This window comes from Notamacropus eugenii, chromosome 2 (assembly GCF_028372415.1).
Source record: "Notamacropus eugenii isolate mMacEug1 chromosome 2, mMacEug1.pri_v2, whole genome shotgun sequence".
Lineage (NCBI taxonomy): Eukaryota > Metazoa > Chordata > Mammalia > Diprotodontia > Macropodidae > Notamacropus > Notamacropus eugenii.
In genome coordinates, this window is record NC_092873.1 from 128,356,872 (window position 1) to 128,428,960 (window position 72,089).

At 35.5% G+C, this 72,089-nt stretch overlaps 1 long non-coding RNA gene across 1 annotated transcript; it reads right to left on the reverse strand.

Moving 5' to 3' along the window:
- Positions 1-27,637: 27,637 nt before the first annotated feature.
- Positions 27,638-44,812, reverse strand: LOC140526366 (uncharacterized). The gene is made up of 3 exons (XR_011974340.1): positions 44,612-44,812; positions 31,220-31,343; positions 27,638-30,587 (listed from the first exon to the last, which is right to left on the reverse strand). It is a non-coding gene; the product is annotated as an uncharacterized lncRNA (long non-coding RNA).
- Between the last annotated feature and the right edge of the window lie 27,277 nt (positions 44,813-72,089).

A 72,089-nucleotide genomic window follows, 5' to 3' on the forward strand; every position in this document is an offset into this window, starting at 1 on the left:
CAATTGTTGTAACAAAAAATAGGTAATAATTATCAACAAGAACAATTCTTTCATCAAATATTTCATCTATTTGACTATTTTGAGGTAACTTTTTATGAAAGAATGTGCTTCACATTTTAAATAATAATAACACAGTTCACATTTACATAAAGCTTTAATATTTGCAAAATACTCTTAAAATATTTTATCCTCATAGCAATCCTGGAAAGTGGATGCCACTATTATCCTCATTTTAGAAATGAGAAACTCAGTCCCAAAGAGTTTAAGTCATTTGCCCAGGGTTAGACAACTAGTTACTATTGGAGGCAAGAGATGTTCTTAAGACTTCTTGACTCTGCTGCATCACCTAGAAGAATCTGTTGCTGACCAATGACTCTCTTTTGTCTTCTTTCAGTCACTTGTATCATTTCCTGAGGTTGACACCCAAAACAAAGAAAAGTAACTATGAAGGACCCCTATGATATTAAAGGAAATATTTAGATGACTGAATAGAAGGAAGATTTATGTTATTCACAATGCCTAGTACATAGTATGAAATTCACTCACTCACACACACACACAGTGTGTGTGTGTGTGTGTGTGTGTGTGGTTGTTGTTATCCATTTAGTATTAATCATGTACTTTCTATACAAATTATCCTCCAATTTATTGGATCCTGTATACAGGCAGGATTCTGCAACAGATAAGGCTGATTTTTAAACACAACTTTATTTCCACTAAAAGTTTGTAAAGGAAAACCATTCCATTTCCTTTCTCTCATGTTCTGCTTTAGTGAGTCATGACTTCAGGGCTACTCCTAAAGGTTTTCTAAGGTTTCTATTTAGGTCACAGACTTCTTCAAATATCACATGCTATTCTTTATTGCTACTTTAAATCTGAATCTGAGGCAGGACAGTACTAATTTATCTTTTCCTTGACCTCTAGGCTGGACCTGGCAATGGGGGAACAAAGACTACCTTCTCTGAACTTTATCATTTATTCACAATAGTTTTAGGACCTAATCAACTAAGGCAAAAACAGCTATTTTTTATCTTATAGAATGTAGTTGTAATGTTAATGCAAGGTTAATGTTGGGTGTTAGGAAGAGTTAAAGATCTTACCCATCCATTAGTAGGCCTCAATACCTTTTGTTAATTTCTGTTGAGACACTGGGTCAGAGGGTCATGCCCTTCTGCTCTGAAAAGTGTATAAATACTCTGAGGTGAGGTTTTACTTTGGGGCTTCCTCATTGGAAGCATTTGTTTGGCCAGACAAGATTCTGGGCAACCACTAAGGAGTCCCCCTGCTTTGAAAACCTAGAATCCAATGCTTCTCTCTCTGCGATGGCCAGACAGTTGATCTGTGATATATGAATTGCTTATGGTCAGACAGCTGAAAGCCCTGTCTGTTGGTCTTTATTTTTCTATATTTTCTCTGAAATTCAGGGTGCTGACTTTTTCCCCTGAACTAAATGAATGATATATATGTTTGATTAAAGTGAATTGTTGACCCCTCAAAAATTGCTTTCCTTTTAGAAAAACAGATCTAACAACCTGTATAGCAGGCCCTTCTGTATATGCCTGGGTCCTTGCTGATACAGTGGTTCACATAGAGAAGTGATTAGAGATAGAGAGTTAGATAAATAGATAGATATTGATAGAGATATAATCTATCTATATAGATAGCTGTGTCTATATAGATTGATATATCAATAGATAAATCTTTATCAGTCTCTGTCTCTATCTCTATACCTTTAACAGCAGGTTGAGATTTCTTCTCCCAATTGGGTCTTTATAAATTTAAGTGCTGTACCTTTGTACTGTATTAAAAACCATTCAAATGACTGAGCCCAATGAAGAACATACGGATAGATTTAATAATGTCAAGTCTTAACATACCACATCTTTGTTTCTCTAATTTCCTCAGTGCCATGTGAAGTGCTTTCTAGTGCAAATGTATCATTTACTTTGTTTTGAAATGTATTTTAATGGTGGAAGTCCTTGTTAACAAAGAAATGAATGTCTTTCTTTTCACAGCAGCAACAATTTTGGCCAGGATAAATTATGGCAGGGCTAGCATTAGAACAGAAAACTGTAACATGGGATAGACATTATTATGAGGAAACAGCATGGTACAGTAGATTGAGTTCCAGTCTCCAAGAGAGCAGTATCTGAATTTACTTATGATACTAGTTGTGTTACCACAGGCAAATCCCATAACCTCTTTGGGTCTCTATTCCTAACACAGTGGAAAGACTAATTGATTTGAGATCAAAAGACCAACTCTGCCATTTACCAACTGAATGACCTTGGGCAAATTATTTGACTTTCCTTAGCTTCAGGTCCTGCTCAGTAAAATGAGGAATTTGGAATAAATGACTTCTGAGTTCCCTTATAACTCTGCAGCTAAAATTCCATGAGAACAGGACTTTGAATAATTTTCCCACAATGTTATACTGAGGCTCAAAAAATATAATACATATAAAAATATTTGAAAACTCTAAAGAGCTACACACATTAAAGTTATTACCTATAATTTATAAATTATTCCAGGAAATTTTGCTTAATTTTGATTTTAGTTAGAAGAACCTATAAATGCAATTGATTATGAAATGATAAAAACAAATTAAATTCTAAGGTTCCTGGCACTTAGTAGGCATTTAATAAATGTTTTTCATTGATTGCACATTTAACTTTAGCACTATCAACAAAAAACATCTATATCAGAATATTGTGAAAAAATAAGAGTTATGGATAGGTACTGCAACTATGTTTTCCTTGGCACATTATGTGGAACTTAAAATCTTACAGAATCATCTAGATTGCTTTTGGGTTAAATGACTTTTCCAGTGTCAAAAAGCCAATATATGCAAGAGACAGAACTTGTACCTGGTTGTTTTTGGCTTAAAGGCCATTTCTGTAAACTCTAAAACATACTGCTTTCTAAGTAAAATTAACTAGAAATATTTCTGTTATTGGAATACATGGATTTTCTATTCTTTACTATTATGTTAATGATGACACTTGTTTTCAAGTAATTTTTTCCCCTCAAAAAAATGCCATGCATCTATCTAACACCTTAAAACTTGCAAAAAGCTTTACTTATCGGATCTCATTTAAGTCTCACAATAACTCTGTAGGTTAAGTGTTATCTCATTTTACAGATGAAGAAACTGAGACTGAGATATTAAGTAACTTTCCAAGAGGAGTAAGTATCAGAGTTAAGATCAAAATCCAGTTCTTTCTAAGTACAAATGCATCATTCTATCTACTACACAAAACTTCTCTTCCATATCAAATCTTATCGATAGAAGAGATCTCATGGAGTTCCTAATTACAAATACATACACATATCTTTTCTTCTCACATAGTATAGTCATTTTTTGCCGTATTAAAGTTGAATGAATCTTTGAATTTTGCCTTCATTCGAGGAAAAAATTATTTATGCTTCATATTTTCATACATATGGCAAGATAGGAAATGATATTAATAGAATAGCCCAGAAGAGAAGTTATCAAAGAGAACTGATTTAATATAATGCGTCTGATAAGATTTAAGGGCACTAGAAAATAATCACCAATTGTAGTCATAAAAAGTACAAGAAAGATCACCCCATCTGTTCTACTCCTACTAGGTAAGACTGGTCCTAAACTATTTCATAAAAGGTACTTTTAGACTCAGTTTTTAAGAAATTCCAGAGAAAGCTGCCCCTTGAAAGAATGGATATTTTGGAAAAATAAAATGCTCTTCACTCTGGATAAACAGGAAGAAGATGACAGAAAAAGTGGTAGAATACATAAGATAAAAGAAGCATTCAGGAGAATGGGAACTGATGAGGTCAGAATGAATCCATCGAATACCCTGAGCACTAAAGGTTTAAATGGATAAAAAGTTAGTGAAGATGGTTAGAGATGAAATCATATCTGCATTTTTCTTAAAGTTGTAGAGTTTGAATTTAAGGAGGTTATAAAATAAGATATTACAGTACCTAAAGGAGAAGGAATGGCAGCAATCATTTGTAAGGGGATGAGCCAAAAACCCAATTCCTTTGAGATTAAACCACAGTCTCTCTGCTTTCTTATAAATTTAGTTTGTCTGATTTTTTTTAATATATAATTTAGTTAATAAGTCTGTATTCTGCTCTACTGTTTGTAGAAATATAACGATAAAAACTAACACAAAAATTATTTCAGATGTTTATCAGTGAATCTCTATATCAAGGAGGAAGAAGAACAAAGCAGCAAATCATTTTTTTTTTTTGGAAATGTGTTTTAAATGTAATGATGCTTATGGTATTTAATTAGGACTAAAGAATGCTTTCTGATGTTTCAACTTGGATACTTTGAAAGATCCATGAATCCATCTAAGTGGGTACCTCCATGTGTATGACTTTAAGAAAAGCTTTAATATTCATATTCCCCCCAAAATTAACAATAATAATAAAAATAATAATCAAATAATGACTCATCTCTAAGGAAAATGAAGGGGTCTATTTTATAACAAATAGTAGACAAATTTTCACATGAATGAAGGCTTTATTTATCAAATACATTATTATAAACTATAATTACATGATATGTGGTATTTTAAACACATTTTAATCCATTTTATGTTAAATATTAACTTTTCACATAGATTGCTATGTTTGAGAAGAACTTGTCAATTAATCAATCAATAAGCACTTCTTAACTACTTAATATGCATCAATATTTACTATATATGCCTTCAAGGAACTTACAGTTTATCAAATGAGTCTCAGAGAATGACCAAATTGCCTACGGAAATTGTAATTATGTGTATAAAGTTTTTAAGTATAGACAAATGTAGGTGGTAGAGTGAATATTTAACTTGTCTTGGAGGTAGTAAGATGTGGGTACATCTGTGACACATACTGACTATGTTATCTTGGATAAGTCACTTTAATTCTCAGTGCTCTACCCTATTCTCTGAGACAGTAAGTTGCGAAGTAGGAGCTGACCTTCATTGGTGTAGGGAATTTCCTTCCCCCATAGTTTGCTATAGCAATGAAATAATTAGTTAAGTCCCTTTCCCTGTAGAATCATGTAGGAGAGAGAGCTGAAAGGGAACTTAGCATTTTATCCAGTTACTTCATTTTAATTACCAGGAAACTAAGGCATAGGGAGATTAGGTGTTTTGTCATGCACACAAATGTTAGATTCTCAATACATTTATACTGGGTTGATATGATCAATGGATACTAAATTGGACCTAGATTTAAGAAGCATAAAAAGATAAGTTGGAAATCTGAGCAGTGTTTTCAATGATTCCAAGTTTCTTTTTACTGTAGAAATCTGTCTCTTTAAGTTGCCTAGGGAACCCATGATGCTATATGCCTATGAATGAGGTGGTCAAGATATCATAAGAATCAAAATTACAATTTACTTAAAGAAAAATAAGATGCTATTAAAGAAAAATAATGTGGTTCCACAAGTGCTGGCATAGCAAAGATTCAGATTCATGTTCTGGGATTACAAATTCAGTATTCTTTTTACAATAACCCCTCACTCCTAGCTGTTACATAGTAGCAATTGCTAAGTTCATGCAAATTGTAAAATTGTTTTATAAATGATCATGTAGAGTTATTTTGGCCTTGTTGAGGCTAGAACCTTATTCTCAAGATCTCTCAGGTAAATAGTCCAGCAGAAAGGAAAATTACAAAAGAGCTAAAAAATGCTTTTGATATCCCTTGTCTTTTGCAAAAATATAATCTGTCCTCTCATACTGTTCCTTGTTTGACCAAATGCACTTAAAAGTTGTGGATATCTCCCCATCAACCTGACTTCCCCTAACATATAAAACATGCACATCTGTTCTTGTTTCATCATGGCCATAATCTATGAATATGAAAGAACTTGATAGTTCTTATAGCTCTCCTGAGTCAACTATTCATTACTAGGCTCAGTTTCACTTTGGATAGAATTTTAATCTGAAATTTGCAAGCATCTAAGGGATTGTATGTTTTAGATGAAGGAGGGTTAGTTTTTGCCAGTGAGGAGTTTTTGATCCAGAGAGACCACAGAGAAGGAGGTTTATTTAAGGGTCTTGAAAATGTATATGAGAAGTTAATAGGAGCTTCTAGGGGAGAGAGGCAGTAGATACTCATTAAGCAGCTATCTTCCCTAATTCTTCCTGCTCCCCATAAGTGTGTTGTCACTGGAATGACTACTGCCCTTAACAATGCAGGCGACAATCTCTCCATGATTTATCTTCCTATAAAACTATTGTAATTTCCACTCATATTTATTCTAAAGATGTTTAAATTCAACATGTTCTAAGACTTTCTCTCATTCTTTAAAGACTGGAAATTCTACATGAGCTGTCCATTGTCTCTTGTTCTTACTATGTGACTAGCTCACTCACTTTCCTGATCAAATAAATCCCCATTACTCTTTTCATGTCTTTTTTCACTTACAAAACATTTTAAAGATATGTTTCGGTTCAACATATGCCATCTTATTTTTTCCTTAAATCACTTCTAATTTTGATTCTTCTGATATCTTGGCAACACATAATGTGAGGGTGTATAGCATCGTGGATCTCATATGCAAGTTAAAGAGATAGGTTTCTGTATCACTGAACAATTTGGAGTCATTTAAGCATTTCTCAGTTCCCCAGTTGATCTTCTATGCTTCTCAATTCTAAGTTCAATTAATTGTCTATTGATTGTATGAATCCCACCTAAATATACCTGTAACCTAACTTAATGAATTACCTATCTAATAGTATGAATTGTCCGAGAAGTATGTATTTTAGGTAACTTTGTTTATCCCAGGTGAATTTTAGGCCAAATTCTTTGAGTTTGTTATTTCACTGATGATGTGTTGTGATGCTATGGAGAATAATAAGAGTAATAAAATATAATTTTTAAACATGAAAAATCCATCCATTACTGCTCAGTGTGATTCTGTCCCATTTAAACATTCATCAAATGCTGTCTCTGAAAAGATGATGATGAGAAGGATGGTAGTGGTGGTGATGGTAATGGTAATGATGATGATGATAAATAGATGACAGGTAGTATTTTTAAGGTTTGTAAAGTACTTTACAAATGTTGTCTCATTTTATTATCTTAACAAGCCTGAGATGTAGGTTTCGCTATTGACTTTTATTTTACAGATTAGGAAACTAAGGCAAACAGGTGTTAAGCAACATTTTCAGGATCAGACAGTTAATTAATGTCTGAAGCTGGATTTGAACTCATTTCATCTGAATGCCAGGTCTATCCATAGTATCATCTAGTTGCCTAACATGCAGGTTGTAATAAGACCTCATTCTGTGATCTTTCCTCCCAAACCAACTTCTCTTCTCAACTTCCTTAGAAAGCTCTAACATCAGTTCATTTACCTAAGTTTGAAACACTGCTGTCATCCTCAAATTTACATTCTCACTCTACCAGTTGTCAATTTTTTTTCTATTTTTTACCAACATCTCTTAATCTGTCCCTTTTTCTTTATTCACCATCTTAGTTCAAACATTTTTTCATCTCTTGAATAAACTATTGTAATAGCCTCCCAAATAATCTCTGCCCCAAACCTTTCCTTATTTCAATCTCCCACAAAACTGCCAAAATGATTTTCTTAAAGATAGATATCACAATGTTCCAGTGACTCTCTAGTAACTTTGAGATAAAATATTGAACTTTTATCTCATATTTTTCTATGAATGTGTATCTTATATGAGCTTTTCAATGTGTGTAATAAGTAAAATATCATTACATGTGTATAATATGTACGTATAATAAATTTGTGACCATATATTGTGGGAATATACCCAAAACTTTTTCACAAGTGAGTGATTTTGAAAGTTTGAAGACCAATGACCTTTTCATAGATTTCCATCATCTCTACAGAAATATTATCAAATTTTTTTATGAATAACAGACAATTATATAGATTAAATTATTTTCCTTTCATCATGTAACTAATGTCAGAAATCAAACCCAGATTCATGAAAAATCCACCTTCACAGTAAGAACTGATGGAGTGTGAATGCAGGTTGAAGCAAACTATTTTTCATTTTATTTTATTCATTTTTTCTTTGGTCTGTGTTTTCTTTCATGACATGAATGATATGCAATCATGTTTTGCATGATTGCCCATATATAACCTATACAAAATTGATTGCCTTTCCAATAAGGGGAGAAGTGAAGGAGAGAAAGAATTTGGAATTGAAGTTTTTTTTTTTTTAAATAAATGTTAAAAAATTGTTTTTACATGTAATTGAGAATAAGAAACAAATTTTTTTTTTTTAAATCAAACCAGATCTCTTATGTTTTCATGTCCGGAGCACTGTTTCCCTTTGTCTTCCTTCATTTCTTGATGCCAAGTAATATTTCATATAATACTTTATGTTAATTTCTCATGTGTTCACATTTAGATCAACGTGATGAAGAATCCTTGCATATACTAATGTCATCTGGGGAAGTGTTTTAAAACTTTCATAAAATTAAGCTATTTTTTTGTAGCCAGTGTTGCTGCATAAGCTTAAACTCTTTTCAGACTTTTCTATGTATTTGTGTTCTCTTAGAAATGATTCAATGTCCTATTAAATGATATTCCCATTGTTGGACCATAATGAAAGTAAATATCAGTTTATTATACCATGATAAAATGTGAACCATCTTGTTTGTTTCTTAGGTTTCTTTATAGGTTTATTTTTTATTTCATTGATAATGAACAAGTAAAAATGAATATGATTCAGTTAATACTGTAGAATGTCAAATCATTTCTTACATCAGGAAAATCAGCAATTAAATTTATATGAGTATATGTCTCAATAGTGTGATGCGTAGTGCCATTTAAATTCTTTTCTGACACTGAGAGTCAAGAAAAATCCACAATTTGGTCTAGATGATACTAACTAGAGAGGCTAACACAGTTAGCTAATACTTTAAGAGATCTTGTACTATATATTCTATATTAAAGAACTTCTAATCAAACCTTCTCAACACCGACAGTAAGTAAATTGAGAACAAGAAGTAACTTACCCAATAGCAGTAATAAATATACTACTCATGTTTTTTACATCCCAACTGAGTGCTCAAGGTGATACCTCATTTCACAAAAACAAAGACAGTGAAAATCTTTATAAAACACAACTTGATAATGACTTGTTTTCAGGTAAATGACATGAAAGAGAGAGGCCCTGGAAGAATCATTAATGTTATGCTAGAGGCTCAGACCTTAAGACACAAGGTTCTTCATTTTGAAAGGAAGAAGGCAACGTTTCAAAAAAAAAAGTGGATAGCCTCAACTACTGAAAAACAAGAAGTGTAATATGATAAAAGTATGAAGAGTGACAATTTCTCTTTTACCGTATGATCACAGATTTAGATCTTGAAGATAAATTAAAAGCAACCTAGTCCAACCTCCTCATTTTACTGATAAATAAACTAAGCTGTTAAACTCAGGGATTTCCAATTTCAAGGTCATCTGTACACCAAATTGTCTCTTTGTTATATGTACAAATACACAATCTCTCTTCTATTCATTTTTATACTAATAACTGCATTCCCTAAATTGACTCTACTGTATTAATCTCTACAACAACAATAAATTTGTGTAAAATAGTTATAATGGAAACACCTAGAGTTCTTGTGAAGATCAAATGAAATATTCATAAAATTCCTATCAAATGCCTGACTAGTTAAGAAATACTTCCTTCCTTCTTTCCCTCCTTCTTTCCTACCTTCTTTCCTCTGTTTCTCAAACTTTCTTTTTTTAGCCACACTCCCTTCCATTGCCCCGTAACTAATTCTCCTGCTTTTCTTTTCTGGAACTCCAATATCTACCATTGCTTATGCATGGAAACTTTCAAACTAGAAACTCCTAGTTTCTTAGATGCTTGATATTCTTTTGCTTGTGCCCTTAAGGATAGCAAACCAATAAGGTTTGCCTCAATTAAACCCAAATCCTTCTTGTAGAGCAAGTGATCCACTGCAGTGCCAATGTAATATTCACAGTACGTATGGTAGCCGTGAATATCCCCATACAATTCTGAATCTTGAAATACCACAGACTCTCCACACGGAAGACAAAGCCAAGACATTTATTTAGACACCAGAAAGTCAAATTCAAAGATCTATACACAATAACAATGCAGAGAACAACATCATTCCCAAATCTTACCCCTGCTAGGCTTCCCACAAACCAGCTCCATCACACAAATCACAAGCAAACTCCCTTAAAAAAATCGCAAACAAGCTCTTTCCCATATAAATTGCCATTATATCCACCAACATTAAGAAATGTCATTTTGCATATAGTATACATGGTCTAGTAGTTTAGTGATGGTTTAGTGTAAAGATTTGCCAAATTGTAGGAACAGTCTCTTTCAAGACCATTTTTACTCCCTCATTTTTCTGTGGTCTGAAAACCATTGTTACTGAGGCTCCCTGATTTTATCTCTTCCTTGTCCCTTCCCAGTATCACTTTGCAAATAACAGTTCCCAGTTTGAGGAAAAAATAGATGGAAAATAGTATCTTCTCTTTGTCCCTAACTCCCTCTTGGCATTCCTTGGGTCATAGCGAGGTGGTATAGTAGATAGAGAGCTGGGTCCACAGTCAAGAAGTTTTTTAGTTCAAATATGGCCTCACACCACTACTAGCTATGTAACCTTGTACGAGTCACTTATCTTCAGTCTCCCTTAGTTTGTTTACTTACAAAATAGAGAGCAGAATAACAGCTACTCACAGGATTGTTGTAAGGCTCAAATGAGATATTACTGAAGGATTTAGAACAATGTCTCACACATAGTAAGTACAAATAATTGTTTATTCCTTCCCTCCCTACCTGTTCAGTCAAGCCTTGTGGCTTTCCTTCATATAGGCTAAATAAAAGAACTTATTGCTTTTAGCATTAACTGATTCATCTAATTCTTTTGCAAAGTTCCTTCAGGGTCAATCAAAGGATCCCCAAGTCAAGATTTCAAGCTCATAGGTTTATGGAATTAGAAATGACATAATGCCGAATATAACACTTCAAAATCATACATTTCTTATCAGATCTACTACCCATTTTTCAAAAGATCACAGATTTAGAACTGAAAAAAAAGCCTCAAAAGTCATCTCTCCCAATACTTTCATTTTCTGCTTTAGGAAACTAAAGCCTATAGGCACAGTGATTTAATGATTTGTTTAAAGTCATACAGGTAGTAGAGTCAGGATTTGAACCTAGGTTCTCTGACTCTAAAGTCAGTGGTCCTTCCAATTACACACTTCTTCAGTCATATGAATCCCCTAACTCTAATTGTAGTTGATACTGGCTCATATCAGCAAAATATAATATATCGCTTACTAAGTCAGTCTTAAATAAAAGAAAAAAATCTTCCTGCTTCTTTGAAATCCTTTCTTAAGTGCACAGTGGCATTCCCCCAAAGTATGACTTTTTTTTTTCCATCTTTAATTTAATGTTTCTCTTATAGGAGTTAGCAGTTTTATGGATATCAGCCCCCCGTGTTATGATACACTTTTAATTTAGAAGCCAATGACCATTATTTCTCTATCAGGCTTTTTACAGATTTATGGAGTCATAAACCTGATGGCATATTATGAATACTTACAATAGAGAGCAATGAAGAAGATCAGGGAAATTGAAAGAAAGAGAAATATTAGAATGCCTTGGGATGATTTGGAGTTTTAACAGTATGTTTTATTTTAGTGTCCATGAAAGGAAGGATAGCTATTATTCATATGCTGTACTTATGAGAAAAACTCCTGTTTATCAGAATATTGTGGTATTACCTCCCCATGTTTCTTTAGTTAAGAACATCTCCAACCCCAAGGTAAACTGGATTGACTTCACATTTGAGTATTTGTTCCTGACTACTTCATTTGGTTTTCACCATTTTCCTATTGGGGTTCACTATCCTTGTCTGCCACAGAGTGTTGTTCTTTTGTATTCATTTAATATCCCATTCATAGCCCATGCTAGCCATGGGGTTGGGGGTGGAATATTAGGGGTGAAGTGAGGTGAAAAGTGGCATAGTAGATTTTTTGGATGAGTTGGTTTATATCTGGGGCCCATTATATTAGTTGTAAAATGAAGAGTCTAGATGAGATAATCTTTAAAATTTCTAGCAAAAATGTCATTTATTATCAATATATCACTTAGTAAAAAATAAAATTTTAGTGTTGGAAAATTCATTTAAAATTAATGACTTAAATATAATAGGCCAGTATGTGTACAGAAATATTTCTACCAAAAGTATTAGTAGTCAAAAATTGGAAAGCAAAGGAATATCTACCTTTTGGGGAATAGGTAAACAAATTGTGGTGTGTAAAAACATTGGAACACTGTTTTATTGGGCCATAAGAAAGGATGAAATAAAAGATCTCAGAGGAAATTGGGAATACCACTTAGAACTGATGCAGAGTAAGGTGAACAGAAACAGGGAACAAGTTATAAAATAAATATACACATACATACTCATGTGTACATACATATATACTTATATACATTTGTATTTAAAACTTATTGATAAATTGTTAAACTATGAGTCCAGATGACTGAAGATAAAACACTGTTCAACTCCAAACATAGAGGATGCAAAGACATATTTTTTCAGATATATCCAGAGTGGGAATTTTTGTCACAAGTCTAAAAATATTTCTGACTTATTTTTTAAAGGGAAGAAGTTGTATTATATATTTTTTTGCTTTTATTTTTCTTCTCCTCTATGAACTTCTTAGGGTTCTTGAGGCTGCTGGTTTTGCTATACAGGTAGTAATCAATGAGACCTAGGAGAACTGGTACCACATAGATGACCAGAAGAGGAAAGAGAGTTTTCACCAACTTTTGCCAGATTTGGCTCAGACCAAAGCTCTACCAAGGTCTTTAATTGGAGGGTCCAGATAGAACTTTCAGTTTCATTACCTGTCTTAGTGAAGTTCCCATGCTTCCCAGCAGCAGCAGTGGAATCTGGAGCCAGAGGAACTTGTAAGCTGTGGTAAGATGTGGGGGCATGGGCAAGGTGGACAATGAGTTGGACAACTGTAGAAAGGGGGTGGCAGCCCTAATTTATTTTTCAGGTTCATTTTTTTTCCATTCAATTGGAGAAGGGAATGGGAACAAATTATAAATATATCTTAAAATAAATAAGTTTATATTTTAAGAAAAGGAAAATTATTATAGGTCAGAAATTGTGATCATATAATGAAAGTGGCTTTCAGAGAGTATCCCTATAATTTCACAACTTGTTTGCATCAGCAAGTCAACATATTAGCCTACTGGTGTATTTTTCATGGTGCAAGTTATTACCATTTTCTTTACCTATTATCATCCAAATCCCAGTTTTCTGGAGATAAAAAAAAATCAAAGGTTTTACTCTGTCCCATTCCTTCCTTGCTTTAGTGACAAAACCACATCATTTTAGATATTTACAGGTGACACTGCTGCTATTGCTCTTGTTAACACTATGATTACTATTGAAAATACTACCAAAAGTAATTTTAAAATGTTTTAATATAATTTACTTTCCATTTTCAACATTCACTCTCACAAGATTTTGAATTCCAAAATTTCTCACCATCTCTCCCCTCCACCCACCCCAGAACAGCATGCACCCCAACTACCCCTTTCCTCAATCTTCCTTCCCTTCTCACATTTCCCTCCCCTCTATTTTTCTGTAGAGCAAGATAGATTTCTATATTCAGTTGCCTGTACAACTTATTTCCTAGTTGCAAGCAAAAACATTTTTGACATTCTTTTTTAAAGCTTTTACTTCCACATTCTCTCCCTTCCTCTCTCCCCACTCACCCTTATTTAGAAAACAAACAATTCAATGTAGGTCATACATGTGTAGCCATGCAAAACACTTCCATAACAGTCATGTTGTGAAAAACTAACCACATTTCCCTCTATCCTGTCCTGCCCTCCATTTTTTCCATTCTCTCCCTTGACCTATCCCCCCCCACAACAGTGTTTGCTTGTGATCACCCCTTCCCTCAATGTGCCATCCTTTCTATTATCCTCCCTCTACTATTCCCTTCCCTTCTGTCTTCCTGCATGGTAAGATAGATTTCCATACCCAATTGAATATGTATTATTCCCTCCTTAAGACAAATCTGATGAGAGTAAGACTGACTTATTCCCTCTCACCTTCCCTCTCTTCCCCTCTATTGTAAAAGGTCTTTCTTTCCCCTCTTATATAATTTACTACATCCTACCTCTTCCTTACTCTTTCTCTCACTATATTCCTCTCAACACTTAATTACTTAATTCTATTTTATGAGTGTTGTCCCTTCATATTCAGCTCACCCTGTGCCCTCTGTGTGTGTATACACACATACATACATATGCACATGCATATATACACATATATGTATATGCATATACACATCCATATATACATATATCCACACATACATATATTTACACATATACACTCATGCATACGGATATATACAGACATATATATACATACATATACAATATGCACATACCCAAACATATATGTGTATTGATATATTACATATGTGTATATATATATATATATATATATATATATGATATATTCCTTGTAATTACCCTAATACTGAGAAAAGTCTCATGCATTACAATATCATCTTTCCACGTAGGAATGTAAACAGTTCAACATTAATGAATCCCTTATGGTTTCACTTTCCTATTTACCTTTTCATGTTTTTCTTGATTCTTGTGTTTGAAAGTCGAATTCTCTATTCATCTTTGATCTTTTCAACAAGAATGTTTGGAAGTCCTCTATTTCACTGAAATTCCATTTTTCCCCCTGAAGTATTATATTCAGTTTTGCTGGATTGGTGATTCTTGGCTTGAATTTTGACCTCCTTTGACCTCTGGAATATCATATTACAAACCCTTAGTGTAGAAGCTGCTAAATCCTGTGTTATCCTGAGTGTTTCCACAATCCTTGAATTATTACCTTCTGGCTTCTTGTAATATTTTCTCCCTGACCTGGAAATTCTGGAATTTGGCTGCAATATTCCTAGGAGTTTTCTTTTGGGGATCTCTTTCAGGAGGTGACCAGTTGATTCTTTCCACTTCTATTTTACCCTCTGGTCCTAGAACATTGGGGCAGTTATCCTTGATCATTTCTTGAGAGACAGTGTCTAGGCTCTTTTTTTGATCATGGTATTTAGGTAGACCAGTCATTTTTAAATTATCTCTCTTGGATCTATTTTACAGGTCAGTTGTTTTTCCAATGAGATATTTCACATTGTCTTCTATCTTTTTTTCTTTGCTTTGCTTTTGTTTCATGATTTCTTGATTTCTCATAAAGTCATTAGTTTTCATTTGCTCCTTTCTAATTTTTAGGGAATTATTATCTTCAGTGAACTTTTGGACCTCCTTTTCCATTTGGCCAATTCTGCCTTTTAAGACATTCCTCTCCTCATTAACTTTTTGAACCTCTTTTGACATTTGGGTTAGTATATTTTTTTTCACTTTCAAGATCATAGTTCATTTATTACTTCAGGTAAAAAGCTAGTATACAGATTAGGGATCCCTTAAATTTCAGTTCTGGAATTATACAACATCTAGTATTTTTGCTATCAATGTTAAACAAGATAATTCTAAACACCTGAAAGCCCCCATATTCTTACCTATTATGGTGATAAAAACTTTTATGTTTTACTTTTCAATGTTTAGTATTTTCATTATGAAACCAATGATGGTATGATAAGCAGTGGTAAAATAATAATAACTAAGCATTACAATGCCAAAGTTTATAATTTTACAGTGAGCAAATCATCATAATTGTAATATATAAAAAAGAAAACATAGCAGAGATTCCTGTTATACAAACCTTGATCATCTGAGCTGTAGTCACTACTTGCAAACAACTTGCATGCAATACTTGCTAGGACTGACATTTGCTTCCCATCTCCCCCACCCTGTCTCCCCAGAAAAGTGTTAAGTAGATAAATGACATTTAAGAGACAAACATTAACTTACTTGCAGACAAAAGTTTAAAAAAAAAACTTTACTCAAGATCAGTACTGCTCACAAGCCTATTTCCATAAAGAAATTATATGAATGGTATGGGATGATAAATATCCAAAATATAGATGTATAGGCAAAGTATCTTTAACGGCTCAACTCAGTAGATACTGGGATCAATTATAAACATACATGTATCCAATACACATGCACACATTCTTTCTTCCCCTTCACAAAAGAATCAGAGTTTGACCAAATGGCATTGAATGAAGCAAGGTGACATACAGGCGTATAGCTAATTAAATCTTGATTAAATACGTCAATGGAGACTAATAGCATCAGAAGGAGGCTGTTCATATAGAATTAAAACTACACACAGAATATACTGGAATGCATTTTTCATCCCAAACCTGCTATGTGAAGCAACTTAATCTTTAGATAACTCACTCATTTTGGTTTTTGATTACTAAACCATAGTATATGCATACAATAAGACTTACATTGGAAGAAAAACTTCAAGGGGGCATTTTACATAAGTATTTAATGTGCTGTTTTAATTTAAAAATAACTTTGCTAAGTACACATCTCAACTGAGGTCTTTATATAAAGTGTCCTAATAGATATAAATATTTACCTCTGGTGAGTTAAAGGCCTTTGTTGTGAACATCTGTCTGAATTGTACTGCAGAATGATAGACACACATACACATATGGAACAACTCAAGGTAAGGTAATCCAAAAGATGGGCATGTTGGAGTCAAGGTACTTTGAAAGTAGAAGCATAGCAAAACCAAACGAAAATAAACACTAAGAACTGCAAGCAACTTGGGTTCAATAGTAAATTGAATGCCTCTATGGCAGTAATTTTTTAATAACAGAAATAGAAAGGTGTCTCATATCACCAGAATCTTGCGTACACACAACATATAAGAAAAGTCATCTATTATTTCTATAAAACAAGATCCAATTCATATTGTGAGAATGATTTACAGAAAACAAGAAGTCAATAGAAGACAAACAACGTGAAAGGAGAGTCCACCAACAGTTATTTTGTAAAGGTTGCAACTACAGTCCACAGGACTTCATACATTCAACTTGTGGGTCTGAATCCAGAAGCTGTCCCATTCTCTTTGTGGTTAAATTGTACTGCTCATCCAGAAGAGGGGCAAAAGTATTCTCAAGCACATCAGAAGCATAGGCGAGGTAAATAAGAGCCAGCAAGTGCTTGTCCATTTGATGGGGGTCATTCATCCATTCATCCATTTGTCAAGGACAACTTCTTGTACTTTCTTGATGAGGTGTTGCTTACTGTTGTTGTTGGTAAGTGGATGTGTTGTCATGTCAAAAAAGAGAAAGTTCTATTTTTCTGTTGTCAGTACACCTTTTCCAACCAGGTTCCACCCAGGTCTCACCTGGGACTAATCGTTATCATTTTGATTCATGACCTCTTTTCACAGGCTAACTTGTTTTCATATTCTGCCCTTTTATTCACCAGGTTGTTCCATACCCTCACTCCCACTACTGGACAAACAAAGATAGCAAACATATCAGATGACAAAAGGAAAATGAAAACCATCATTTATCCAATTACTTCCTAACTTAGGTTAATGAGGCATTGTCCTTGGTTAACTCATCTTCCTTGTGAGAGTGGATTTTCATAAGTACATGTTGTATTTTCTCAAATGATCCTCATCAGGTGATCAATGTTCTTCCTAAAATATTTCACCCAATGCCAAGCACAGTTTTTTAGGTTAAATCAGACTACTCCTGTTATTATTTTTCCTAGATATCTCTCTTTTCACATGTGTGAAATTGTATGAATCCGAATTAAATTTTCTTCTTATTAAATTTGTCACAATACTCTAGCCAATAAATTATACTTTGGAATATGCCATCCTTCTCATAAGGTCTTCCTCTCAGATTTGTGTCACTTGAAAAATTGATAGGCATGCCATCTCTACCTTTATCCTAGTCAATGCTAAAAGTGTGAAACTGAATAGTGCCATGGAAAGATTCCCTGACATTCTCCACTAGATACTTACTTTTATGTGGATAATTAATCATTTAATGAATATACTTTGTATCTGGACATTCAATCAGTTTGGAATCTACGTAAAATTACCTGACCTATATCTATCCATCTTGTCCACAAGTACAGAATGAAAGATTTGGTTAAAAGCTTTGCTGAAATCTAGGTATGCTATTTCTATGGCATTCCTCTGATAACCTGGTCAAAAGAATGGGTTTTTGTGGTTAATGCCATTCCAATTATTTAGGACTACCTTTTCATTTTCCCTAGTTAATTAATTAGTCACTACTCTTTTTTATTTATATGTTCTAGGTTTTGCCAGACAAAAAGTCAAGTTCACTGACCTATAATTTGTAGTCTCCATTATTTTTCTGCCCTCCATTTTTTTTGAAAATGAGAATTACATTTAAGTTTCTTGAGTTCTATAACAACATTTTTGTTCTCTGTGATTTTTCAAAGCTAATTAAAAATGTTACCACTCACATCCAGCAATTTTTTTCAGCACACTGCCATATAGATATTCCGTACCTGGTGGCTAAAATTCAAGAACAACTACATATTGAATTATTATCTCAATTTCTTTGGGGCATCATCTCCTCATTAGCCACCATTACTTTCGTCTCTTCAGTACAAAGATCGTTCTCCTCAGAGAAGAGAAGAAAATAAGTACAGTACAGTATAGCAGTTGGACAATAGTTCCCCTGGCTTTCCTTTCCACTAACACCTAAGCTAAGAACTTTGCCCCAGTCCTCCCTTTTAAAAATTGAGGATATGTATCAAGAGTCCTTTTTTCCCCCTTCTTTTTATCTTGTATCATTCAGATACTATCTACCACTACGTCCTCTTTGACCCCTCTCTCATGTGAAGAGTTGACCCTTCTCTTTGCTGAAGCATCTAAATGCACAAGTAGACCCACTCCATTCTGTCTTCTCTTGGCTTCTCTATCATTTCTACTCTCTCACTGATCTTCAATATCTCCCTATTTATTTGCTGATTGCTGCCCGATAATACATCCATGTCTTCCCTACCCTCAAAAGCCCCTCACTTGTTCTCTTAGGCTCAGATTGTTTTTATCTTAAATCTCTCCTCCCTTTCATGTCCTTGAGGAGAACTATAACTAGTGCTATCATTTACTTTCCTCTCATTCTCTTAACTCTTTGCAATCTGACCTCAGACCTAATTAATATTCCTCTCTCCAAAGTCACCAGTGATCTCTTAATTGTCAAATCTAATGGCCTTTTCTCAGTTCTTGTCCTTCTTGGATGCCCTGCAATCTTTGACATTGTTGATCACCTATTTTGTTTTTTGTCTTTGGATGCATGATCAGCTCCTTCATTCTCTTCTCCAAGGAGGATAACTTGGCTATCTTTACATTTAGACTTTGGTCATCTTCTTTCATATGTAGCAAGAATATAAATATTAATACAATGCAATTGCTCCAGTAGCATGTTGTCATCATTATTCTATTTGTCATTGGATGAGGATCTTATACTTAAGGTACTGACAACTAGGTTAAGATTTCAAAAAGTTGTATCTTAGCAATATTTAAGGTACCTTTTTTCATTATAGGTTATACATGTATAGTTATGCAAAACACTTCCATAATATTATATTTCCCTCCACCCTATCCCACTCCCATTAATTCTGTTTTCAACTTTGACCCTGTTCCTTTTCAAAGGTATTTACTTCTGACTCCCCCCTCCCCCAATTTGCCCTCCCTCATACTATCCCCCTTCCTTTTCTCCTTCTACCTTACTTTCATGTAGGATAAAATACCTAATTGAGTGTGTATGTTATTCCCTTCTTAAGCCAAATATGATGACAGTAAAGGTCACTCATTCCCTCTCATCTTCCCTCTTTTTCCCTCCATTATGAAACCTTTTTCTTGCTTCTTTCATGTAAAATAATTTACCCCATTCTCTCTCTCCCTTTCTCCTTCTCCCATCCTTTAAATATATTTTTAGATATCATTCCTTCATATTCAACTCACCATGTGACATCTCTCTCTCTGTATATACACATATGTACATATATGTATATATGTATGTATATATATGTGTGTGTGTGTGTGCGTGTGTGTGTGTGTGTGTGTGTATATATACATATATATATATATATTTGTCCTCCAACTACACTAATACTAAGCAAGAATTCGTGAGTTACAAATATAATCTTTCCATGCAGGAATGTAAACAGTTCAAATTTAATAAGTCTCGTATTATTTCACTTTCCTGTTGACCTTTTTCATGCATATCTTGATTCTTATATGTAAAAGTCAAATTTCCTATTCAGCTCTGGTCTTTTCAGGAAGAATGCTTGAAAGGCCCCAGTTTCATTTTTTTTCCTCAATTTTTATTTTTTCCCCTGATATATTATACTCAGTTTTTCTCCATAGGTGATTCTGGGTTTTAATCCTAGCTTCTCTGACCTCTAGAATATCATATTCCACCCCCTCTAATCCCTTAATTAGAAGCTGTTAGCCCTTGTGTTAATCTGATTGTATTTCCATGATACTTGAATTGCTTCTTTCTGGTTGCTTGCAACATTTTCTCTTTGACTTGGGAACTCTAGAATTTGGCTACAATATTCGTAGGAATTTTCCTTTGGGGATCTCTTTACAGAGGTCGTCAGTGAATTCTTTCCATTTCTATTTTACCCACTGGTTCTAGAATATCAGTGTTGTTTTCCTTGATAATATTTTTGATCATGGCTTTCAGTTAGTTCAATAATTTTTAAATTATCTCCCCTAGATCTATTTTCCAGGTCAGTGGGTTTTTTTCCAATGAGATATTTCACATTGTCTTCTATTTTTTCACTCTTTTGGTTCTGTTTTATAATTTCTGCTCCATTATAAATTTGAAGGAATTGTTTTCTTCAGTGAGCATGTTGTGCTTACTCCTTTTTCATGATTTTCTTGTGTCGCTCTCATTTTGCTTCCCAATTTTTCTTCTACTTCTCTTACTTGATTTTCAAAATCCTTTTTGGGCTCATCCATGGCCTGAGACCAGTTCATAAGTTTCTTGGAGCTTTGATTTATTGTCTTCTTCTGGTGGTATATTTTGATTTTCTTTCTCACTAAAGTAAGATTCTATAGTCGGAGTTTTTTTTACACTGTTTGCTCTATGTTCCCTGTCAAATACTTGACTTTTAAACTCTTTGTCAAGGTAGGACTTTGCTTGCAATGTGTGTGGCTGTGGGTGTGGGTATGCTGCTTTAGACTTCAGGGGTTTTGTATCAGCTACTCCATCCACTGCCCTGGGTCCAGAACTCTGGTAGCAACCCATACTATTGCTGCTGCTTCTGCTGCCACTGATAACCCCACCTCCTCTGCCCCAAGGCTGGGACCAGACCCAACCAGATCAGGTCCCACAGAGTTTTCCCACTTACCTTCTATGCTGTCTTTGGTGTTTGTGGGTAAAGAACTCTGAAAATTTCTACAGCTTCAAAAGATTGATTTTCCCAAGGCCTGCTCTGGCCCTGTCTGTGTTGGCATGGCCCATGATGGACTATGCTCTGGTCTGCTCCCAGCCTGGTGTGATCAATGCTTCCTGTTGACCTTCCAGCCTGTCTTGGGCTGGATATTTGTTTCATTCCATCATTTTGTGGGTTCTGCGACTCTAGAATTTGTTCAGAGTCATTTTTACAAGGATTGGAGGGGTTTGGGGAGAGAGCTCAAGTAATTCTCTATTTTTACTCTGCCATCTTGACTGTCCTCTTGATGACTTGTTTTGCTTTGACTTTCCTGTATTTTTATGGTGTGTGTGTATGTGTGTGTGTGTGTGTGTGTGTGTGTGTGAGTGTGTGTGTGTGCACAAGTGCATGTAGGGGTGATACTTCTCTCTCTTGACTCTCCTCCTATCTGTCCAAACACTTCTTCCCAGCTACCTTTATTGCATTGTCATCTAATCCATACTTGCACATCAGAAGGAGTCCCTCAAGTCTATATTTTCAGTCTTCTTTCTTTTTTCCCATTGTATTGTTTCATTTGGTGATTTCCTCAGGTTCCGTGGATTTACTTATGATCTCTATTCCTGTGATTCTCAGATTAGGTATCTAACCCTAAACTCTCTCAAAACCTCCAAACTCACATCTACAAATGCCTATTGAATAATTATATTCTGTAGGTATCTTTAATTCAACAAATCCAAAACTGATCTCATTATCCCCTCCTTAAACCTTCCCTTCTTCTGAACTTCTCTACTAATATTGAGCACACTACTATCATCTCAGTCATCTGGGTACACAGACTGGGTGTCATCTTTGACCTGACTCTCACTCACCCATCAATATCCAATCTGCTATGAAATCCTATTGATTCTACCTAATTAATATCCCTTGTATATGACTCCCATTCTCTCCTCTCATGTGGCCACTACACTAGTACAGGCCCTCATCCCTTCACACTTACACCTAAAATAATAGCTTTTTTATTATCCTTTCTGTCTCAACCTTCTTACCATTCTAGTCTATTTTCCACTAAGCTGACAAGAGTGATCTTTCTAAAGCATGTATGACTCTGTGTATTGTTAATGTATTTTTACATAAAGGGTGAGTGGAATAGGTATAGTGAAGACTTCTCAGACTGTAATTCTTCTCCCAGGGGTGAGGTAAGACCTAGAGTCTCAAGGTCACAATATTTTTTGAATAGAATAGTTCCATATAAGGATATAAAACTGTGTAGTATATCAGGGTCTCAATGATTGATAAAACTTACATAATTCCTCAATGTCTTCATTTCAAAAGGGATTGGTTAGATTTCGTGTCTAGAATGTAAGATCATATTCTCAGCTAATGAGGATAATGGTCAGTGGGGGGGGGGGAGGGACTTGTGTTAAGGTCTATATAAATCACTGCCTTTTCTTTGCCTTTTGCTTTCCTACTCCAGGTGAACTGGTATAGGATTGTCCTGCTTCTCCAGAATCGAATAAATCAACTTTCTGTCATCATTTTGAGAGGTGTCTGAGTAATTAATTTAAGTAAGGACCTGAGCCATCCCACACAAGGGGTTAATGTATTTTTGCTTGAGGGAAGATTTTTTCTATCCATTAGTAGATCCATGTGACCTGCTTAAACCTGAGTCCCATGGAACCTGTGGTGGGAGGGGTTTGCTGAATGGGTGGAAGAGGAAGGGTGGAACAAGGAAAGAGCTAGAGCAGAGCTGAGAAAATTAAACAGAATCTAATCAGAGCTAGGAAAGATGCAGGCAAGCAGGCTGCTGGCTAGCCTGAGTGAAAGAGTCTATTTGTGATTTTTATTTCAGAGAGCTTGCTTGTGATTTGTTTAATGGAGCTAGTTTGTGGGAAGCCTAGTAGGGGGAAGGCTTGAGGATGGTGTTATTGTGTATAGATGTTTATTACTATGCTGGATTTGGCTTTCTGGTGTATGAATAAATGGTTCTGCCTTCTGTGTGAAGAATCCTTGATATTTCATGATTCAGAGTTGCCCCACGATATTCATTCACGATATGCACTGTTAATATCACCTTCGTGCTACAAATGCTGATGAGGATGGGATCACAAAACATTAGACCTCTTTTTGGAGACACAAAGGCAGATGAGACAGAGGAAGAAATGGATGTCCCAAGGTGGGAGGATTTGGCTTATTTCACCCTAGCAAGAGAATTGGCTAAAGGCACAAGACTCTGTGAAAACTGTAAACCAAGGCTACAGAAGGGAGAACCCAGAGACTTAGAAAGATGTTTGCAGGGAATACCAATAGAACCAGGAGAAAAAATGGCAGGGGTGTGTAGAAGAGGAAGGGCATTGTTAACAAGTTATCAAAATATATGTAAAAGCAGAGACAAACTGCAGGAGGAGGAAGCTCAAATGGTAAAAGAATTAGCTGATTGCAAGAGAAGCTTTCTATACTGAATTGTCCTTTAGAAGAGCAAACTAAAAAGTATCAGGTGGTGGGAGGAAAACCTGTTATTGATTTGGCTCACAGGAAGAGGTGAAAAGTGAACAATAGGAAAGTGAATGCATCCCTTGCCCAGGCTGGGCTTGATCAGGGCTCATATACTGGCCAAAAATGAGGAGGCCAAGGTTTGGTCAGTACTAAGAAGGAACCAGAATCACCCCCCCCCCACACACACACACAGTGTTTGGGGAGATAATTGAGGATTTTACTCAGCAGGAGGTTATAGATATTTTGAGTTGGTTCACCCAAAGGATGAGAGAATGGCCCGTATCTTGGATGGTGAGAATTCAATGTCAGAGTAGATTGACAAAGAATTGTTTACTGCTATATTGAGAGCAGACGTAGATTTTGGAAGAATAGATGGCATTCCAACTAATGAACTATATAAAATGTATCCAGAAAAAAGTTTGATTTTAGACTAAGCTGGGAAATGAGAGAGGCCCCTTCAGATCCTCCTGAAACATTGTATCCAAGTTTTCAGATCTGCAGGGAGATTGGGAGATTGGTCAAGGCTCAGCTCAGATTAAAATAAAAAGCATACTTCTAACTAGAATGATGATGCCCAAACTGCAAGTTAGAAGGAGTAAACAGTGAATGAGACTATGATAGTGGGTTCATGAACTCCAGAAGCATGGCTGATCTTATATCTTCCCTGCTTCTTTTTGGCTTTTTATCTGTTTGCCTTGTTTGTCAGATTCGTTTTCTGCAGGCTTAATACCCTTCACCTGCAGGTGCCTGATTGTTTAAGCTGGATGTCACCCCTTGTCCAATGTGCTGTGACATTCCTGGACCTGATGTTGACCAAGTTCCAGATGCCAGCTAACTAACTAATGGGACCTCTTGGGGAAGGAACATCTCTCCATCCAATTTCATCAAGAAGTAGCTATAGAAGAAGAGACCTTTGTCCCTTACCCCAATATTTTGGGCCCCAATTGTTTGACGGAGGAATGATGGGATGCTTGGCTCAAGTCCTACACTAAGGTATTGTTTCATGCACTTATTTTCTGTGATCCCTGTTGTATTGTTGTAAAGTTCTGCTGAAACCAGTTGCCTCAGATATTATTTCATATGCTTATTTTCTGTTATCCCTTTTAAAGTTCTGTTGACACCAGTTGTCCCACTGACCTAAGTAATGGATAAGAAAGATCTTGGGGTGGAATGTATTGCTAATATATTTTTGCATAATGGGTTAATGTATTTTTGCTTAAGGGAAGATCTTTCCCATCCATTAATAGACCCATGTGACTTGAGGCACATGGAGCCTGTGGTGGGAGGGGTTTGCTGAATGGTTAGAACAGCAGAGGGGGAGCTAGAGCAGAGATGAGAGAAAATTGGACAGAATCTAGTCAGAGCTAGAAAGGATACAGGCAAGCAGGCTGCTGGCTAGTGTAAATGAAAGAGCTTGCTTGTGATTTTGTTTGAGAGCCTGCTGGTGATTTGTTTAATGGAGCTGGTTTGTGGTAAGCCTAGCAGGAGGAAGGATTGGGCATGGTGTTGTTATCTGCATTGTTATTGTGCATAGATCTTTGTTACTGTGATGGATTTGGCTTTCTGGTATCTGAATAAATGTTTTGGTTCTGCCTTTTACATGAATAGTTTTTGGTATTTCATGATTCAGAATTGGCCTGGGATATCCATGGCCACAGTAGGTGTTGTGAATATCACATTGGTGCTTCACTCTGTCACTCTCCTATTCAGTAAATTCCATTAATTCCTTATTTACCACAGGGTCAAGTATGAAATCATTAGTTTGATTTTCAAACACTTTTATAACTTGGCCCATCCTTACCTTTCCCATGCCTTATCTCCTTCCATACTCTCTGTGATCCAATGACTTGCTGTTCCTTACTATTGTATATTTCTATCTCTATCCTTTGCATTTTTATTAGACATTCTCACCCCTAGGATTCCCTGCTGTGTCATATTTGCCTTCTATCACCGCTGAATTCTTTTAAACTATAGCTAAAATTCCACTTTCTTCAAGAAACCTTTCTTAATATACCTACTTTTACTCTGAGATAATCTCCCATGTATTCATGTATATATATTTTTATGCATAATTGTTTAAACATTATCTCCCTTCCCATTATACTGTGAGCTCCTTGCAGGTGGCCTTTTTTTTTATTTTATATTCTCGTGTCTTAATACGGAACCTGGCATATAGCATATAATTATTGAATAATTTTTGATTTGCATTGCCTTTTTTTCTTTCCTCCAAAATCCAACAGCATCATCTCGTCGACATGTAGGAGCAATCCTATCACTTCTTCAATTATCTTTTCATTCCATAAAAACTACTTAACTCTGAATCAATTCATGTCTTCCCATGGTTTTCTTTGTATGTACTATGTCTCATAGCACATAGCAACATTTTACTATGATTGTGTGCAACAATTTGTTTAGCCATTCTCAAATCAATAAGTAGTTGTTTTTGCAGTTCTTTGCAATGAACTCCAGAAGCATGGCTGATCCTATATCTTCCCTGCTTCTAGTTATTATCTCTTTGCTTCTTTTTGGCTTTTTATCTGTTTGCCTTGTTTGTCAGATTCGTTTTCTGCAGGCTTAATACCCTTCACCTGCAGGTGCCTGATTGTTTAAGCTATTTGTCACCCCTTGTCCAATGTCCTGTGACATTCCTGGACCTGATGTTGACCAAGTTCCAAGTATTTATAAGTATTTTGTCAGAGATGGGGCCATCCTTTATAATCTTGACCTTTTTGTATTATATGCTTAGCAGTGGTATACTTAGATTACAGGTATAGACATTGTTAAGTTAATTGTGAATTATCACTTAGAATGATTTAGAACAATTCACAGTTCCAATAGCAATGCATATGTGTTCTATTTTTCCACTCCTTCCCCAGCACTAATTACATACATCTTATTTATGTGATATATGGTGAAATCTCAGAGGCGTTTTAATTTCCCTTTCTTTTACTATGAATGACTTAGATTAATCTTTCATATGGCATTAGCAACTTACAAATCATCTTTTGAGAATCATTTGCTCAAATATTTTGACAACTTATCAGTTAAGATGTGAATCTTGAAATTTCTTGTGCTAGTTCCATATGCAAACACAATGCATATGTATGTTTGCATGTATGTGTATAAATACATATATAGATATATGTATGTATATATATGTATATATGGAAGGTATGTATATACCCTTATCAGAAATTTTACATGCACAATATTTCCCTATTTGACCACTTTCCTTTTTTTTTTCCAAGTTATATTGATTTGGTTCATCACACTCAGAGGCAGCTAGGTAGCTCACTGGATGGAGAACTGTATCTGGAATCAAAAAGAACTCACTTCAAATCTACCAACTCAGATACCTGTTATATGACTTCGGACAAGTCCCTGAGCCTGTTTTCTTCAGTTTCCTTGTACGTTAAATAGGAGCCAGGACTTTTTTGCATCAAATAACGTAATATTTTTAAAGTGCTTAGCACAGTATCTGGCTCATAATAAACACTATATAAATGTAAGTTATTATTATTGTCTTTTTTAATCTAAATTTTCTGATTCATGCACTACAGATTTTTTAGGCAGTAGTCTCCTATTTTTCCCTTTCTCCACAGTTATTTTTAGCTTGTCTTTAGAATTTAATTCTTTAGAGCTTCCAATCTCTCCTAAATTGATTTCTCCCATAGCATTTTAGACCACAGTACCATTTAACTCTGTAAAATCTGCTCAGCCACAATTTGGAGGAATTTTAATCTGCTTCAGCAAAAAGAGAAGGAATGAAAATGCTGATAACATTATGATATAATTAATATAATATGATACATCATTTGGAGTTTTCAAATATTTCTGTGGCACTTACCAAATGATTGACATATGACATTGTAGGAAAGCATAAAATACTCTAAGAACAAGTTGGACATTAGTGAAGCACAGTTTTCAATTTAAAAACTGCTATGAATAGCCAAAAATTGAGTATAGTGTTTTCCTGGTTTTAGGCAATATATATCTTTCAGCTATGAAAATCCGCATCTTCCACAATAAGTGCTAAGAAATCTCAAAAATCTTATCATGATCTTTACCTTTTCTTTGCTGAATGCATCTAACAAATTTATGTGACTTCTGTTAGCATTTATGCTTTGCTCATAGGTCAATCCACTCAAATATAAATGTTAAATATATGACAGAATAGAAGTAGTTCAGGTGATGGGCAGACAGGTTCACACTCTTCTGGATAATACTACTCAATTATGGGTTGGTAGCTTTGAAAGGTGTAGTTTCAGAACGATCTATCCCTATATATCAGATTTTGAAAATCTGTCCATATTCAGTCTGGCTCTAGAAGAACATGAAAATCAAAAGGGAGCAGGGAGGGAGAAAAAGGCCTATAGCAAAGATTTCAGAGTTACAAATGCTAGTCATTTAAAAAACTTGTTTCATGTTATCTTCAGGTAAATCTCCCTTCTCTATTGTGGGACCTCCTAAACTGTGATAATCCTGTGTACTCATCTTTAAATGGATGTGGGGATGGAAGTGGGGAGGATAAGATAACCTCTTTTATTAGAGGACATGGGTATTACGAAGTATGGGAAAGAAAATAGTATCAACAAATGAAGGGTCAATATGATCACATCTTTAGATGTGAAAGGTTACTATTTTCATATGATCACTCACTCTCAGTACGTGTTTAAGCCTATCACATTCATAAAAATATTCTATAGAGTGCTTTTATAAGCCATTGTTCCACAGATAGAATCTATAGCTGCTTTATAAACAAACAGAATCTGCCACTACTTTTTCCCTTCTTGATTTGATAGAGCTCTCCAAAGGAATAAGAACCTGTTTAATAATGATGATCTGTGTAGCATTCTACTAAACATTGCTAAAGGGCTTCCAAGTATATTCTTGTTTAATCATCCAAAGAAGCCTGCATGGAAGCATAATAGAAATGCAAAATGTTGCAGCCTAACAATAGTAACCATTTTCTTGTTTTCTAGAATGCATGTTTACCTCCATTGTAAAAATGGTTTCATGTATTATAAATCCCTTCCTGCATTACTTGAGTTACTCTATCATCATCTGTACTTTTATCTGATTACCTAAATGTATAAGAGAGACATCAGTCAATACTGCTGGAAAAAATGCAATGCCTAGTGGCCTTTATGATTTTAGAAACAAGATAAAAGCCTTATGACTCAAAGAAAGCAATCAAATGCATTTCTGTAGCCACAAGCGTTGTATTTACTTAAAGGATTGTGACTATAAAAGCAAATATCTCTTACAGGAAGCCAGGACAAAAGCTGTCAGAGCACAGAGTAGTAAATAGCTTTGAAATTGTTTTCTCTGCTTCATTTCTAAAGCTTAAGGCTAAGAATGTTTGACCTTTTACAGATGGAATGATTTCCTGCAGGTCAGGGAGTTGCATTGAATGCTGATGGGGTGCAGCCTGATGCAATCATCAGGAATGGTAAATACTCTCATCACTGGTGCATTCTCCTGCATCAGGAGCATTTCTAAACCAGTGACATTTCCTCATTCCTTCTATGAAAAGGTAGAGTGCCTTTCATTTGTTCTCCTATAGCATTTTCCTTCCAATGCCTCTTAATCAGAAAGAGAAAGGAGCAGTATGAAATTGTTCCAAAAGACTCAATATATTTAAATAGAATAAAAAAATCAGGTTGAACACCTCTGAAATCAAGAGGATGTCTTCCTAATTTAACTGTTCTTATAGCTGCAAAAGATGTTCTATTTTTAAAGATATCATTCTTTTAGGTTTGTTCAAGATTTCCTGTTAACATGAAGTCAAATTCTAGCCAAAATTTACTTTTTAAATCCTGAAATGTTCACTACTGTGTTGAAACTAAAATTCAATGCAGTCATACAACAGTTTTCATTCCTATATAGCCTTCAAACACAATTCCATGGGTGTTAATAACTCCTCACCCTTTCAGAGATGCACTAAGGTGAACTGATTTCATACAAAAGCAACCTTGTTGGTGAAAAGGGTTCCCTCTCCCAGTTTGGCTAAACTTTTACCTGAGATTTTTTTTTTTAATTTGGCTAATCCATATATGTGGTTTAAATGGAAAGCAGTGTCCCCCACACGTAGCATCGAGTGCCATTGTGTGGCTTGAAGGGAGGCAGAACAGACATCTCTAGCCTCCTCTCCCCACCATTCTCAAAGTGATACTTTAATTCCTACCAGTACTAGAAGTGGGAGGTTAGGTACAGAAACTTGACCACTCCGTTCTCCTCAGAGAGAACCAGGTTAGAACTATACTTAATTATTCCCTAAAATATTGTTAGCCAACAAAATGTGATTTTCATCTTTCACCTATACTTCTGATTACACTTTATTTATGGGAAAAAAAACCCAAACTTTATGTCCAAGATATGACTCCCTGGCTACTAAATACCAGTTCCATAATGAACACATATGGCAAGTAGCGGAGAAACCCATTTATCTAAGTTAAGAGTAAAACTGAAATCAAAGAAAATGCACACTGGAAAATATATGCCAGATAATAAAAAGTGAAGGAGTCCTTCTCTTAGGACTGAGGTAACTCAGCTTAACTGAGAAAGTTCTACATCTCTTTCAAGAGGAAACTCCCCAAAGTAACAGGACAAGTATAGGAACATAATGGAGACTGCCAGCTCCTTTTATATTGGCATCTTCCCCAGAGTCTTTCGCTTTAGCATCCTGAAGTGAGGTTGACATCTTCCATTTGCTCTCTTGAAACTGGAAATCTGAAGCACCTGAAGTGACGGCAGAACATAGAATGAAAGTGAGTCGGACTCCAAAAGTATTCAAAGAACAATGACTTACTCTCTCCTACTCTTGCAAAAATTCACTCTGCCCCTCACATCGGTGGAGAACATTCATGAACTAGTGGAGAACAATATAAATGGAGAACATTCATGAACAACAATGAGGAGAAGAGTCCCCATACTTTGACTTTGGGTCTTAGATTATATTCATCTGTGCTCCCCAAAGTAAAATGATAGCTCTTTGAGGGAAGAAACTACACAGTGTTTTTTTTTTCTTTTTAAAAACCTTGCATCTTAGAAGTAGATAAAGGGTAGAAGTAATTTGCACATAGTAGGTCCATATTTTTGTTGAAATGTACTAAAAATTATTACAGTAAAATCCCAGAGTACTATTAAATGAGACCTGAAATTCTTAGGGTTACCTAAATAGCTAGTGTTTTGCTTACTGTTAGCTAATCAATAATAAAATGTTTATAGCTGCTTTTAAAGATTAGTAATCAATTCTTAATATTTTGCTTTTCTCTGCAACTTTCAGTCTTCCTTAAAGTTTACCAGGATGGGCAATATATATTGATTCTTTAGTTGCAAATGATAAGGAGAAGAAAAAACAATTGACTTACCAATCTCCCTTTTTTTGGTCTTTTTTTTGTACTTTGCCTTATTTTTCCTCTCTCATTTCCCTTTGTTTTCATCTTCCTCAAACTGTACTTATAACACAGGTTTAGAGCTAGAAGAGACATGTAACTGAGGACACAAGTAATTGACAAAGTGAGAACTCAAATCTTGGTCATCTGACTCCAAATTCAACATTCTTTCTACTTTGCCATTGATCATATTTACGTACATCTAACTTTTCCCTCCACCTCATTAATCTTTTCTGTCCCCAAAGGTCTACTTGCCAATATTTGGGGTCTCTTCTGCTAGTTAGTGCAAGACTAGGGGCTTAACTCAACTCCCTGGTGGGACCAGAATTTTACATTTTTTCATATTCATCTGAAGTCAGATCTAATTCAGAGTTAAATAAGGGTCTCTAAAATCTGAAGACCCTGTCCAGACATTTTTTAAAATTTATTTATTTTTGTTTTCAACATTCACTTCCAAAAGATTTTGAGCTCCAAATTTTCTCCCCATCTCTCCCCTCCACCCACCCCAAGACAGTATGCCTTCTGACTACCCTTTCCTCCAATATGCCCTTCCTTCTATCACTCTCTTCCCTTCTCTTATCCCCTTCCTCTCTATTTTCTTGTAGGCAAGGTAGTTCTCTATACACCATTGCCTTTATCTTACTTCCAGTTGCATGTAAAAACAATTTTTTTAGCATTCATTTTTAAAATTTTGAGTTCTCAATTCTCCCCCTTCCTCCCTCCCCACCCACCTACATTGAGAAGGCAAGCAAATTGATATAACTTATACATGTGCAGTCACGCAAAACACTTTCATAACAGTCATGTTGTAAAACACTAACTATATTTCCCTCTATCCTCTCCTGCCCCCCATTTATTCTATTCTCTCTTTTGGCCCTGTCCCTCTTCAAACGTGTTTACTTCTAATTACCTCCTCCTCTCATTTGCCTCCCCTTCAATCCTCCCCCCATCCCCCACTTACCTCATTCCCTTGTACTTTCCTGTAAAACAAGATAGACTTTCATACCCAATTGAGTGTGCATGTTATATCCTTAGGCCAAATGCAAGTAAATTTCACTCTTTCCCTCTCAGCTCCCCACTCTTACTCTGCATTGAAAAAGCTTTTTCCAGCCTCTTTTATGTGAGAGATAATTTACCCCATTCAGTTTCTCCCTTTCTCCTTCTCCTAATATATTCTTCTCTCACCCTTTAATTTAATTTTTTAGATATCATCCCTTCATACTCAAGTTGATAATGTCTTTATTATCTTTCAAGTAGGAACGTAAGCAGTTCAACTTTAGTAAGTCCCTTATAATTTATCTTTCCTGTTTACCTTTTCATACTTCTATTAATTCTTGTATTTGAAAGTCAAATTTTCTATTCAACTCAAATCTTTGCATCAAGAATGGTTGAAAGTCCTCTATTTCATTGAATGAACATTTTTTCCCCTGAAGTATTATACTTAGTTTTTCTGGGTAGGTGATTCTTGGTTTTAATTCTAGCTCCTTTGACCTCTGGAATACCATATTCCAAACTCTCTGATCCCTTAATGTAGAAGCTACTAGATCTTGTATTGTTCTAATCATACTTCCACAATACTTGAATTGTTTCTTTCTGGCTGCTTGCAATATTTTCTCTTTGACCTGAGAGTTCTGGAATTTGGCTACAATATTCCTAGGAGTTTCCTGTTTGGGATCTCTTTCAGGAGACAATCAGTGGAGTCTTTCCATTTCTATTTATCCCTCTGGTTCTAGAATATCAAGTCAATTTTCCTTGATAATTTTTTTGAAAGATGATGTCTAGGCTCTTTTTTTGATCATGACTTTCAGGTAATGAATAATTTTTAAATTGACTCCCCTGTATCTATTTTCCAGGTAAAGTGGTTTTACTAATAAGATATTTCATATTATCTTTTATTTTTTTCATTGCTTGCCAAGGTAGTTCTTTCCTTTCAGCGGGGGTGGGTGGGTATACTATCAGCCATTTGACACCCCTCCGAATCTGTGTGCCTAGAGCTCCATAAACAGCTGCCCCCTGCTACCCATGCTGCTGTTGTGCCTCCCTCAGGCTCTTCCACCCCTTCTTCTGCCCTGAGTCTGGGGCTCAACCACTGTACTCTCTTACATAGGTCCTACAGCTGTTTTCCATTGAACTTCCAGGTTGCAGTTGGTGTTTTGGAGTCAAGAACTCTGGAAACCACAATAGCTGCCAGTGATTCAATCCCCCCAAACCTGCTCAGGTTCCACCTGTGCCAGCATGGAGTACACTGGACTGCACACTGATGCCAGCTTGGCATGATAGATGATTCCCTTGACCTTCTAGGTTGTCTTAGACTGGAGATTTGATTCACTCCACCTTTCTGTGGGCTCTCCACAGAATTTGTTTGAGTAATTTTTTACAGGTATTTGGCTGGGTTTGAGCGGAGAGCTCTAGCAAATCCCTGCTTTTGCTCTGCCATCTTGGCTCTACCCCTGAAACAATTTTAATAGTAGTTTATGTGTGTTGTCTCATTTGATCTTTACAGCAACCTAGTGATAGGAACAATTTTTTCCCCATTTTACACATTTGTTAAAGAGTATTGACATGCAGGCTTTCCTCAAATAGATTTTGTTTTCTCAGTTAAAAGAAGAGATAAAGCAATAAAAAATGAAAAAAATAAAAAGAACTATTTTATGCAATTTATTATGTAAATAGATATAGACATAAGGAATAAGCCTGCTACTTTCATTAGTATAGGTAACATCTGAATAATTAATTTCCCTCTACTAATATAGGAAGCATCTGCAACTTACCATTTTAGAAAATTGCCTAGAGCAGAGGTGTCAGACTTAAATAGAAATGGTAGCCATTAAACTATGCATGAAGATCCCTGCAGGCTACATATTGAATTAGAAAACATATTAACATTATCTGAGTCTTATTGTATTTTATTTATTTTTCTAAATATTTCTCAGTTACATTTTAATCTTTAGGAAGCACTCTAGAGAACTGTGGGCTGAACATAGCCCTGAGCATTGTGTTTGACACATCTGGTCTAGAACATTGAGAGAGTGTAATTTACCAAGCATTATAGCATACTATGAGTATCAGAAGAAGACCCAAGCCTTTCTGAATTGGGAGGTTGGGTCTTTACATGTTATACCATGCTGTTTCTCAATATGCTTTAATTAGTTATAAAATAATTACTGTTGTATATTTCTACTAAGACTGGGCCCAAGAGTTTAAATTAGCGGCTAAAACTTAGTTCTTCATTATGCTATCTTTTTTGGACTCAAATATTACTGTCATACTAAGGACAACTGTTTCAGAATGTCTTATTATCTGGGTCTATGATGATTCAGTTAACCCAATTCACAGTTGCTCCTTCTTTAGTGTTTAACTCCTCATGATCTCAACTTGTGATATTGGGTGTCTCAAAACAACTGGCTATGCTCCATGTTAGATCCATGTTTCAAGAGTACACATAGACACAACTTAATTAGTAAAATCCCAAACTAATCCCCCTTAAAATAGACTCTTCATGTGGACTTTTGTAATTAGTTAATAAAACCAGTACGTCATTTTCTGATTTTAATATTACATAATTCTATGGTATTGCTTATGTTCCTATATATATATATATGTGTATGTATGCTCAGATCATATGAGATCCCTTGATCAATGCACCAATATTTTTGTTTTGTTTTGGTTATCATCATCATGTTAGGTATGAAAGAGGAAAATGCATGCCCAACAAAGGTGTTTGTTGATATAGTAGATGATGTCCTGGGAAAAGAAGGAGAGTTCTTGGTGCTCCTGTTTGTTAAAAAATAAAATGTGTTAATCATATCAAACCCTAGAATATTACATGACCTCCTCAGAAAAAAGTACATTGACCATTTAGACAAGATCAATCTAAAAATTAGCATAGGAAAAAACAAGTGGATGAAACATGCTTATTGCTCATATTATAACCTTCAGTAATATGTGCAGTCAATCCACTGAGTTAAACCCTTCTATCTACTATCTTTCTATCTACCTCTCTCTCTATCTGTCATCATGAAGATGGATAAGCCCACAATTGAATAGTAGGAAAGTAGTGGTCTGGGTATCCCCTAAAATAAACAGGTGCTCCCAGACACAGGAATTCATCATTTTGACAGTAATATTCTCTATATTTTCTAATATGGCTGCAAATAAAATGATACTACAAATTCTAAAAATCAAAACCATGGATAACCAAAAAGTCAGTGGTGTAAATGTAGGCACCAGGATTATTTTTCATTCTTTCAGACTTATCAAGATATTTCCCTAACAAAAGATGGAGAGAAAACTGGTAGATATAAATATTATGTAAACAGAATAGGCTAGTAGTAACACATTTGTATTATCAAATATTCAAGGACTGGCCTGGATATTGTCCAGGAAATCCCTGATTGTAAAATGAGATAGAAAACTCATGCAGCAAGAATTAAGGATAAACGACAGACCCTAAGGGGGCAGTATTGATGTGTTAAAACCATAGATGGATGGCTACCATGTGTTAATTTGATAGTCTGCAGAGTATTTATCAGAGGAGAAAGAAGAGAATGGCACAGGCTAAGAAGATATGGATGGATAATGATCTTCACTCTGGAAGGAGTACCAACATGAATGAGCTCACAGATGCACTGAAATATTGAAGTATAATATTTATGTATAAAGATGTTCAACCATACAAAAGTATCAAAACTGCTTTGACAGGGTTTTTAAATGAAATGCAGCTTAAACTGAAGGAATCCACTATAAAATTATGGAAACACAAACCCACACTCCAGCTCTAAGATAATACAGCTTTGCCTTGGTTACATTGCTCTAGGCACTTCAATTCAGCCTTGGAAAATAGTTTGCTGATCCATATAGCAACAGAAGGCTCTGCAGCAACTTCTTCATGTCATATTTGCAGCAAATGAAAATATCAGGATGTCATGTGATAAATAACTTTTTTAAACTTTTAATTGAACAGTTAAGTATTTAAGAAAAATATTTCTTGTAAATTCAACATTTTCAACTGAACAGAAAAAAACAACCCCACTTTCCTTATTTCTATGATTATATATAAGAAGACATGAAAACTAAATAGAAATATTAGCATTGTGTAAATGGGATCTTGGTATTGGTACTATGATTGTAGATCTAGAGCTGGAAAGGAGGGATTTTGACTTTCATTTAATCCAGTGATCTAATTTTACAAATGGTAAGGATGAGACTCAAGGAGGGTGTGGCTTTCCCAAGGTATTATGCATAAGAGTAGTTTTTGAAACTAGAAACTTTGATTCTAGAGTAAGTGTTCTGTCAACTTACAGGTTGTATATTTGTATTCTGAGGGACTAGCCTAAGAGTGCAAAGTGACATAAAAAGTGATATGGGTGAACATTTTGCTTCATTCTGACATAGGGAGGCCTATTTTCCCCAACCTATTAATGGTACCAAGAGATATAAGTTGAGGAAACAACTTGGAAGTCTTGACTTGAGTTGCTCTAGCTCACTCAATGAGAAAAAATGTGTGAAAAATATGAAAAAAAAAATGATCATTCTAGTAAGTTGCTCTGTTAATTCAAGCTACTACATAACAATCAATTTGAACAAGATCATCTCTTCGTGCGTGCATGCACTGACCGTTTTTGCCAGCCTTGACTTAACCTCCAGGTTTTCTTGTACTCTCATTCTACAATCTCAATCTAAATATTTCGTGGGTTGGCTTTTATGCCATTAAAATTCTAATCTTTTTTCCAAATTCACATGACTCTGAGATGATTAATCAGTTACATATACAGTAAGTTCATCAAGACATACATCAAATTAACAAAGTATATTTAAGACTTCTAAAATAGTTGGGGTGAGCCCTGAGAAGAGCCTGAAATTTCAGTTCTGTCTTTTGGTTATTTTGTCCTCTAAAAACAGCATATTCTATTGGTAAAAGATTGCTACTGAAGTACTTGGGCATCAAAATGTTATGGCACAAGGTGGTTTCTCTCTTGGTTTAGCACATTGTCTATCTATGAGTGGCAGCTCCTACAAGAAGCACCGCTTAATTTCTTTTGTGGGATCCTCAGGATTCTTCCATCCAACAGCTTGGCAAAGCTGCTAATTATCTTAAGGACTGGTCATCATGATCTCCAAGTACGGAAAAATTTGGCATGTTCTCTTATACTCATTTGACAACTTTCTGGTGTCCTTATAAAGCACAGTGTTTTTCTTTTAGATACCTGAGCAGGCAAAAGAAAAGAAATTATTTTTATTTAAATTTAGAGTGAAGCAATTAAAATATTTAGTTAAATTTCAGGAAGACATAGCCATATACTTAAGGGATAATCAACATTTTATTAGATGCACCTATTATTATGACTTTAATATTAAGTAATTTAAAAATGTTCATTGTCCAGTAAAAAGCCACATGATTTATGTGTATATTTGTGTATGTGTCTGATGTAATGGAGAAATGGTGATTCACTCAACAGAACACTGAAACAGTGGCTATAGTGCCACTACTGGTTATTCTAAATGAATCATTCATTTGCAAGCTTTTGCATGAAATTTGGATTTAATTGAATTATAAATTATGACAAGTTTGGTTATCTTAAATCACCTATCAATAAGGACTATGTGAGGAAGAACTACAGTGGACTAGTATCACCACTCTCATGAAAATGAAATTGTCCTCAGTGATGCATCTTGTGAGCACCTTCCCCAAGTTAAACTTACTGGTATAATATTTTATTATTGTGAATAGTTAGATACTAAGGACATTTTTGTGACAGGAATGACATAAACAATATGTCTCCCAAGTCATATGTCTGCAAGATTATATGGCATACATACTGATATATAAATAATATCCACATTAGCCTTCTATAAACATATATAATATGCCATTGTGTGTATATCTGCGAGCTCAGTGATGAAAATGGTACAATGGGAATGGGGCTAGACTTGGAGTCGAGAAGACTGGAATTCAAAGCCAGTGCAAAGAATAAAATAATAGCAACAACAAAATAACAAATAGTGCAACAACAATGAGGAAAGACTTTATAAGCATGATCTATTTACATTCTAATAGGAGATGTTCAAAGATTTCTTTAATAATAATATCTAATAATAGGCAATATATATATATATATGGTGATTACTATGTGATGGCACCATGCTAAGAATTTTACAATTGTTACCTCATTTGATTCTCTCATCAACCTCAGAGGACAGATGCTAGGTTTATTCTCATCCCCAAGTAAGCATAGTGGGGCAAACATAGGTTAAATTACTTGCATAGGATCACACAGATAATCTATCTAAGAACAAAATATTGAATTCATATCTTCCTGATTCCTAACCTGTGATTCTCTCCACAGTGTCACCTTGCTGATCTGAATTCTTTCGGAAATGAAATTTTGTAAGTTGTCATAGAGGTAGTCAATAGACACATGTGACCTATAAATGGTATTGTATTAAGTTTCAGAGGTTTTTTTTTTTTGGCTTTAAATATATAATTTCTTTATTTTTCAGTTCTCAACACTCACTTCCACCAGAAATTGAATTTCAAATTTTCTCCCCATCTCTTCCCACCCCTTCCCAGGAAAGTATGCACCCAATTCACCTCTTCATCTAGCCTGTCCTCCCTTCCACTCCCCCCTCTTTTTCCATTCTCTCCTCCTCTATTTTCCTGTAGGGCAATAGGGTCTATATCCTATTGCCTATAGATCTTTTTTTCCAGTTGCATGCAAAAACAATTTTTAACATTCATTATTAAAAATTTGAGTTCCATATTCTCTCCCGTTCTCCCTCCATATCTGCTTTCATTGAGAAAACAAGCAATTCAACATAGGTCATACATGTACAGTCTTGCAAAACACCTCCACAATAGCTATGTTGTGAGAGACTAACCACATTTCCCTCTGCCCTATCCCACATTCCATTTACTCCATTCTCTTGCTTAAACTGTCCTCCCACAATAGTGTTTGCTTCTTATTATCCCTTTCTCCAATTTGCTATCCTTTCTATTATCTTTCCTCTCCTATCCTCTTCCCTCCTGCCTTCCTGTAGGGTAAAATTGATGTCCATATCCAATTAAGTGTGCGTTATTCCCTCCTTAAGCCAAATCTCATGAGTGCAAGGCTACCTCATTTTCTTTCCATTTCCTCCCCTTTTCCCCTCCACTGTAAAAACTCTTTCTTGCCTCTTTTATGTGAGATGATTTGCTACATTCTCTCTCTCCCTTTCTCTTACTGCTAGTACATTCCACTCAACACTGAATTTTATTTTTTATATATTCTCCCTTCATATTCATCTCAGCCTGAGCCCTCCATCTATGTGTATACACACAAACACACACATACCCATGTACATATACATGCCTACACATATATAATATACACATACATGTCTACTCATACACACCTACATATACATATGAATATGTGTGTATCTATGTATCTGCATATATTCCCTCTAACTACCCTAATTACTGAAAAAGTTCTCATGAGTTAGAAATAACATCTTTCCACGTAGGAATGTAAACAGTTCAACTTTAATGAATTCCTTAAGGCTTCTCTTTCCTGTTTACCTTTTCATGTTTCTCTTGATTCTTGTATTTGAAAGTCAAATTTTCTGTTTAACTCTGGTCTTTATAACCAGAATGCTGGGAAGTCCTCTATTTCATTGAAATTCCATTTTTTACCCCAAAGTATTATACTTAGTTTTGCTAGGTAGGTGACTCTTGGTTTTAATCCAATCTCCTTTGATCTTTGAAATATCAAATTCCAAGGCATTTGATACCTTTGTGTAGAGGCTGCTAAATCCAGTTTTATCTTCATTATATTTTTGCAATACTTGAATTGTTTCTTTCTGGTTGCTTGTAATATTTTTTTCCTGACGTGGAACTCTGGAATTTGGCTACAATATTCCTAGGGGTTTCCCTTTTGAGATTTCTTTCAGGAAGTGATTGGTGGATTCTTTCCATTTCTATTTGACCCTCTGGTTCTAGAGTATCAGGGCAGTTTTCCTTGATAATTTCTTGGAAGATGATGTCTAGGCTCTTTTTTGATCATGGTTTTCATGTAAACCAATAATTCTTAAATCATCTCTCCTTGATCTATTTTTCAGGTGTTTTTCCAATGAGATATTTCACAGTGACTCTATTTTTTCATTATTTTGGGTTTTTTTTTTTATAATTTCTTAGTTTCACATAAAGTCATTAACTTAATTTGCTCCATTCTAATTTTTAAAGAACTGTTTTCTTCAGTGAGCTTTTCAATCTTCCTTTTTCATTTGGCCAATTATGCTTCTTAAAGCATTCTTTTCCCCACTGGCTTTTGGACCTCTTTTGCCATTTAGGTTAGTGTATTATTAAAGGTGTTATTTTCTTCAGCATATTTTGGGACTCCTTCTGCAAGTTATTGACTTGTTTTTCATGGTTTCCTTCCCAATTTTTCCTCAACCTCTCTTATTTTATTTTCAAAATTCTTTTTGAGCTCTTCCATGACTTCAGACCACTGCATATTTTTTGGAGACTTTGGATGTAGAAGTCTTGACCTTGCTGTCTTCCTCTGATTGTATGCTTTCCTCTTCCTCATCCAAAAGGATGGAAGAAAATACCTTTTCACCAAGAAAGTAACCTTCTATAGTCTTAATATTTCCCTTTTGGGGCATTTTCCCATCCATTAACTTGATTTTTGAATCCTTTGTCAAGTGGAGTGTACACTACCCTAGGTTTCAGAGATTTTGTGCAGCTGTTGTCTGAGATAACTCTAGGGACCTGTAAGTTCTCACTTCTTCCAAGGTGGCACAATCAAGAGAGAATTTACTGCTATCCTGGCCTGAGCTCTGGTCTGTGAGCAACCAAAAGTACTCTTTTCTGCCCTAGAACTGTGAATAGGATTCCCTCTTCGCAGTCGTCACCAGCTCTGCCACACCAGCACTCCTCCTCACCCCTGGACCACCACTCAGGACTGAGACCCAGATCAACTGCTCAATTCTCTCAAAGTCTTTAGGCTGAGGACCCCAAATGTGGACACTGCTGCTGCAGTAGCTACCGCTGCCCTGTGGTCAGGCTGGGGTCACACTGCACTATCCTGTTACCCAGATGAAAGAGCTTCCTTACTGAACTTTGAAGCTATCTTTGTTGTTTGTGGGTTTAGAAACGTGGAAACAGCAACAGCTGCCCATTATTTGGCACCCTGAAGCTTACCCCACTTCTTTCCATGCCATGTTGCCCATGCTGGGCTGTGCTCTGCTTCAAACCAATGTGATAGAACTTTCCTGTCAGTCTTTCTGGCTGTCTTGAGCTAGAAATTTGTTTTACTTTGTCATTTTGTGTCTGTTGCTGCTCTAGAATTTTTTGAGTCATTTTTTATAGATATTTTAAGGGTTTTGGGTGGAGAGCTAGAGCAGGTCTGTCCTTCTACTCTGCCATCTTGGCTCTGCCCCCTTAAGTTGGAGATGTAAAAAAAGAAAAAATGGAGGTAGATACATTAACAGAAAACAGAGGAAAAGATAAAGCAACTTGTTAACATACATAATCAGATTGTGCACACAGAAAAATTTCAGAAATGAGACAACATACCCAAATTTTGGTGATTCTATCAAATTAGCTCATTGATGAAAATATATATATATATATGAACACTTTTATTTATGTAGTTAATAAGAAAAATGAATTAAAAATGCTCCTAAAATATGAGAAAATCAATAAATTTTAAAATCCAAATAAAAAATCATAATAAAAGCCCTGATAATTAGTGATCAGTTGTTGTCCTTCATTCTTGAAGAGGATCAAAATGGCATCATTTTACTAGAGTCAGGTTTCAATATGTCTGACAATTTCAATTCTGCTTTACTCGTAGAGTACAGTACTTTCTCTGATGTGGGCATGCCACACTGAGCAGTTTTGTGCCAGGGTCTCCCATGTCACACAATCAATTCCAAAGTTCTTAATAGAGACCTTGAGAGTTTAAATAAGCTAACAAATCATCAAACTAATAATGCTAGGAACTTTGAGAAGACAAGCAATTCAATATAGGTTATACTTATGTAGTCATGTAAAACACTTCTATGACAGTCATGCTGTGAAAGACTAATTATATTTCCTACCATCCTATCCTGCCCCCCCATTTATTCTATTCTTTCATTGACCTTGTGCTTCTTGAAAAGTGTTTGCTTCTGATTACTCCCTCCTCCTATTTGTCTTCCTGTTTATTATCTCCTGCCCCCTTATCCTCTTCCCCTGTATTTTTCTGGAGGCTAACATAGATTTTCATATCCAATTGAGTGTGTATGTTACTCCCTCCTTAAGCCAAATCCAATGAGATGAAGGGCCACTCATAGCCTCTCACCTTCTCCCTCCTCCCTTCCATAGTAAGAAGGTTTTTCTTGCCTCTTTTATGTGAGCAAATTTACTCCCATTCTGTTTCTTCGTATCTCCTTCTCTCTCTCATCCCTTAATGTTATTTTGTAGATATTGTCCCTTAAGGTTCAACTCACCCTGTGTCCTGTGTCCATAGATAAATAGAGAGATAGATAAAGATATAGATTTCTCTCTCTCTCTCTCTCTCTCTCTCTCTCTCTCTCTCTCCATATATATATATGTGTGTGTGTGTGTGTGTGTATGTATTCCTTCCAACTATCCTAATACTGAGAAAAGTCTCAAGAGTTACAAATATTATCGTTTCATATATGAATGTACAGTTCAACTTTAGTAAGTCCCTTATGATTTCTCTTTCCCTTTTACCATCTCTTGCTTCTCTTGATTCTTGTATTTGAAAATCAAATTTTCTATTCAGTGATGATTTGTTCAACAAAAATGCTGGCAAGTCCTCTATTTCATTGAAGCTCCATTTTTTCCTCTGAAGTACTAAACTCAGTTTTGCTGAGTATGTGATTCTTGGTTTTAATCCTAGCTCCTTTGGCATCTGTAATGTCATATTCTGAGCTCCCAGATCCCTTAGTGTAGAAACTGTTAAATCTTGTGTTATCTTGATTGTGTTTTCACAATACTCAAACCGTTTCTTTCTGGCTGCTTGCAATATTTTCTCCTTATCCTGGGAACTCTGGAATTTGGCTACAATATTTCTTGGAGTTTTCCTTTTAGGATCTCTTTCAGGAGGTGATTGGTGGATTCTTTCAATATTTATTTTACCCTCTCCTTCTAGAATATCAGGGCAATTTTTCTTGGTAATTTCTTGAAAGATGATATCTAGGCTCTTTTTTTGATCCTGGCTTTCAGGTAGTTCAATAATTTTTAAACTATCTCTCCTAGTTCTATTTTTCAGTTGCTTTTGCAATGAGACATTTCATGGCGTCTTCTTTTTTCTTATGCTTTTGTTTTGGTTTATACTTTCTTATTTTCTCATAAAGTTATTAGCTCCCATTTGCTTCATTCTTATCTTTTAAAGAATTATTTTCTTCAGTGAGCTTTTAGACCTCCTTTTCCATTTGATGACCAATTCTGCTTTTCAAGGCATTCTTTCCCTCGTTGGCTTTTTGGATCTCTTCTGCCATTTGGATTAGTCTACTTTTAGGTGTTATTTTCTTCAACATTTTTGGGTCTACTTTAGCAAACTATGGACTTGTTTTTCATGACTTTCTTGCATCACTCTCATTTCTCTTCACAATTTTTCCTCTACTCTTAGTTGATTTTCAAAATCCTTTTTAAGCTCTTCCATAGACTGAGACTAATTCACATTGTTCTTGGAGGTTTTGGATGTAGGGGCTTTGACTTTGTTGTCTTCTAGGTGTATATTTTGATCTTCCTTGTCACTAAAGCAAGATTCTAGAGTCTAATTTTTACCCCCCACTGTTTGCTCATTTTCCCAGCCAATTACTTGACTTCTGAGCCCTTTATTAAGGTTGGGTTCTGCTTCCTGCAAGATACGGGGTGCAGGTAGCAGTATACTGTCCCAAATTTCAGGAGTTTTGTGCAGCTGTTTTCAGAGATACTTCTAGGGACCTATAAATTCTTAGCTCTTTCAAGGTTATGTGATCAAAGAAGAGATGTTTACTCCTCTCCTGTGCTATGATCTGTGAGTGACCTCAAGCACTCTTTTCTGCCTTGGAGCTCTGGGGAGTATTCCTTCTCCACTGCTGCCACAAGTTCCACCATGTCAGCCCTCCTCCTCACCCCAGGACCTCTACCCAGGACTATGACCCAGATCCAAGAAAGGAAAGCAAGAGAATAGTGCCTCAGCACCAGAAAGAGATTCTTGCAATCCCCCTCTGATTGGCCACTTCATCTCCCCACAACCTGTGAGTCTAGAGCTCCAGAAACAACTACTGTTGCTGCTGCAGCCCCCTCAGTCTCTGCCACTACCCTCCCTACCCGCTTCTGGGACCAGACAATCCTTCTCTCTCATACAGGTCAAACAGGCTTTTCCTACTCACCTTCCAAATTGACTTTGATATTTGGAGCTGAAAAGTCTGGAAACTGCCACAAATGCTAGCAATTTAGTGCGTTGAAGCCTACTTAGGTCACATAAATGCCTCTGCACCACACATTGGACTGTGCTCCTCTCCCAGACCCTTACTGTGGCCCCTCCAGTTTGTCTGGGGCTAGAAATCTGCTTAACTGTCATTCTGTGGGTTCTACTGCTCTAGAATTTATTCAGTCATTTTTTATAGATATTTGGAGGAATTTGGGTGAAAGCTCAAGCAAGTCCCTGCTTTTACTCCACCATCTTAGTCTATCTAAATTTTAAAGTCTCTTTTTAAATTCTTTTTGGGCAGGTGACAATTTGGCTTTAATATGTAGGGTAGGAGAGGCTTTTTTGTTTAATATTCTTCTTCAAAGATGAAACTAGGTCTTTTCTATTTGCCTAGTGACTTTCTACAGTTGGATTCTTTCTTTGACTGCTCTTTTTTGGTAGCAGCTTATTATTATGGTACTTATGCCATCACATCCTCCTTTAGTTCTCCCCTCCTTTCTGGAACTGAAACCAAGAACTCCATGGTCCCATAAGTGCCTACGCATCTCTACCAACAGCTTCTGCACTCACTAACCATGTGATAGTTTTCTCCCAGGGATGAAACTCAGCAGCACAGCCTGACCTGGCATCTCTTATCAGTAGAGGTTCCCTCAATATTCCCCTGTTAAGATGCCTGACTCCCCAAACTGTCTACAAGGTGAAAATTCTTAAGGTTATGACTGAAGCTACGTCCCAACCCAGGTAGCCCCAAGGTTTTCCACTTTCTATTTCAGTGAAACCAAACTGAAAGTATTTACACTTCACAGGGACCAAACCATGGTCTAGGGATTTTTTTTCAGATCTTCTCTGGTTGTCCCAAGAGGACCACTGTACTCCCCTAACTCTTGCTTATTTTTACCACTCTATATTTGCCCTGAGGTGCTATTTTGTTTTGTTTGTGGGGGAAATTTGGAGAACTTGAAATGTTTTGACCTACTCTGCCCTCTTCTTAAAATCCATTCCTAGATTGCTTTCTAATAAATTCAGAGAGAAATAAGGATGGCCATTATAACTACATATCTTTTACATAGCACCAAATATGCTAACTATATCAATAACACACAAAAAAATGAAACTATAACTACTAGTAAAAATTATCACTTTTACAGATGATATGATAATGTATTACAAAAAGACTCTAAAGAACCAATTAATAATAACTGTAATAATAGTTTCAGTAAATTTGTAGAATATAAAATAAATCTACACATCACAATTTCTAGATAATTCTAATAAATATAATACATAATAATAAAAACTCTAATAAAATTCTAATAAAAAGCAAAATTACTATAGACTGTATAATATACTTGGGAATTCATCTTCTGAGACACACAATGCATAAAATGACCTATATAATCAGAAAAAATATTATTTCCTCATGAGTGGGATGAAACAATATAATAAGAATGGAAATACTACCTAAATTGACTTACTTCCTGAATGCCATACCAATAAACTAACATAGGATTACTTTATAAAACTAGAAAAACTAATGATGAAGTTCACATGGAAGAAAAAAAATCAAGAATCTCAAGCAGAACAATGAAAAGAAATCTTACCTGTGCCAGATCTGAAACTATATTACAAAGCAGTTATTAAATAAAAAATTTAGTGCTGGTTTAAAAATAGATTTATCAATGAAACAAAATAAGTACAACACATATAGAAACATATATATCTTATACCCTAATATTCAATTAACACAAAGATCTCAGCAACTAGCAACTGCCCTACCCCCAAAAAACCCCCACAAAAGTGATCAACAGCATGTAATTGATTTGATGTAAAACTCTTCATACCTTATATAAAGACAAGTTCTAAATGGACATTTAAGTTAAAGGTAAAAGTTTATGTCATAGACTCATTAACAAAATGAGGAAAACATTACCCGTTAAATGTGTAGTTAGAAGAAAGCTTTATAACCAAATAAAGAATATATCTTTTTAAAAATTGATATTAAGTATAGATCTGACTACGTCACCTCATTATTAAGCAGGGGTGTGTGGGGCATGTTATAAAAGGTTTTGAACACCAGAGCAATTTATATTTGATCCTGGAACTGATAGGAAACTACTTCAGTTTAATGAGTAGAGCTAGAGGTGACATGGACAGACCTATGCTTTAGGAAGATTATTTTGGTAGCGGAATGGAGTATAGAATCATTTGGGAGAAAGTTGACAGGGCATCAAGAGCAGACTGTTGAAATAATCCAGGAGTGAGGTGATCTAGCATAGCCAGAAGACTGGCTGTATAGAATGTTTGACCTGGAACCAGTGAGACCTGAGTTCAAATGCAACCTTAGACACTTACTAGCTTTATGGTTCTGGGAAAATCACTGTATTTGCTTCAATCCACTTGGGAAGTAAATGGCAAACTGCTCTAGTATCTTTTCCAAGAAACTCATGAGAAGTCAGTTATGACTGAAAGACTGAACAAGAAGATGATCTTTTTATCTCTGTTTCTCTCTATCCTTAATTTATATTTATACATGATCATCTATACCTATATTGTCTATGTGTGTGCATATTTAATATATATATGGAATTTCATTTTTTGTGGTAAAAAAGAATCTGACAGTAGAAGCTGGTGAATACTATGCTCATAATTTATAGGCCCTGTGAAAAGTTTAAAATAATTATGAATGGCATTCATCACCATTGTTTCCTATTTTTCACAGAACCTAAGGTTTCTGTCATCTCCCTTGATATAAAAATGATTTTATTTGTTATTTTGACAGAGAGGCATCTCTGTTTTGTGTTTGATCAAATTTATAGACTTTGTTTTGATCAAAAAGATAACCAGAAATTTTCCACATCCCTCTTCAGCAAATGCTATTTCTCTCATTTCTTTGCTTTTCAGATCTCTGTAGTCAAGTTTCTATTTGATGTTAAATTGTTTATTTTGTTCTTTGGATTGCTTTGATACCTTATATCACTTTAAGTATTTGCTTATTGCTTTCATTAACTGATAGAGGGAATCTAGAATTTCTAATGTACTTTTGATTTCTGGATTCCATTTTGGGGGGAGAAAGTTATAAACTTCCAATATGATTTGTACATTTGAAGATGAACAACAGCAGATTAATAAGAAATGCTGTTGATTCATCAAAGGAGAAACTGATTATCTTAATTTAATTTATAACATGTATGATTCTAAGTGTTGTTGTGGGTGGGATACATAGGTCATAAGATCAGAGGTTTAGAGCTACAGGAAAAAAACTTATATATCTCTTATCCCAGTGCCCTAATTTTTACAAATTAGGAAACCAAGACAAGGGAGATGAAGTGACTTGCCCAAGGTCACATACAAACAATGTAGTAGAGTTCCATTTGAATTTAGAGCCACTAATTCTCAATTAAATACTCTATCCACTGCACCACAATGAGATTCATAGTCACCATGAGATTGGTATAATCATTGATACTCGAAAAATGTAATTGAGGGAATAAAAACATTGTTAATCCTATGACACACAGCTGGATAGGTAACCAATCAAATGACCCAAGCAAGATGTATATATTAAGTGGGTCCTGAAGTTTGAAAATGAACTGGGAACTGGGCAATGAATGAAGAAGAAGAAGAAGAGGAAGGCAGAGGAGGAGGAAGAAGAAAAGAAGTTGTTCAACTGGATGGCACTTACAAAACGTACAATACTTTCAATGATGCCCAAATTCTCTCTAATAAAAACGACCATTTCAGTATCAGTGTTCTCCCATTAGTGCTATACCACTATTGATCATGGGTTTTCATAGTCTCAGAAGAATCAAAATTTCAAATTGCTAAGCCAAATGTTAATGCAAAATGCTTGGTAAGCATGGTACCTAGAGATATTAACAAGAGTGTGTATACCTGTAAAATGACATGCAAGATCATCAAGTGTGATTCCAAATGTAAGTTCATATATATATACTCAGGATACTAGTTTTTATTTTGTATCATAGAGGACTGTCTTCAAAATGTTGGATAGTTCCTCTATGATACAAGGAAAAGACTTGTGAAGACTTCCCCTGGTGGAATGGGCAGATGAGAACAATTTGCACTGACAGCCATGAAGGCAGCTGAAGCAGGCAATGTGGAATGCTTAGAGCTTTGATAGACATTGAAGATGCCAAGGTCATCCAATGTGTTCTGAGCCATTGCCAGTCATCTTGACTCTGTACTGTCACTGGGCTATGAAGACTGGGGGAGAGGGTGAGGCTGACAACTTCATGCAACTCTGCCTCACTTAAATCCAATTTACACATGAATCAAAAGACATCACTCATACCATTTTACTATTGTACCTATCTTAAAGTCCTGTGGTGACAGACAAAGTGTTGAAGCAGCAAGTGCAGATACACTGGGAGCTGTAGTCACAACCTTGCACACAGGCAGCCCAGCTGTGTGTTTGCTCCCATGCTTTGTACATGATGTTTTTAGCCATGTTGTCAAATGCTTTCAATGAGGATGAACATGGTATCTAGGTCAGCTACCACACTGATGGTAAATTTTTCAGTTTGAAAAGTCTACAAGCCAAGACCAAAGAGGAGGGTGTGTTGGGGTATGATTTTCAGTTTGCTGATGATTATGCACTCGGAGAAGCCCCTGAAGTTGAGAGGCAACAAAGTATGGATCAAACCTCTGTTGCTTGTGCTAATTTTGGCCTAATGTTTAACACCAAGTAAACACAGGTGCACCATCAAGCACCACCACACCATCCATATGTAGAACCATCAGTTACAACAACCAGAGAAGTTTTAAATGTAGCGGATAAGTTCACTTACCTTGGTAGTATTCTTTCCAGGGACGTATACATTGACAATGAAGTTGATGCACACATTGCCAGAGCTAGCTTATTGTTTGGGAGGCTCCAAAGAAAAGTTTGGGAGAGAAGAGGTATTAGACTGAATACCAAACTGAAGGTCTACAGAGCCATTGTGCTGACCTCATTGCTCTATGACTGTAAAACATGGACAGTCTACCAGCGCCATGCCAGGAAACTGAATCGTTTCCATTTGAACTGTCTTGGGAAGGTTGTGAGGATCATCTGGCAGGATAAGGTAACAGACAATGAGGTCCTCACTCAAACTAAACTGCCAAGCATTCAAGCTCCAGAGAGCCCAACCCCAATGGGCTGGCCACCTTGTGCAAAAGCAAGACATATGCTTATCATAGAGACTATTTTATGAAGAACTCGCATGGGGCAGGTGATCACATGGTGGTGAGATGAAGTGATACAAGGACACTCTCAAGGTCTCTCTCAAGAACTTTGGAATTGATTGTGTGAAATGGGACACACTGGCACAGGACCACTCAGCATGGCATGTCCACATTGGAAAGGTTGCTGTGCTCTATGAGCAAACAGTATTGAAACAGCTCAAAGGAAACGTAGGATGTGCAGATTTGGAGTATCCACCTCAAATGTTCACATAGACTATTTGTGCCTGATTTGTGGTAGAGCATTCTGAGTTCATATTAGTCTGATCAGCCACAGTTAGACACATTGAAACTTGACTTTATCTTAGTGATGTCATTTTGATCCTCTTCGAGAACAAAAGATGAAAACCAAAGCCTTCAGCATGGTAAATTCATTCTCTGAGTCTTCTGCTGTGCTCCTGCTGTGCTCAAGCAGTGTTTATAGAGTATGTCAGGGGTGTGTAGGTAAATGTTTATTAAAGGAGCTCTCCAGGGAAAATACAATGTATGTACACACTGTATGTATGCATGTATATTCAACAGGGACATTTTTGTTCAGATGCTTCATTTTCAGAATGCATACCATTTAAAACTTTGTAAGCATTGCTCTCAGATCTCTGAGGGTTTGTTTTTTTTTTTTTTATTTCTACTCTCTGGTCTCATTTTATTTGGATGTCAACTCTTGCCTGGTGTGGTTGAAAAAAAAAATGTGTCTATTGCCTCCTTGATTTTTGACAGTTTTTCTTCCGTATAGCCTTCCCCCCCCCCATTTGATCACTGACTTGTAAATTTTCAGTGTGTAGATGTTGAATTGATTAGTGTCAAGTGGGTCTATTTCTTAAGAATTTTATTTTCCCTCATTCCCATCCCAAACTCTGCTTACGTTCTTTTGGATTTTCCTATCAAATCAATTCTATCATTCCCAGTTTTTCCTTTTCTATGAATCTTTTATATAATTTTCTTCAAATAAGAATTCAATAAAAATTCTCTGCAGTTAGTTTTATATCTATTCTAAAGGAAAGCATTCAGAAAAGTACTGTGTCATGCTATACTTAACAAGGAAATGCATTACAGAAAAAGATGCCAGACTGGTCATATGACATGGGTAAGTGATATAAGGCAGTACCTCATCATGTCAGGAGATAGAAAGAAATCCCTCTAATTCATTAGGTAGACTTTCTTTGTCAAACATGTTGGAAAAAATGGAGGAGTCATATAGATGACTGATCTGCATGATTAAAGGGAACAACAAAATCAGTGGGATCACAGAGCCATTTGAGTTTTTGAATATTACATAATATTACATTTATTACATGGTCAGCAGTGAAAAGAGACTTGAGGTACCAGTAGCTGAGATAAATGACACATTCTTATAAAATATACAAACTCTGCTGTGCAGAGTTTTATTTCCCCATGTGATCTGGTAAATTCTATTTGACATCAAATAGCTTTTCCTCATTTTAAAAAGGGACATCCATCTCAAATGTATGGACTTCGATAGATTTCCATGCCTTAGAGAGGCATGAAACACACAGCCCCCTTGCAGAGGAACGTAATTCTGTTGGAAAGTTTTTAAATTACAACATATAATAACAAATCACAACATTTTGAATACAAATCTGTTCATAAGGTGGTAACAGTGAACAACGCAGAATTTCCTTTCTTCCTTCTCTCCTGTGCTCCCCCTTCCCTCCCACTCTTTTCTTTTTTTCCTTTTCTTTCTTTACTCCTCCCATTTTCTTCCTGCCATCTTTATTTTTTCTTCTTTTTTGATTTCATCAGTTTAGAAAACTTGCAGGAATACAGGGATACTTTAAGAAATCAGATTGTCAATGGCTTCTACAAATTATTCTTAGACAGTTGCCTGAAACATTGCAAGATTACACAGTATGTATCAGAAGTAGAATTTAAACCTAGGTGTCCCTGTGAAAATCTCTCTCCATCCATTACTCCAAAATAACTTTATGATTATTATAAAGAATAAGTTGACAATAATTTATAGAAGCTCCATGGACTAGTGGATAGAGTATTGGACTTGGATTTAAAAAATCTTAAATTAGCATTCTCCCTCATATATTATGAGCCACATGACCTGGACAATTCCCAAAAGTCTTAAAGTTCTTCATTTACAAAACAAGTTTAATAATTGTGCCTACCTCACAGAATTGTTGGGAGGATCAAATAAGATAACATGTGCAAAGCTCTTTGCAAACCTTAAAGTGCTGTACACATGACAAGTGCTGTTGTTAACAGGCTGTACACAATTCAGTTATAGTCCATTACCTAGGCCCATTTATGCACAGTTTGAGTGGTTCCTATTTTCTTATACTTTAAGCATGTACACTATACATGTACCAAAAAAGACCAAAATATATTTTAAAGTGGTCACAATCTTATGTCCACAGTGACTTGAGTCATATAGACACATAACAGTCACTTAATAAATGCTAAAAGAATCTAATCGAAGTGAAAACTCCCTCACTGAAGATCTTAAGCCTAAAGCAGAAAATAATGATGTGAACAACTCACATAGTCAAAATCAATGCTAAAATAAATGAGGGCTAATGCATGGATAGGTAGCAAGACAATTCTATCATGCCTAGATTACAGGATAGTACATTTTGAGATTAAAAGACAACAGTGATTACCTGGAAGTGAACATTATGATGAGAGACCATGAATGGCCAGAAAACTTTCAGCAAGAAGATAGATTTATGTTGATAGGTTAAAAAAAAGTCTTCCTGGAGACAGAGGGAATTAAGTTGATTTCATTATAGATACCAAGCTGGTATTACTATTCTTTCCATGACTACAGTAGAGTATAGACATGAAGAAATTGATTCCAAGATTAATAAAAAAACAAAAAAGAACTCCTATTTTCCTCAATTATATGGATATTTCAGGTCCAATTGATATCTTATGATGATCTACCATGGCAAGACTTAGTGTTGCATCGGAGCAGTAATTTAATAGAGCGCTAAAAATTCAATGACAGAGCAGTTACCTTCTGACCGTTACTCTCAATTACAGCTCTAACTATCAATTTAAGTGACAGTTACTAAAGTGTCATTTAAAACTAACAGCTTAGCCAGTGTTTCTCAATTATTCTCAAGATTAATGATTCCCAGGAGCTCTAACAGAATGGGTAAAAGAAATGTAACTCAAGGTATTTTACTAGTTGAAGTTGAAAGAAAATCAGATCAAGAATTTTTAAGAGAGAAATCGATTATTTCCTGCTCATGTCAATGTAATATTTAGAATCACAAGGTCTCTAGTATTTACATAGATGTAAAGCCAGTTTCAGAATTTTCTCTTTTTCTTCCAAAGAAATAGGTATTGAGCAATGAGAATTTATTTTCAGAGAGTAATTATGGGGGACTGAGAAGATTAGGATTTATGTCAGAAGAGCTCAGTTTGAGTTTCTCAACAGGAAACAAAGTAAAAAAGGGGATGTGTTTGATATTATTTTCAATGAACTATATGTGTGTGTTTGTGTATTCACACACACGTATGTATGTATATATGTGGATATACATATACATGGACATATGTGAATGTGTATATTATGTGAGTAAATAAAAATGAGTATAAATGCATGTATATGTATTTATGTATATGTACACATACACGATAAGGTGTGGGTGGGTGTATATGCACACACATGCACACTTTTTCTTCTGAAAGAATGCACATGGTATGAAACTGATAAGTGAGAAAATACCTATTTTCATGGTGGACCAAAATAATGAGTGAAGTAACAAATAGTTTGTATAAGGTGGGATACACACACACACACACACACACATACATACCCACATACCTATATACATATACATATATACACACATAGCTATATGTGTGTACACATATACATACATGCACACACACACATACACGTGTGTGTCCTTGGGTGGTAAAATGTATTTCATGTTTCACCCCATAAAGATTTTATTTTCACACGTGGTTTCGCTCTACTCCAAACATTTTCTCCCTTATCAGTCTTGTGAAATGTAGATATTCCGATCTTCTTGAGTAAAAAAGAAAAACAGAGTGTTTTGAAAATATTTCCATTATATAATATGTGCACACCTACATACACACACACACAGAAATATATGTATGTATGTAGTTTTCAATTCAATTCAATCAATCTACTAAATACTTGGTATTGCCAATAACTGTGAGTTGCAAAGGCTACAAAAAACAAAAAATATGTCTCTTTAGATCCTACAGAACAAGTATGTGCAATTAAGCAATGAATAAGTGATTTTAAAATAACAACACATTTATTTGCTATTGTTGAATCCTTTTGTCCTGCTTGGTTCTTCTGGACCCAGTGGACCACAGCACAGAAGACCTTTCTATCCTCCATCTCTCTAAGTCTGTCCAAACTCATGTTCATTGTTTCCATGACACTATCTCTTCATCTCATTCTTTATTGTCCTCTTTTCCTTTCACAGCATCGGGGTCTTTTCCAATGAATTCTATCTTCAAATCATGGGACTAAAGTATTTAAGCATCAGATTCTGTATTTGACTTTACAGTGAACAACCCAAGTTGATTTCTGTAAGTACTGAGTGATTTGATCTCCCTGCTGTCCAAGAGACTCTCAAAAGTCTTCTCCAGAACCACAATTCAAAAATGTTGATTCTGTAGTGCTTTGCTTTCTTTATACTCCAACTCTTATAGAACATTCATTGCTACTGAAAAAAACAAAAAACAAAAAACATGGCTTTGACTATATAGGCCTTTACCATAAAAGTGATGTCTCTGCTTTTTAGTTTGCTGTCCAGATTTACAATATCTTTCTTTCTGAGGAGCAAATATCTTTTCATTTTGTGACTGCAATTGCTGTCTACTGTGGTCTTTCAGCCAAGAATGTGAAATATGACACAGCTTCCATTTCTCCTCCATCTGTTTGCCAGGAAGTGATGGAACCAGTTGCCAAGATCTTAGTTTGTTTTTTTATGTTAATCTTCAAGTCAGCTTTTGCATTTTTTCTTTTCATCCTCTGTAAGACGTTTCTTAATTCTTCACTTTTTGGCATCAGAGTGGTATCATCTACGAATCTGAATTTTTTTATATTTCCCCTAGCAATCTTAATTCCAGCTTTTGATTCATCCAGTCTGGCATAACTCATGATACACTCTGCATATAAGCTAAATCAATAAGGTGATAATATATAGTGCTATTGTAATCCTTTCCCAATCTTAAACCAATTTGTTCTTTCATGTTTGGTTCTAACAATATGTGAGCAAAGTTGAGCTAATAGAAGGGAGGAAAATTGAGGGAGGCAGTGGTCAAAAGAAAACTTTTTGAGGAAGTAAAGGGTGAAATAAAATCATAAACGGTGGGGGGGGGAATAGATGGAGAGAAAGACAGATAATAATCATAACTATGAATGTGAATGGGATGAACTCTACCATAAAACAGGTAGATTACAAGATGTATTTAAAAGCAGAATACTACAGTATGTTGTTCACAAGAAACACATTTAAAACAGGGGGATACACATAAGGTAAAGGTAAAAGGTTGGAAGGAAACATATTATGCTGTAGCTAAAGTAAAAAAGCAGGGGTAGCCAGCCTAATCTCAGACAAAGGAAAAGCAAAAAAAAAATAAATCTAATCAAAAGAGATAAGGAAGGAAAGGCACCATAGACAATGAAGTAATATCATTACTAAACATATATGGACCAAGTGGTATAGAATCCAAATTCTTAAAGGTAGAAATAGACAGCAAAGCAATACTACTGAGAGACCACAACCTCCCCCTCTCTGACCAGGATAAATCTAACCTCATCCTGGAGAGCAATTTGGAACTATGCCCAAAGGGTATAGAAATGCGCATAACCTATGATCAAGTAATATCACTTCTAGGGCTGTATCCCAAAGAGATCATAAAGATGGGAAAAGATCCACATGTACAAAAATATTTATAGTAGCTCTTTTTGTGGTGGCCAAGAATTGGAAATCAAGTGGATGCCCATCAGTTGGGGAATGGCTGAACAAGTTGTGGTATATGAATGCAGTAAAATGCTATTACGCTATAAGAAATGATGAGCAGCTAGACTTTGGAAAAAGTGGAAAGACACATGAATTGATGCTGAGTGAAGTGAGCAGAGCCAGTATTATACACAGTAACACACAGAGTTTTTAAGAACAGATTTTGATAAACTTAGCTTTTCTCAGCAATGCAGGGACGTTAAACATTTCCAAAGGGCTCGTGATGCAAAATGCCATCCACATCCAGAGAAAGAAGTATGGAGTATGAATGCAAAATGAAGTAGCCTATTTTCTTTTTTATGTTTCATTTTATTTTGTTTTGTTTTTCTTATGGTTTCTCCCATTCATGCAATATGACTGGTATGTAAATGTATTCAATAGAAATGTATATGTAGATATTGTTTAAGATTGTGTACCATCTTGAGGAAAGAGGGTTTGGACGTTAAAAACTTATGCAAGTGAATGTTGATAACTGAAAACAAACAAATAATAAATTTGGTAAAAAAAAATAAATAAACAAAAGTAAAAGAAAACTGTAAATATGAAATCCTCATTTGGTAAACTACAAATTGATATACAACTGAATTAACTCTTTCAATTTCAACATTCTTGTTTTTGTAGATAGAGTGTTTGGTGGACTTGGAAACAAAAAGTTGTATTCAATTCCTGCCTAAGGCATTTGTTAGCTATGTGACCTTAGAGTAGTCCATGCCTATGATCCTACGACACTGCAAGTGAAAACAGAAGACAAAAATGAGCTTAAGGTAAATGGAAGGACAATTTATAGGCTCCTGGAAATACAAATAAAACAGTTTTATTTCATTTTGAAAGACACTAAGAAATATTATTTTCATGGGCCATCCCATATTCTGGTGGTAAACTTTGGGATAAAGACCACTAAAAATTTCAAAGAATGAGCATTTTGAAAAATGTTACAAAAATTTCAATATAATTTTCCTAATTAAGGCGTGATTTTCTTTATTACTCAAAGACCAGAAGACGGCCACAGATATTTTGAAAAAACATGTTTCAGGAGTAGAAAAAAAGGAAGGAGACCAAAGTCTCAGAGTATAAAGAAGCCTCTTTATTTCATATGATCAACAATTTGTTCAAGAGGAGAGCTGGGAGACACTGGCCACAATAAAGATGAAATATCAGAGTAATTTGAAATTAGTTCCAACCAACAGTCAAGTACTAGTTAATATTTGTACTACAAATCAGATTGTAATCAACTGTCTTTTGCAAACCATTGTTGCTTTTGTAGAGGACCTATCAAAACAATATCCAATCTGATGGATAACGATAAGAAGCTGTGGAGTACTATTGAAATAAATGCATCTTGATGTATTTAAATAAGCTATTCATAAAAAAATGAAAAGAGGAAATAAAAGACATTGGTGAAGATCATAATTATTTCTAAAGTAAGTTTGATCAATGTAAATTAATCACCACAGAAGAACCATAGGAGCCCAGAAACCACATTAATCAAGAGGCAGTGAATCATAATAAAAGAAAACAAAAACAATAAATATGGAATCAGAGACACTACCTTCAGATTCCACCTTTAATACTACTGTCTGTATGACTTTGGTCAAGATACTTAACCTCCTTATTCCTTGGTTACTTCATTTGTAAAGAGAGGAAGATGTATTCCATGATTCACCTGGGTGGGGCAGTGGAGAGATCACTGGGCCTGGATTCAGATAGCTCTCAATTCAGATTTGACCTCTGATATTCAGTAGTTCTGTGACCTTGGGCAAGTGATTTGATCTTTTTTCATCTCAGTTTCCTGAACTGCAAAAAATAGGGATAAAAATAGCATCTACCTCCCCGAGTTATTTTGAGGATCAAAGGAGAAGTACTTATAAAACACAAAATCACTTAGCACCATGCCGGGCTCATATAGGTGCTTTATAAAGATACTATATAAATGATAATGATGATCATGAAACTAAACTCCCTTCCTTCTTGGATCTATGATACAATTAAAGCTCAATATATGATAATCAATGAAAACATTATGAGGAACATTAATATTATGCTGTATCATGTGATAATTGTTATCATTCAGTAATCTATTCTTTTCCCCATTTTGTCAAAACTCTATCTCGTAGTCTAGCTCAAAAGGAGAGCTCTCAAAGTCTTAACCAAGCCAGATTTGAAGAATTTGATCATTCCTAGCCCCTAGGGTATCTGCTCATTAACCAGCTTAAAGTGGGATTCTTCTATTTATATTTCCCCATAAACAGAGAAATAGCTTAGGCTAAGTCCTTCCCGGAAGACAACTCCTCTCCTAGTTTTTCCTTTTCAAAGTTAGAGTTGACTTGGTCTCCAAGGGGGAGATCAAAACAGGGATAGAGGTGGGGAAATCTGACTGAAATAGTTTGTATTTTTCTAGCCAATGTTGTTAAAGGTAGGTGGGTCTTATAAAGTACCAAACATTCCTGAAGTGTCAGAGACAGGTATAATCAACCATATCTGAAGGCCAGTGCACTTCCCACCTCCCACTAATCCTACTATTTAAAGATGACTTGCACCTCATAACTATCAGGTACTAAGGAGGACTTGAGGTAACTTTCAATGAAAAGTCTGCCAATAAGGATTGTCTTGTCTTTCCTTTTCCCAATGGAAGCCCAAATGATGTGCTAAGAGGTAAATCAGAATGGAGACACACACACCTAGCTTTAAAACACCCCTGTAGTCCTCAATCTGTGTCTCTGGTCATTGAGAGTGACTACTGACACAATTTATTGGTTATTGCTAGCTAATTAATACATTGATCCTGTTTAGGTCCCTGGCTTAATGGTGAGGTGTCAGTGTGACCTGTTTTACCAACAGTATACAGGTCACTGTTATTAAAATGATATGATCCTTTGATATGAGTTAAAATTAAATTGATCTTTCCTCAGAGAAAACTCTACCTCAACATCATTTTTATATGCTACTCTGTTCTAGGAAGTAAAATCATTTGCAAAATTTCATAGTGAAGGAAAATGAAAGGTCATTAGCAATTTTGACTCAAAACCTGCAAGATTCCGCGAAGGGAAAATTAAATTTAAGAGAAATTTCATGAGAGACTCAACTAAGTCAAATCATTCTGCAGGGAGAAAAACAAAACAAAACTCTGAGGAGGACAAGCAACACATTGAAAGTGGAACAGAATCCAACAAGATTTCTAAGACAAATTCTTTTCTCCATGAATTACAATGCAAACACCAAATATGGATACTTATATTCCAGTCTCCATTGTGCTACAAGAGTTCATTAAGAAATAGGAAGCACAGCTATAGCAGGAGAAAAATATGCACAAGAGGTCCATGTTGAAAGTAGCATAATTTTGAGTGTAATGAATCATTTATTCTCAAAATATCTTAAAAAATGAAGACTATCATGCTCAGAAACTTTATGGACCAAAGAATTGCTATATATAAGTGCTCATTAGAATATCTATCAAGAACATTTAACTAATTTGCCTGCTTGCTCATAGCTATAAAGTATTTATGAAATCAACATATAAATGCATCAACAATATCCTTGATAAAATATTAGAATAGAACATAAAAGGTCTTGACAATTATATTCTACAATATAACATTTCCTCATATTTGCACAACTAACAGAAAGGCACAGACAATATAAAATTTCACTGAAATTATTGACTGTTTGCCATTTAAAAAAAGGTATTTGAATCAGTGAAAAAACACATTTCCTTAAAGATTAAATTCTAATGGATTGACTTTTATGTATATGTCAAAATTATGCAAGATTCTGTGAAAGATATAACAAGATATAGGTTTATTTGCTTTCTGATTATTGATAGTGAATAAAACATAACAGAGTAGGATATATGTATACTCACCAATGGCATTTCTTCCAGTCATAGATGATGTCCAACAGATTCCCAAAGGGATTACACACACACACACACACACACACACACACACACACACACACACACACACGTATGCATTTCTGATTGTGCCAGATATTGACCTGTTTTTTATGAAGATCCAAAAAATAAAGAATTTTCTAAATGAAATATCTAATTTTATCCAAAAGAATTCATTCTTTTTGTCTTACAGATTAATGAAAAGAAGTGGATGAAGAATGTCTGTTATTGAGATTAGGATAGGCAGTTGGATGAGTGAGCCATAGGGCTAGTCCACTGGTAGATATAACTTAGACACTGAGGATGTTCAACGGACTGATATTATAAATGAACAGGAGGATAATAATGGTTAGGATTTTCTGTAGTAAATTATGTAATACTTTTAATAACCATAAATTTCTTTCTGATACAAAGACCCATCTTTTAAATATATTTTTTGTGCTAATGTTACCTTAAAGACTTTGAGAAATAGAATTAGAATAATAATATAGCAAACGAATTATTTGTGTATCACCAAAGGACAGTTGAGAGGAGCATTGTTTTCATGAATGGCATGCAACCTATTACCTATGAGGAATTGTGTAGGAAAACAATATAAAAATTATCATCAGAGAGATCTATGACTAGAAAAGGAGGAAAGCTGGTCATATAGTGAGTCTGAAGGAGAAGCAGTTGTTGCAAATTCTGTACGTTCCACTGCTATTTACACAACATTAACTGAAAAACCTTTGGCATGTTGGATTGGCTGGTTAGGGAGATTTATGGGAATATATGGAAAAGAAGAACAGAGATTAAAAAAAAATAACCATGGCTAACTTTCATTCTGTACCACTAAAGGAAGGATCCATATTAATGATATCACAAATCCATCAAATATCACATTACACAAAATACACACAAACACATATACATATGGACATCTATTGATCACTATAGCTATAAATGAATAAAAATATAAATATGTTGAGAGAGAGAGAAATGAATATACTTAAATAATCCCACTGACATACCTCCTCAGAAGGCAATTATTGCCCTCAAGTTCAAGTTCTCAACCCAACCCTCTCAGTTTACAGGCTGAATTTCTAGTACAGTGGCTCAAGTCTAAGTTATTCAAGAGTAAGTTCTCTTGAAACTATAGCTCATAAGCCCCTACTGGTCAGTGAGTTTCCTCATAATACTCATCCACAAATGCAATTAAATCAGACCAAAGGCATTTAGTTAGACAATATAGTAAGAACAGAATTTACAAAATGCTCTTCTCCACTGCTCCATTAATCTAGGGTGCATTCTCCTCTAGATGTATTGAACATCCATGGGATTAATGGGCATGGACTGAGAATACATGTAGAGAACAAATATGCTAATGCAACTTATGCCTCTGGTACTCCAAGGCTCAATGTCTTTTCCCTCTTTAAGGAACCATGATGATGCTCCACTGTGGATAAAGTGTATCCTTGTTGGACAAATGACTCAGACTCCCTGAGTTTTCCTTTTTTCATCATTAATCATCTTTTAAACTCACAGTTGGTAATTTCTTCTGCCAGAGGCACTGTTTCTTTAAGCTGTTTCTTGGTTTGAAAGCTATCATAGAAGTTGCCTTATCTATGTCTGTGTCTCCATAGAGAGTACGACTTTGCTTTCTAGTGGATGGGGTGTCTCCCACTGGGTGAGTCACTCAGCTATACATCATCATGGTCAGTAGGGAGGGGGGCTGTGTGAAGTACCCTCTGATCACTGCCCTATCTCAAGATTTCAGAAGATGAAGAGCAATTTCCTTGCAGGGGTTAGGTCCTTCCTCCCAGGCTCCTGCCTTGACTGACTGAAGAAATATCAAGTCATTTTTTTCATTAAGAGCTACAATGGACAGTTCCCACTTTCAGTTCAATCAAGAAATGATTACACTTTATAAAAGGATTCAAGGCATACATTGAACTTTACCATTAAATATCTCATTATTTCTTTCTTACTTTTTGTGATTTCATCCTGGGCTAAAGAATGAGGGTTGTTAAAGACCCAACTCTCAAATCCTTACATACACAAAAATTCATAAGCATGCATGTATAATGTATGCACACATAGAAACCATGCATCACATTTAAGAACATATGTATATTCACATGTTCAAGCATAGCATGCATATTCACAAATATATATTTACATACATGTCAATGCATATATGCTTAGGCATATGTGTGTATACATATGAAGTATGTGCATGTAGGTGTAAAGTATAGCATCCAATGCATCTTTAAACTTTATGACTATATTTGTGCATGAAGCATGACACATACATATGGATGAACTCACTCACTTGCTTGTATGATTACAGTCGAACCTCAGTTTACAAATTTAAGTCATTCCAAGATTCTGTTTGTCATGTGATTTGTTCATCTTGCAAAGTTAATTTTCCCACAGGAAGTAATGTAAAGTCAAATGATCAGTACCACATCCCCAAAAATATTCATATAAAAATAATTACTTATAATTTTAAGTAAGTTTTTTTGTCCCTAATGGACCTGAAATACAATTAGTACACAATATAAAGTGAAATAAAATAAGTTAACCTTCAATTTACCTTTGAGAAGAGTTGTGATTGGCATAAGGGAGATGAGAGGGAAGAAGAGGAAGGGTTATGGCTTGGAAGGAGAATCTCCCATGAAAACATCAGGGATTTCAACATTATAAAATGTTCTCTCATGCTACTTTCACTAAAAGTAGGAAAAACTGTATTGCCTTCACTTATTTTTCATTTTTTAGAATCACTTTCATGTTTTGACTCATTGATTTTTTTTCTTTACATTCACTTCTGACTAGGAATCTATCTAATCGCACTTGTCTTTGACAATTTTTCAAAATGTTGTGGAAATGTGATATTGCATTATTGTTAAAAACATTTGTGGCTCTCATTGAGACAGCCTTATTTGGGGATCTGATAAACCTCCCTAATCTCATTTGATGTGAGATTCATCCCACCTCTCAATCTCCTTCTCAGATGAGATATTTTCCACAACCTCTCACTGTTGCTCCTCATGCAGATCCATCAGATCATTCCTCATCAGCTCCTGGCTGTGTTTCTCCACCAGCTTTTTGTTCCCAGATATAGTATTACCTGATAATTGCTTCTTATTGATCCATATGAGAAGCAACTTTTAAACATCTTCTAAAACACTAGTGTTGCTTTGATATTCCCATGACTCCTTTCACTGCATCTACTGCCTTTATTTCATCCTTCTTCTTCAAGATGGTGCAGATTGTATATGCACACCAGTTATAAAATCATGAAAGGTCAATCTCACGCACACCATGTTCATGTTTCTCAATGATTTATTTTTTTCATTTCCAACGTAATGGTCTCCTTCCTCTCCCTCCTTTTCAATCTTCTTCATTGGGGCCATTGTTACAAATATTGTTGTAGATCGCAGTCGCTACTGTACACTTTTATGGAAAATGCTACCATACAGATGCAAACACACACTTGTAATGGTACTATTCAGAGCAAATGGTGCTGTCTTCACAAATGGTCAACACTGAATGAGACCGAATAGGTGGTATGCTGACGTGAGGTTCCTTTATTTGACGTATGAAAGCAAAAAAATAAAAAATAAAAAAACAAACAAAAAACAAACAAACAAAAAACCCATTGCCCCAGTTGAGAGTCATCCCTGTGCAAGTTGTTCAAGTCTGAACGTGATGTTTGTACTGCAAATTTTTGTTCATCCTGCAAGACAAATTTTGTGAAAAGCTTTTCCTCATCCAATGAACCATGGGTAAATCAGGTTAATCATAAACTGATGAGGTTCTACTGAGAATTTTTAAAATCTAGTTTGCTTCTACAGTAGAAATGGTTGGAGTGATCTCTTTGGAGAGACTATATACATAGTGTATTGACAAACTTTTTAGTATGTCACTATGTGACAATGGGAATTTGGGGATTTAAAAGATTAGATAATAGGTGATTTCTGACTTCAAGGGGCAGACTAACAGAGAAACATGAAACAAACACTGAAAGGTATAAAACATCAAATTATATAAGTTAATTTGTAAATTAAAATACATTGCTATGTAACACAAAAGATTAAAATTATTTACTATCTGGGGAATCAGGGAAGGAATCATAGTGAATGTAACGTAGTGAATTGGACTTTGTAAACTAGTTAGGAATTAAATAGGCAATGAAGACAAAGACTAAAATTCCAAGCAAGGAATTTCATTACATGAGCAAACAAATAGATGTTATATCTCAAGCTCAAGGTTTGTGAGAAAGATCAATGGTCAGTCTGTTGGGGCACTGGAGCCTTGTGTAAATGGTCTTTGGCAAGGTAGGGTATTGTTCCCTCTCCCAAGATAGTGTCCTGTTCTGGACTTATGTAGATCATATTCTCATCTCTCAGAGTCTTCTCTTAACAGGTAGATTTCTTGTGTGAAGACAAATTAGGCCACCTTTTGCCTCAATTCATACCTGACATTTGATTACTGAATGAGTCTTGCCTCAGAAAAACTGGTACCTTGGAAAATGCCTTTGCTTAAAAAGGGCTGAGTCTCGCATTGCATCTGGGACCATCACTAGCTGTCTTGGCCTCTGTCTTTCCATGGGACTCAGATGACTCTGGAGGAGAGAGTGAGGCTGATGACTTTGCATAGATCTGCCTCACTTAAATCCAATTCACTTTCAAGTAAAGACATCACTTTCTTGATGTCATTAGTCATCTAATAAGAAAGAACGTGCCAATCATGTTCAGTCTTGGGAGAGCTTGCCCCTAAAGAGAGGACTCAGGAACTTTATACACAATCTGGCTCACTATGTCTCCTCCCTACACCAGAGTAAAATCTAGGGCACAATCAAAGCTTTGGTTTGGCTCATGCTTAGTGTCTCCCCAAAAAGAATATACAGTATCTTTTCCAGAAAGATATTCAAAGTGCAAAGTAAATCATGAACACGATGGGTATTAGCTTCCTTGACCATAAAGAAATGCTGAAAACACAGAAGACTGGAGAAACACTTAGGCACAGGAATTCAATACTCCAACAATATCCTCCTATGATATTGATACTTATAATATAGAGATGTGCTTGTTTTATGCCAGAACCTTTTGCAAGGGAAGGATAGCCAAGCTGTTATGCCTTTGAATTGTTGAAATAAATGTTGATTCTTCATCTCCAACATGACTATCCACATCTCATGCCTGCCACAATCTATATTGTCCCACTTTTCTTCAAAGCCTCATCTAGTTCTTTCCATACCTGGTGCCTGCTGGCAGTGTTGGACCGGTTCTATAAATGGGTTCTATAAATGTTTGCCCATGAGAGGTATAAAAGGAGCAAAAACAGGAAATGGTTTTTAGGAGCTTTCTCTGAATTCTTACTGCCAAGGAGAATAACTCCTTGATCTAGATGATTGCTGCACTGATTCTCCAGGAAAAGAGTGATGTTTTATTTTTATCTTATATCCTTTCAAATGAATCATTTAATCTCTTCATAGTAAAGTTGATTTTAATTGCATTTTATGATCTATAAGCATATTTTATTGAATTTTGATAATAACTAACTTTCATATAGCACTTTAAGGTTGAGAAAGAACTTTGCAAATTTGATCTCACAGTGATCCTAGGAAGGTAGTGGTGTTATTATCCTCATGTCACAGATGGAGAAAATAGGAAAACAGAGTTTAAGAGACTTGCTCAGGGTCATATAGCTACTAAATGTCTGAGGTTCAATTTGAGGCCAAATTTTCTTGATTTTAGGCTTAGAGCTCTTTCTTGGGTATGGATTCAATAGTTTAGTACTGCATGCTCATTGTGCCATTTAGAATATTTGTAACACCTGGGGAGGTCAGCTCATGGGGTCCTTCATATTCATTCTGCTGGGGTTGACTTCTATTACACTGGACTACTGAGAGGAGAAGAATATTAAATAAAGAGAAAAACAAAGTGACTCAAGACTACCTATGACATTGTCTGTGTGTGTTTGCCCTTCATTTTCAAAGAAGACCATGGTATCAGAGAAATGATGACATGACTTGCACTTGACTTTGTTTTGAATGAAGGAGGGCTGTGCAAGGTCACCAACCTCAACCTTATCTTTACCTTTTGCTCTAATTCAATACTGATTTTAAACTATGCTCTAATTAGTTGAAGAGATCTGGTGACATAAAAACAGCTGATTCCAAAAGGACAGCTACATCAATAACTAGCTATTTCTTGTATGTGAGGATATGATCAATTATATGTTCCTTTTATGATGCTGTCTGGACTCACCAAATCAAAGATTTCCAACTTTTTTAGATTAATGCTTTAAAAGTTTAAGGCATCTCAAAAAGTCTAGAAGGCTTGGAATCTTTGATTTCTTGATCACACAATATATTGTTCCATATAATTTTTGATACCCTTTTTAGAGTATGTCTCATTGAAGTTATCAAGTAGTATGGGTACATATTTACAAAGGCTAGAGGATTTTGTCAAGATATTCATGGAATTTCTTCATTTATCCTTTCTCTGAACAAGTGTGTTGATTCACAGGATGAAATTATATTCTTAGTGAACTTTTGGAAAAATGTTTTTCATTTTCATACACTGCTAGGTGAATCCATTGATATTTAAAACTCTTAACAAGGGCCTGTGAATAGGTATAGAATGGTTAATAAACACTGGGGTTACAAATCCAAAAAAAGAAAAAAAAAGCAAATAATCCCTACTCTAAAGTAACTTACATTCCCTCAGAAGTGACTAAAATAGATATATAAGAATATATACACACAAAAATGGATATATTATGTATACATATATGTATATATAAGAATTAATACAAAATAAATGTACCATAAAAACAAGGTATTTAGGAAAGGAGAACAATAGTAACTGGGGAGTCTTGTAGGGAAAGGTGGTACTTACCTTATGTTACACCTCAAAGAGAGACAAGGATTCTAGGAACGGAGGAAGGTATGAATTGCAAGTATGGGTGATGGCCAGCCCAAAGGCATGGAGCTAAGAGATGTAGTGTGGTATGTCAAGAGCAGAAAAAAGGCCAATGTGGAGAGAGTATTAAAAAAATTTATAATGGGACCAAAAAGATAAGTTACAACCAGGTGGTTAAAAGTATAAAAACTGAATAGTGGTGTTTATGTTTAATTCTAAAGTCAACAGAGAGTCAATGGAGTTTATTGACTAAGAAAGTGTCAGGATAAGAGCTTTGCTTAGGAAAAATCAACTTGTCAGGTATATGAAAAACAGATTGGAATGTAAAGAAATTTGAGAGAGGGAGGTAATTAGGGCATCCTATTAGTCTAGGTGAGAGATGGGAAGAGTCTAAATTAATATAGTGTCTATAGCCATGTGAGTAAAGAAAAGTGGTCTTCTGTGATAGATGCTAGGCAAATAAGAATATAAAGATTGATCAACTGATTGAATATGTGGATAATTGTGAATAAGGAATAAAGGATAATACTGGGGTCATGAACCCTAAAATTAGAATAGGTAAGATTACGAGAGGGGTGAGCTTAAGGGAAATGTTGAAGAATTCCATTTCAGAAAAGTTGAATTTGATATACTTCTAGGTCATTCAGTTTGAAATGTTCAAATATTGATAATGTTGGACTGAAGCTCAGAGCAGACACTGGGCCTTGAAATATAAGTATGAGAATCATTTAATAGAAATAGCAATTAAACTGATGGAAATGATGATAAGGTCACAAGGAAATTGACTGTAGACAGAAGAGTGTTCAGGATAGAGACTTGGGAAAAAACAAGACTTAAAATGTGTGGTAAGAAAAAGGAACTAGAAGGAAGACTGAGAAGGACTTCTCAACCAGGTAAGAGGAGACCCAGGAGAAAATGCTTTCATAAGAACCCAGAAAGCAGATATACAAAGGGAGAGGGTGGTCAACTGTATCAAATGAAAAAATGAGGTCAAGAAGGCTCAAGATTGAGAAAAAAGGCATTAGATTTCATGAGTTAAAAGATCATTTGTAACTTTGGAAAGAGAAGTCTCAGTTTTCTGATGATTTCAGAAGCCAGACTACTATCTATACATTCCATGTTACTACTACTTGTTTCTTTTTCCTCATTCACCCCCAGTCTTGTGTCTGTTACATAGTTCTCTGGACCACATTTCATTGTGCCCTCAGAAGTCTTATTCTGTTCTTAATAACTGTCCATAACACCAGGATGAAGTTAGTTAGCAATAAGGAGCAGTCACTAAAAGACCACAAGAAATGAAAGCATAGTGACAGTTGTAACAATATATTTTTAAAAGATATTTGACAAAAATAAATGACAAGACTGATTCTAAGGGATAAAATTATTTCAGAGAATAGCCTTAAAAAAAACAGAGATGAGCACATGCAGATTCTGGCACATTTAGGATTAATCTCCCTTTGTTCCCTCTGGCATCTTGTCTCCTGGATTCAGACAATGGAACAAATTCAAGGGACTTCAACAACACTAAGAAAATGTTATGGCATTAAAGTTATATCATAGGTAGAGAGCAAGGTACTTTAAAAATGTCAAATAATACCAGTAAAAAAGAATGTCAGTTAGTAGATGCTATTTCTGTGAATGAGATAAAAGAAAGGCAGTGGGAATGAACACCACAAAACCTGAGAAAAACCAGGATGAAAACAGATAGGGAAGCAAAAAAGTTGTTCCTTTAAACTCTATAAAACTTCTCTCTCACGTGATGACATCTTTTCTTTGAGTAAAGTCTTCAGTGTGGTGATAAGAAATAACTGCAGGAGTTAGCATTTGGATACACTTTTGTATCATTATCTACATATTGTAATCACAGCCATTGATGCCATAGGATAGAAAGCAATGTAAGAAGGAAGGAAAGAAAGGAAAGCAAGGGTGGCAGGAGGGAATGAAAGGAAATATGGGAGGAAGAAGGGAATGGAAGGAAGGAAAGAAAAGAAAGATGGAAGAAAGGAAAGAAAGGAGCAAATGAAGGAAGAAAAGGACAGAAGGAAGGAAACAAAAGATGGAAACAAGGAAGGAAGGAATAAAGGAAGGAAAGGAGGGAAGAAAGGAAATGCTAAAAGAGTATCACATTCTAAAATCTTAAAAATAAAATATTGCAAAAATTAATAGTATTTCTGATTCTGGAAATTGAAGTTTCCTAACCTTAAAATGAAATAAGAACAGACTTATTCTACAAGTGTCACTGAGGCACAAGAATTGCAACAATACAGAGCAGTCTGGGCATAAAATTCATATTGTTTAAGGATACCATATGTAAATCTTTCCCAGGAAACTGGTTATAAAATAAAATGACCATATTTTTCTTTCTGCACAAAAAGGATGCTATGTAAAACATAAAACATGATTTATATTCATGTTTAGTTCTGCTATAAAATCTTTAATTTTTAAAAATAGTCTATGCAACCAACTATTCATTTTAACACTGAAATTTAAAGCCCTGCTTTAGCATCACTATTCAGAGTTATGGAGAGATTTTTATCCTCACATTAGAATGCAGACCTGGGAACCTTTAATAAAAGAACTGATAGAAATTTCTGAAAATAATCAGAACTTAAATGAAGCTACACAAAGAGATTTTAAAGAACATTTTAACTGGTGATTTATGAAATATGTAAATGTGATTAGATTCCTAGTTACAAATCACAGAAAATATAGGTAGAATACAGCATGAAATCCACTTGGAAAGAATACTGGTTTGGGGGGGCAGGAAGATCAGGGTCTATTTGAGAGTTTCTCTCACATAGCAGTTGCTTGATCATGGACAAATCTCAACTTCTCTGTATTTGTAAAGTCACAATGATGAATCTCATTCAAGCTGGCTCACAAGTTACGTTTGGAGAAACCACTTTTGTTTTGTCTTAAAGTGCTTTGGAAATGTGTGGGAATTTATATGTAGTAGAAATGGTGCTAGGAGACATGGATTGAAGTCTCTGATATTATTACTGCCATAACAACTGCTGCAGCTACAACCTGAAATTTCTGTAGCATATTATATATATTCTCTAATTATATGGGTGAGGTAGGTATTATATGTTATTCTCCCTATTTTAGAGATAACAAAATTAAGGCTCATTATGGCTTGTTTGTGGTCACAATCTCAGTATCAAAAAGGGGATATGAACCCAGATTTTCTTGATCAAATTCATCATTATATTCGTTATCATACCCTACCTGCCTACATGACCCTCTGAGTAGTCTCATCCTCTGTAAAAGGAGAGTATTGTACTGGATGGCCACTAAGCTTCTTTTCATCTTTAATGTTATCTAATATAATTCAGGATTATTCAATCATTCTCAACCTAAATGTTAATAAAATAGTAATATTGAATATTTGCCTATCACCTTAAATGATGTCTGATATATATATATGCATATACATGTATAGATTGTATATGCTCATATATGTCCTTTTGTTTCTTTCAAAGTTGTACATAAATTAAATTTTCATATGAGTTATTTTTTTCCTGTTCTATAAGGACAATATCTTCCACAAAAATTCTATTCTGATCCTGGTTTCTCAAAAGGTATGGCAGTGACATTCACCTTCTGGCGGTCTTTATCAAGCTGGAAAGATTTTAAGCAAAAGCCTAGTGACAGACTGTGTGAAGGCAACTCACCACTCCACAGTGATGGGGACCTGGATTTCTTTCTCTCCTATAGAATGCTCTCAAGAGGACTTCCAGGTCTTTTTTTGTTTCACAGAAAGACTCTATTATTAAAGCTACCTTTCTATTGAGTCCATTTTTGTTTCTCTTCTTTACTTCCAGAGTTTCTGACCTTTGGGTGACTGCTTTTATTTATTCATGTCTGTTTGCAAAGGGAGTTTTTGTTCTTTCAGCTGTGTTTTGAACTTTCCTGATTTCACTCTTCAAAAGCTAGATAAGGTGCATATTATGACTTAGTAATTCCTCTGATAGGTATGGAGGTCAAAGGAAGAAGTAGGTGTAGAACAACTCCCCTTCCACACACAAAAGAGTGTGTTTTTTTCCCCACACAGTTTGTTTTTACATCCAATCACCTTTACATGGAATGAGGCATGGGAGAGTCGGTGTAGAAACATTTATTAATCACCTACTATATGCCAGGCACTGTGCTAAACTCTGGGGATGCAAAGAAACATAAAAGATAGTTTCTGCTATCAAGGAACTCACATTAAAGAGTGGGGGAGACAACATGCAAACAAATATACACAAATAATCTTTATAGAAGACACATTTAGAAAAAAAAGGAAGGCACCAGAATTTAGGGGAATAGGGAAAGGATTCCTGTGGAATGTGGGATTTTGGCTAAGACTTGAAGAAAACCAGGAGACAGAGATGAGAGAGAATGTTCCAGGAATGGAAGTAAGTAAAAATTCCCAGAATTGGGAGACAAAGTGTCTTATTTGAGAAACTGCAAGAAGATCAGTGTCACCAAACTGAAGCATAACTAGGGTGGGGGGGGGGAGTGTAAAGTATAAGAAGACTGGAAAGGTGTGTGTGTGTGAGTGTATGTGTTTGTGTGAGTGTATGTGTGTGCATGTATGTGTGCGTGTGTGTGTGTGAGTGAGAGAGAGAGAGAGGGAGAGAGAGAGAGAGAGAGAGAGAGAGAGAGAGAGAGAGAGAGAGAGAGAGAGAGAGAGAGAGAGAGAGAGAGAGAGAAGTAGATTAGAAAAGGCTTTGAATGTCAAATGAAGAAATTTATATTTGATCCCAGAGGTGATAGGGAAGCACTGGAGTTTGTTGAGTAGGAGGGGGATGATATGGTTAGACATGTGGTTTAGGAAGATCACTTGGAAAGGATAGACTAGAATGAGAAGAGACTTAGAGCACACAGGTCAATCAATAGGTTACTGCAATACTCCAGATGTGAAGTGACATGGACCTGTGCTAGGGTGGCGACAGCATCAGAGAAGAGAAAGCTTACTCTAGAGATATTACAAAGGTAAAATGGATAGGTCTTGGCAGCTTGACTGGATACAAGAGGGGAGACAGAGTGAAATGTTGAAGATGACGTCTAAGTTGGGAGCCTGTGGGACAGGAAGGATGCTAGAACTTTTGATTGTAATAGGGAAGTTAGAAAGTAAAAAGTGTTGGGGTAAAGATGAAGAGTTCAGTTCTCAGCATGGTGAGTTTAAGGCATCTCCATGACATCTAATTCAAGATGTCCAGTAGTCAGTTGGAGGCCTATGATCAGAGGATACCACAAGTCGGAGCTGACTAAATAGTTTTGAGAATCAACAGAAAGGTGCTATTTGAATCCATGGGAGCTTATAAAATCACCAAATGAAACAGTATTGAAAGAGAAGAGGGCACTCACCCACAGTTAGAGAGTTAATTAGTTCACTCTGGATTAGTTTGGTCAAAAGAGACTGAAAAG